Here is a 72,089-nt window from a genome sequence, read left to right as displayed (position 1 = left end):
GTCAGCTCAGTTTGGACTTGAGTAAGTTGAGCTGACTTAGCTACATCAGAGTTTGCGGCAGTTAGGGCGTTGAGTTTTCCTTCAAGTGTGTCCATATGTTGCACCATGTGCAAGTGAAGGTTTGCCATTTTGGTAGCGAACTCTTGCTTTGGCTATTGAGCTACCATGTCAGTCAACACACCTAAGAGCTCTTTGAGGCCTTTTAGTTCAGTGAGGAGTTGAGTGAGGGTGCTCAGTTGTGTAGGCTCCGCTGAACTGCGCTCAGTTTCAGTTCCATGAGTACTCTGTATTTCTACAATGAGTTCTTGGACAGATTGGAAGATTCGTTTCCCAGATTGGGAAGAAGTCAAGAACTGCAAAGGATCAGTGTGAGAGGTTTCAGGAACTGAGTTTTGGTTGGTGGCAGGAGGTTGTTCATCTGAATGTACCCCAGTAGTAGAGTTGTCTTTTGGAATAGGTGAGGGGTGAACAATCTAAGTGGCAGACGGAGTGATTGGGTCAGCTGCAGGACTTGAAACATTCTCTGGCTGTTCAAGGTGAGAGTTGAGTGGTGCCGTAGCATTGTCTACCTGCTCAGTGTCAGTCGGGAGCTGAACATTAACTTGAGGAGGAGTCAGCTCGAGATTTTCCTGAGGAGGAGATTTCTCCAGTGTATGTTCTTTCTCTTGAACAGCGGGTTCATCGATCACTTGCTTTGAGGAGCTAGTAGCAGCGGTGTCGGTAGGCTCGGCATGTTCCTGACCATGAGGAACAGAGGCTTATTTTTCCTTGACTGGTGAAGGCTTGGAAATGGGTTTAGAGAAAAAATTGAAGTCCAAGTCAGTCAAGCTTACGATGGGTTCATGGAGAGGTGAGTCATCCAGTATGTCAAACACTTGAGGTTTGTTTGCCTTCTTCTTGTATCGTTTATCACTGCCATCTTTAGAAGGGTTGGAGTATGGAAGTAGATCAGATGACTCAAGCTGAGTTTGTTCAGGTTATGTAGTTGTGGTGTCAACAGTGGACTCAACTCTGGTCTCAGTGGTCCGATTCTTTGAAGTGGATTTGGTTGACTCAGTGTGCTTTGTCTGCTCAGCAGAGGAAGATTGTTGTTGTGACTTGTTTGTAGGTGGAGTTCTTTCAGCAGATTCCTGAGTTCGCAGAAAGAAGGAATCTTTCGGAACGGATACATCCAGAGGAATTTCATCCAATGGTGTAGCTCCAGAGACCCTCTTCCTCTTTAGGGGTGACTCAGTGTTCTCTTGTTTATTGTCAGCTTCTTGAATAATGGAAGGTCGTTTTTGGGCAGCTTTGCTAGGTTGAGGTTTCTTTTGGATGGACTCAACAGGAGATTGGCCAGCCATAACAACTTTGAGGCGTTTGACAGTTTGGAGTTGGGATGCCGCCTTTCTCTTCTTTCCCTTATCGGTCGGCTCAGCTTCCTCTTCAGCTTCAGTCACCGCATCCTTTCCTTTCTTTGACTTAAAAGGAAGACCGTAAGCCAGTTTAGTGAGGTCCTCAATTGTGATTTCCGTACCCAAAATGCTTTCCTCATTCTTAAAGCTGATTCTGTAATCCCTAAGGATTTCGGTAATGAGCGACCCTAATCGAAGTGCTCTAGTGCTTCGTTGCATGGCCCCAATCAGGAACACAGGCATGTTCAAGGGTTGATAGTTGAGCATATGCCATAAGAAGCATTGCTCGAAGTTGGAGGCAGAGGATGTGGAGTTGACCTTGGGATAGATGTAGTTTGTCAGTAGGTAGTGGGCGTGTCTCTGATGCTGAGTGAGCGAGGTGCAAGAGACTTCCCCTACATGCCCTTCAGGTTTGCAAAAAGTGGAGGTGTACTTAACCTTCTTATAGTCATTTGTTCTTCTCAACTCAACTCCCTCGTCCTTTAAGTCTAAAAGAATAGATAGATATGAGCGGTCGATGATGATTTGCTTCTTGTTGACATAAGTGACCATGAAATCAATATCATCCGTGGCAACCAACAGATTGGAGTAAAACTCAGTGACAAGTCTTGGGTAGGTCAGTCCGTTTAGGGAGAATAGTTTGGTCCATCTGTTCTTGGATATCTAGTCACTGTAAGGTTTCACCGTTTCAACGAAGCTTTTTGAGAACCATCGTGAAGCTACGACGTCTAAGCCTTCAACATCGGAATATACGGATCGAAAGGTTCTCTCCTCAGTTTCCTCAGTTTTCTTACCCTTGTCCTTCTTCTTTTTCTTAGAAGGAGTTGAGTGCTCAGTGTAAGGATCAACACCCAGAATGCTGACCTCGTCCATAGGTTGGTCATGCTGACCATGTCCAGTATTGGCCTCATCTTCTGGAGTTTCAACATATTGTTGCTCATGTGGGGAGGTAGGATTGATGTCTGAGCGATTATCCTTATATTGGTCATCAGAGAGATTCTGGGAATCAGACATGGTGTTCTTGAGAGTATCTTTAAGAAGATTTGAATTTCAGAAGTTTAGAAAGAATGAAGGTTCGAGTGCGAATTTCAAGCGTAGATAGTGAATAGTGAGAAAACGTTCACTATTTATAGACGATGAATGATGACTTGATAGGTTGGATGGAACGGTGGGTATTTGAACCGTCGAAAGTCAGTTATTACTGACATTAATTTCGAGAAACGACGCGTGCTATTACTAATGATGACGCTTACGTCATCCTAGAGGCTACTTAATGCGCGTGCTAGTATTAATTCCACAACGGATCTTTTACTCAGCGCTAAGAATTCTAAACATTTATTGTTCTGAGTAATCAGTTCTATGCAAAGGAATTATTCGTGTGCTTAGTAACTCAGCTTACGATAACCACTCAGCGTGTATGTCTACTCAGCATGTAATAGACATTGATTTAGCATAAATCACTCAGCATGGCAATCCACTCAGCATACATATATCACATATTATACTTGGAATTTACTGAAGAGGATTAAACATACCAATGGCTTCTCTAAGTATGTTGAATTGCTCACGAGCCAATAGCTTTGTGAAGATATCAGCAAGCTGCTCATTCGTTGGGACATATATCAGCTTGATCTCTCCCTTGAGTACATGATCTCTGATAAAGTGATCTCTTATGCTGACGTGCTTCATCCTACTGTGCTGGATTGGGTTCTTTGATAGGTCAATGGCACTCTTGTTGTCACATTTGACTTCGATTGTCTTAGTCTGAACGCCATAATCTTCTAGCTGTTGCTTAATCCAGAGGACTTGAGCAACACAGCTTCCAGCAGTAATGTACTCAGCTTCAGTGGTTGACAGGGCTACTGACGCCTGCTTCTTACTGAACCAGGACACAAGACAGCTTCCAAGGAAGTGACATCCTCCTGAGGTGCTTTTTCGTTCAAGTTTGTCTCGTCCGTAGTCAGCGTCAGTGTATCCAATGAGTGTGAAATCATGAGTATTGGGATACCATAAACCTGCATTCACTGAGCCTTGCAAATATCTAAGGATTCTTTTTACAGCTATGTAATGAGATTCCTTAGGGTTAGATTGATATCTAGCACAGTAACATACTGAGAACTGAATGCCCGGCCTACTAGCAGTTAAGTAGAGTAGAGAGCCAATCATACCTCGATACAATTTGTTGTCTACTGACTTACCATTTTCGTCAGCGCAGAGGACAGTATCAGTGCCCATAGGGGTAGATATTGACTTGCAATTCTCAAGTTCATACTTCTTCAATATCTCTTTAGCATACTTAGTTTGACTGATGAAGATGCCATTTTTCCCTTGTTTGATTTGAAGTCCAAGGAAGAAGTTGAGTTCTCCCATCATTGACATTTCAAACTCAGTCTGCATCTGCTTGCTAAATTCCTTGCACATGGACTCATTAGTGTTGGAAATTAGGCTAAGGTATAGCAGCGGAAATATAAAATTTTTTAACCTATTTCCATTAACCATAGGATCCGTTAATCGTTATTTCATATAAAGAGGGATAAGAAGAATTACCTTTTGATGATCAATCTACCGTTGTTAATGAAGTGCCCACAACTCTTCTCCGAGTTCCCAAACACGAAATAAAACACGGGAAGATTAATTTAGAATCAACCGTTGAATAGCAACCAAAGTAGATTGCCTCTAATTAATCAACACAAGATCAAGGATAAAAGAAATAGATGAAATCAATTGATCGGAAGGAAGCCGTAGAAAATCTCGTCTTCGAACTAGGGGTGTCGAAATTTTCTCTCTCCCGGTTGCACTGAGTATTTCGAAAATCACTCTAGGGTTTGCACTAGTGGATTTCGAAAATCCTAGGGGAGGGGTATTTATAATCTCTTGTATCTAATCCCTAGTTAGATAGAATTAGGTTACTGAATAGGAATTCAATTCGGAATAGAATTCCTAATTATTATCTCATCATATATCTAATATATTAAGGATAATAATAATAACCTTATTGGATAATAATAGGAGTATTATAATCTAATTAAAACTCCTAACTTATTTATCTCTTAATTAATTTAATTCATAATCCTAATCTAATTAGGATTAACAAAATCAAATTAATTATTCATGTATTTTACTACATGAATTTCGACCCCCCTTTGGTCCATGGGCCTTATTGGGCTCAATTGGGCTTCCATCAATTAATTAATATCTATCTCTCTTTTAGGTTCCAAGTCTTATGTGTGACCCATTAGGTTCTTATTGTTTCTAGCCGTATGCAACGTTATTAAATAATTTTCAAAGAATTATATTTAATTTTTGCATAACGGAATGATGTACAGAGTATGTGATTAGCAAGTCCGTAATCATTCCCCCAGAGCTATAAGAAGACAGGTTGATTCTGTCGTTAACCTTTCGTATTAGTTACAGTATAATTCGATCCTTTATCAACTACATCCTTGAACTGAATCTTATGACTATGGATGATGTCAAGTCACATATAGCGAGACGTTCGTTTTACTTGTACAGGCCGAGTCAACTCAAATAGATAGGTTAAGTGAAATTTGTATTTCAAGTCTTAAGCTATCACCTTGCAAGGATTTAGAGTCGAGTCTTCCACAAGCGATCCTTGGATGTATCTCCCATTTATCGGGAGTGATAAATTCTCAATCCAATATATAACGATCCCGCAATCACTTCCTGTGATACCCAACGTCTACTGTTCACACCCCAGAGTCATCTCTGTTAAGGATCGTGTTACACCAGAGTCAAAGCGTCACATTCCGTAACCCAGAATACCAATTAATATTCCTTTGAGTCTGAGGATTAGTTATACCTATTAATACCAATGAGATGAACAGGTGACAAGGATGAATCTACCCATCCTATTATCTCAAATCGGATCCCCAATCCTAATGAACTACTTTTCATCGGATCCATGTAACTGCCCAGATATCTGTATATATGAAGCTTGTGAGATCAGCTTTCTGTCGGACAGAAGACATTGTTACATGCAAGTCTCAACAGTGATATATCAATCCTAAACATATCACTTGACTTGGGGTGGTTTTAAGTTTATTAGTTTATTATAAAGTTTTATCTCACTTCATGCTTGTATGAACACTTTATAATCACTTTAAACAAACTTACGGATTTCCTTTTATTAGACTTTATTTAGTGCTTAAAAGGGGTTGCCTTTATATAGTTATAAAACATATATCTCATTAAAACAAATGATATAAAGAACAATTCATTTATATTAAGTTTGTATCCTAGAACAATTGTCTATAGGACACTAAGCCCCAACATACTCCCACTTGGACTAAAGCCAATTGTTTCTAAAACTTATCCCAGTAGAAGTTGGATGACGATCATGTACTCTCTGGGTGAAGGGCTTTATCAACGGATCTGCAATGTTGTCCTCTGTAGGTACTCTTTCTATTCTCACATCTCCTCTAGCCATAATCTCTCTTATGATGTGGTATCGCTTAAGGTAATGCTTGGATGCATTATAAGACCGTGGTTCCTTTGCTTGCGCAATGGCTCCATTGTTATCACAATACAGTGTAATGGGATTTACAATGTCAGGCACCACACCAAGTTTTGTAATGAACTTTCTTATCCAAACCGCTTCCTTTATTGCTTCCGCAGCTGCGATATACTCTGACTCGGTCGTAGAGAAAGCTACGCTTCCCTGCTTGGAACTCTTCCAACTGACCGCGCCCCCATTCAAGATAAACATGTATCCTGATTGGGATTTAAAATCATTCTCATCTGTGAGATGACTTACGTCTGAAAATCCTTCTATTTTCAGATCACCTTCTCCGTACACTAGGAACATATCTTTAGTTCTTCTCAAGTACTTAAGAATGTTCTTGACGGCAATCCAATGCTCGTCTCCCGGATTTCCTTGCTAACGACTCGTTACAGTTAACGCGAACGCTACGTCAGGTCTAGTGCATAGCATAGCATACATAATCGAACCGATTGCGCTGGCATACAGGACTACAGCCATGCGTCTTTTGTCATCATCGGGTTTAGGACATTGATGATTGTTTAACTTTACTCCATGTAGCATGGGTAAGTTACCTCGTTTCGATTCAAGCATGCTAAACCGATTTAGCACCTTTTCAATGTATGTAGCCTGTGAAAGACCAAGCAGTCTTCTCGATCTATCTCTGTAGATCTTTATACCAAGTATATAAGCTGCTTCACCAAGGTCTTTCATTGAGAAGTTACCAGATAACCATACTTTCACCGACTGTAGTAGAGCAATGTCATTTCCCATTAATAATATATCGTCCACATATAGTATGAGAAATGCTATAGAGCTCCCACTTTCTTTCTTGTAAATGCAAGCTTCTTCGCAATTTTGTTCGAAACCAAATTGTTTTATGGTTTCGTCAAAACGCTTATTCCAGCTTCTTGATGCTTGCTTGAGTCCATAAATGGATCTCTGAAGTTTGCAAACTTTATTTGCATCCTTCGATATGAAACCTTCCGGCTGCATCATATAAACATCCTCAAGCAAGTTTCCGTTTAGGAAAGCTGTTTTCACATCCATTTGCCAAATCTCATAATCGAAGTGAGCGGCAATTGCAAGCATGATTCTGATTGATTTGGAGATAGCCACAGGAGATAAAGTTTCGTCATAATCAATTCCTTGCTTCTGACGATATCCTTTCGCTACTAACCTAGCTTTGTAGGTGCTAACCTTTCCATCCATGTATGTCTTCTTTTTGAAGATCCATCTGCACCCAATGGGTATTATCCCTTCGGGTGGATCAACCAAAGTCCACACTTGGTTAGTATACATGGAATCCATTTCAGAATCCATGGCCTCAAGCCATGCTTTAGAATCTGGACTAGTAAGAGCCTCTTCGTAGTTTTCGGGTTCGTCGTCTAACACGGGAACCTCATTATCATCTCCCACTAGAAAACCATATTTAACTGGGAGTTCACGAACTCTTTGTGATCTACGAATAGGTGGCACTAGAGTCTCATCTAATGGGACTACTTCGGGTACCTCAACCACCTCTGTTGTTTCAGTCGGTGTTTCTTCTTCTTGAACTTCGTCAAGTTCAATCATGCTTCCCTTTTGTGTTTCTTCGAGAAACTCTTTCTCTAAGAAGGTTGTGTGCTTGGATACTATCACTTTCTGATCATCTGGATGATAGAAGTAATATCCCATAGTTTCCTTAGGGTATCCAATGAAGAAACATTTATCAGATTTCGAATCTAGTTTGTCGGACGCAATGCGTTTGACAAATGCCGAACAACCCCATACTCTCATAAATGAAAACACGGGTTTCCTACCAATGAACAATTCATATGGTGTGGAACTAGCGGATTTAGTTGGTACTCGGTTTAGGGTGAAGAGGGCAGTTTCTAAGGCATAGCCCCAGAATGTCCTTGGAAGTAAGTCCATGCTCATCATGGATCGTACCATATCTAGTAGGGTACGGTTTCTCCTCTCGGATACACCATTGTGTTGTGGTGTATAGGGAGGTGTCCATTGTGAGCATATCCCACATTCAATTAGATAATTCAGAAAATCATATGAAAGATATTCGCCACCTCGATCAGATCGAAGCGTCTTTATTTTCTTTCCTAATTGATTTTCTACTTCATTCTTGAAGCATTTGAATTTCTCAAAAGCTTCTGATTTATGCTTCATCAAGTATATGTAACCATATCGGGTATGGTCATCTATGAAGCTTATGAAGAATCTGAATCCTCCTCTTGCTTGGACTGATATAGGACCGCATACATCTGAATGAATGAGTCCTAGAGTGTCTGATACACGCTCACCTTTATTGCTAAAGGGTGTCTTTGTCATTTTACCTTTTAAACATGATTCGCATGTTTCCAATGATTCGGGATCGATTGGATCTATAAGCCCATCCGAATGTAGCTTTAGCATGCGTCTCTTGTTTATATGGCCTAAACGACAATGCCACAAGTAAGTTGAATTATCTAGCTTATGTCTTTTGGTATCAATTGCGAAAACAGAAATTTTGTCACATAAATCCCATTTTGTGATATTCCTGAAAAATAGAAGATTGAATCTCTATAAAAATCGCAACGTTTGTCTTTTATTGAAATATGAAAAGCCGTCGTCAACAAGGCGGCTAATAGAAATAATATTTCTAGATATTCTTGGAATATCCTCAGGCTGGATCCGGTATCAAGTACCAAAAGATTCAGACTGTGAAATTTCAATATAAAACATACCAGATGTTGAAGTCCCAGCTTCTTCCCCTTTTGAGGAAGGCTAGGTACACCAACAGTTTCTTTTCCAATGCCCGTCTTTACCACAGAAGTGGCACTCTCCTTTGGGCTTCTTCACTTCCTTTCCCTTAGTTTTGTTGGGCACGGCTTTCTTACCTTTCTTGGGATATTTAGGATTGGGAGAATTCCCTTTCCTCTTCTTTGATCCCACTATGACAAGAGCCGGTATGGCTTTGTCTTTCTTCATATTGGGCTCAACTGACTTGAGCATATTTGCAAGCTCTTCAAGAGAGTTTTGCAAGTCATTCATCTGATAGTTCATGATGAACTGTGAATAACTCTCTGGGAGGGATTGCAGAATTAAGTCTACGCTTAATTCGTTATCCATCACAAATCCAATACTAGAAAGTTTGGTAATGTAGCCAATCATCTTGACACAATGTGTTATGACAGATGTGCCCTCTTGCATCCTGCAACGATATTTCTCAACTTGGATATCTCATAGCGTTCGCACCTGGTCTGTTTCCCAAACAATTCCTTTAGGTGCATGATGATGGAATAGACATCCATTTCCTCATGTTGCCTTTGTAATTCCGGTGTCATCGATGCAAGTATGATGCATTCGACATGATCATCATCAGCCTTGTGCTTCTGGTAAGCATCAATTTCCTCAATGGGAGCATCATCAGCAGGGACAGGGGGTATCGATGTATCAAGTACATACCCTATTTTATCGAACTTCAAAACAATTTTGAGGTTACGAAACCAGTCGGTGAAGTTTGAACCATTCAATTTGTTATCGGTAAGAATGTTTTGCAGATTGGTGTTAGTCATGATTTTAAGAGTGTTTTACTTTAAAACTTGAGATGTGAGAAAGAGTAAACGTATGTTATTCATTTGCTTAAAGTATATCAATCTAAAATTATAGGCCTTTTAGTTTATTTTAGATTGCTCCCACTATTTTGCCAAATTAATAGCCCTCCATATTAATTCGAAGAATTTCACAAATCCTTTAGTGAGCTAGGATCCTAACTCCTGAGATTTCGCCTTGAGTTTGCTCAACAAGCTAGTCTCATTCGTTAGGTAGATTCATGTAATCAATCACATCTTTAATGTGATTCCTAGGTTATTGGGTTACTAACCACATTAGTAACTAATATGCTATTCACATTAATCCCAACCATCTTGCCCATTAGTTTATGACAACATGAGTTTGCTCATCCAATTATCATAATCTAATTTAAGTATTACCCCATATTCATGAAAAGTAATTTTCGATAATTCAGGTGTTACCGAAAAGACCCCGAGCTTGAGTTTGCTCAACAACCCAAAGGCCCCCAGCACTGCCGGCTGAATTATAATATTAGGGAGGGGCAACCGATTTTAATAACTTGTTTATTTACTTAACTTTTTAATGAGGGATTTTATTTTAGGTCTCATAATCTAACTTAGTCTTGATTTGCTTTAGCATACATCAGACACATACATTCACATACATTGGTGTTATGGACATATCATCTAAATTATTCCGTCGAGCCAGAGACGGAATAAAAGGGCAAACCTAAGGAAATACTAACTATTACATATCTCTTTAGGTCCTCCGTCTTCTCCATGGCGCCTTGAAATTACATATTAATTTCTATACTACTAAAGAAAACTTCAATTGAATTGAAGGGAATCAGATGAGAGGAGAAATTACAATAGATAGTAGAAAGGCAGGACTCGCAGGCCCTATTTCAAAAATACCAAAAGACTAAAAGAGGGTCCAAATATGTCCATAACTCCAAACATGCATAGACTCAATTAAATAAATTTAATTGGTTGATTACATAACTATCTTATGTAATATTTATGTTAATCACATTAACTTATCAAATTAACTTTCATCCAATTTTACTTCTAATAGTTTCGTATTTTTTATATTAATTTTTAGATTAATATAACTATACAAAACTTTAATTATGCACGTTCCAATTATTTTGATTTTAATTCATTTAACATTTTGATTTACAAATTGGTAAAACAAACTTTTAAACAAATTTTCATTCGATAATCAAAACAGAAAACTATCAATTTCTGAAACATATATATTTAAATATAAAAACAATTTTAAACAATTTAAAATCAAGTGGGTCTCGGGCCGGGCCCGAGAGTGGGCTGCTGCCGATTGGCAGCAGCCCTAGGGCGGCCAGGCGCCGCACGCGGCTGCTGCCGCGAGGCAGCAGCCGCGCGACAGCGGCCAGTCGCGCCGCGACTCGGGCTGCTGTCGTATTTTTTTTTATAATAACAATTTTAAATATATATATATCAGTTCTAAAACGGTTTTAAAACGATTTTCAGAAAATAGGAAAACCTATTATAGATTTCCGTTTTATCTTTAGAATTAATAAAACTGATTTTATCAATCTAACTATAAAACTAATAGATTTTTGTTATAATGATTATCAACCAAAATAATTAGGAACATATACATAATCTATTTTAATTAACAATTAATTAAAACTTATTTATCCTTAAAATTAATTAATCAAAACAATTTGTTAATTAATCCTAACTATAAATATTTATTCAATCCTATTGAAAAACTTCTAAATTTTCATATATGAAATAACGGATTTAACCTGGCTCTGATACCACTGTTGGAAATTAGGCTAAGGTATAGCAGCGGAAATATAAATTTTTTTAACCTATTTCCATTAACCATAGGATCCGTTAATCGTTATTTCATATAAAGAGGGATAAGAAGAATTACCTTTTGATGATCAATCTACCATTGTTAATGAAGTGCCCACAACTCTTCTCCGAGTTCCCAAACACAAAATAAAACACGGGAAGATTAATTTAGAATCAACCGTTGAATAGCAACCAAAGTAGATTGCCTCTAATTAATCAACACAAGCTCAAGGATAAAAGAAATAGATGAAATCAATTGATCGGAAGGAAGCCGTAGAAAATCTCGTCTTCGAACTAGGGGTGTCGAAATTTTCTCTCTCCTGGTTGCACTGAGTATTTCGAAAATCACTCTAGGGTTTGCACTAGTGGATTTCGAAAATCCTAGGGGAGGGGTATTTATAATCTCTTGTATCTAATCCCTAGTTAGATAGAATTAGGTTACTGAATAGGAATTCAATTCGGAATAGAATTCCTAATTATTATCTCATCATATATCTAATATATTAAGGATAATAATAATAACCTTATTGGATAATAATAGGAGTATTATAATCTAATTAAAACTCCTAACTTATTTATCTCTTAATTAATTTAATTCATAATCCTAATCTAATTAGGATTAACAAAATCAAATTAATTATTCATGTATTTTACTATATGAATTTTGACCCCCCCTTGGTCCATGGGCCTTATTGGGCTCAATTGGGCTTCCATCAATTAATTAACATCTATCTCTCTTTTAGGTTCCAAGTCTTATGTGTGACCCATTAGGTTCTTATTGCTTCTAGCCGTATGCAACGTTATTAAATAATTTTCAAAGAATTATATTTAATCTTTGCATAATGGAATGATGTACAGAGTATGTGATTAGCAAGTCCGTAATCATTCCCCCAGAGCTATAAGAAGACAGGTTGATTCTGTCGTTAACCTTTCCGTATTAGTTACAGTATAATTCGATCCTTTATCAACTACATCCTTGAACTGAATCTTATGACTATGGATGATGTCAAGTCACATATAGCGAGACGTTCATTTTACTTGTATAGGCCGAGTCAACTCAAATAGATAGGTTAAGTGAAATCTGTATTTCAAGTCTTAAGCTATCACCTTGCAAGGATTTAGAGTCGAGTCTTCCACAAGCGATCCTTGGATGTATCTCCCATTTATCGGGAGTGATAAATGCTCAATCCAATATATAACGATCCCACAATCACTTCCTGTGATACCCAACGTCTACTGTTCACACCCCAGAGTCATCTCTGTTAAGGATCGTGTTACACCAGAGTCAAAGCGTCACATTCCGTAATCCAGAATACCAATTAATATTCCTTTGAGTTTGAGGATTAGTTATACCTATTAATACCAATGAGATGAACAGGTGACAAGGATGAATCTACCCATCCTATTATCTCAAATCGGATCCCCAATCCTAATGAACTACTTTTCATCGGATCCATGTAACTGCCCAGATATCTGTATATATGAAGCTTGTGAGATCAGCTTTCTGTCGGACAGAAGACATTGTTACATGCAAGTCTCAACAGTGATATATCAATCCTAAACATATCACTTGACTTGGGGTGGTTTTAAGTTTATTAGTTTATTATAAAGTTTTGTCTCACTTCATGCTTGTATGAACACTTTATAATCACTTTAAACAAACTTACGGATTTCCTTTTATTAGACTTTATTTAGTGCTTAAAAGGGGTTGCCTTTATATAGTTATAAAACATATATCTCATTAAAACAAATGATATAAAGAACAATTCATTTATATTAAGTTTGTATCCTAGAACAATTGTCTATAGGACACTAAACCCCAACATACTCCCACTTGGACTAAAGTCAATTGTTTCTAAAACTTATCCCAGTAGAAGTTAGATGACGATCATGTACTCTCTGGGTTAAGGGCTTTGTCAACGGATCTGCAACGTTGTCCTCTGTAGGTACTCTTTCTATTCTCACATCTCCTTTAGCCACAATCTCTCTTATGATGTGGTATCGCTTAAGGTAATGCTTGGATGCATTATGAGACCGTGGTTCCTTTGCTTGCGCAATGGCTCCATTGTTATCACAATACAGTGTAATGGGATTTACAATGTCAGGCACCACACCTTCTTGCATTGGTTCCTTTGCTTGCGTAATGGCTCCATTCTTCTGAATTGATCAAGTTCTTCTTGCATTGCACTCATCCAGAACTCATTGTGCTCAGCTTCAGCGAAGTTCTTTGGTTCCTGAACTGAGACGAATGCTACGTTGCTGAGGTATCTCCTGAGTTGATTTCTTGTCGTTAGGGTGTTTTCAGCAGCATCAAGAATGGCACTCTCTGAGTGACCTCTTAGTATTCTGATCTCTTTTGGTAGAGTGATGTCTTGAGCTGGTTGTGTTTCAACAATCTCTGCAGGTATAGATTGGTCAGTGAAAACAATTTGAGTTTCGCTTTTACCCTTGGTCAGCCCTTGAGGTAGTGACTCAGCGGCTGTTTCTTGGTCAGCGGGTGCTGAGTATAGATCATCCTCAGTCAGTTGCTTGTCTTTTCCTGCAGGCCTAGTTTCCTCGATCTCAATGTGTACTGACTCTTCTAAGACCTGAGTTCGTTTATTAAAAACTCTATATGCTTTGCTGTTTGTTGAGTAGCCTAAAAGACAGCTTCATCAGCTTTTGAATCTAACTTAGCAAGGCTGTCTTTAGTATTTAGAATGAAACATTTACAGCCGAAGGCACGAAAGTATCCAATGTTGAGCTTTCATCCTTTCCAAAGTTCGTAGGGAGTCTTCTTTAATATGGGTCTGACTAGAGCCCTATTAAGTATGTAGCAAGCTGTGTTGACAGCTTCTCCCCAAAAGTACTTTGGAAGCCTATGCTCACTCAGCATTGTCCTGGCTATTTCAACCAAGGTTCTGTTTTTCCTTTCAACAACCCCATTCTGTTGAGGCATTCTAGGAGCAGAAAAATTATGGTCAATGCCGCTGGCTTCACAGAATTCAACAAACTGTTGGTTTTTGAATTCTCCACCATTATCACTTCGGATGTGAGCTAACTTAAGGTCTTTATCATTTTCAAGTTTTCTTACTAAAGTTTAAAACGTCTCAAAGGTTTCATCCTTGCTACTCAGCAAGATGATCCAAGTGTACCGAGAAAAGTCATCTACAATGACCAAGGAAAATCTTCTACCACCCAAGCTCAGCGGCTGGACTGGTCCGAAGAGATCCAAGTGTAGCAACTCTAATGGACGCTTAGTTGAGACGATGTTTTTACTATGAAAAGATTGTTTGGTTTGTTTTCCAGCCTGACAAGCGTTGCATAATTGATCTTTTTCGAACTTAAGTTCTGGCAGTCCCTCAACTAATTGCTTTCTTGCTAATTTGGCCAGGAGGTCCATGCTTACATAACCAAGTCTCATGTGCCATAGCCAGGAATTTTCTTCCTTTGACACTAAGCATACAGTTTTTGAAAATTTCTTTTCTAAATTCAGCATAAAGACATTATCAATACGAGGGGCAGTTAAAATCAACTCATTTGTTTTACCCTCGAGTATTTTACATCCAGTGTCATCAAATATAACTTTTCTTCCATTATCACATAGCTGAGCTACGCTGAGTAAGTTATATTTGAGTCCGCTGACTAGGGAGACTGACTCAATAGTAGGATTACCACCAACGGTTCCTGACCCTACTATCTTACCCTTTTTGTTGTCTCCGAAACTTACGCTTCCACCTCGTTTACGCACAAATGTGATGAACTGAGTTTCATCACCAGTCATATGCCTCGAGCATGCACTGTCAATGTACCACATCTTTGACTTCTCAGCACACCTTAGGCTTACCTGCAATATAGCTAGTTATCTTTAGGTACCCAAGTCTTTTTGGGTCCTTGTTTGTTAAGCTCAGCAGGTAAAGCATCATATTTAATCTTATGACGACACATTTGGATAGTGTGTCCATTTTTCCCACAGAAGTCACAGCTGACCTTCCGTTTAGGATATCTCACTGACTGGTCAGCACCCCAGTGCTGAGCATGCCAACACACCTTTGTGGTGTGTCCTTTCTTCCCACAAAAGTCACACTGGACATTCCGCTGAGGATTCCATCTCTGCTGACTAGTACTTCGGTACTGAGTGTTCAGAGGAATATTTCTTTTATTCGGAACTTTGAGTTGGTTCTGAATAGATGTGACGTCCTTTTTCAGTTTCTTAGAATCTGATTGGACCTCAGAGACAAACTTATGCATAATTTCTACGTTGCTATGCAAAGTTGAGTTGTCTTGGAGAAGATATCGAAGGTCACTCAGTTTGACCTCTTCAATCTCGTCACATCGCCTGCTGAGTGCTCTAACCTTCTTGTTACACTTTTTGACAAGTGTGTAGAGGTCACTCAGGGCATTAATCATTTCATTTCTGAGCAAGGGTGGTGATATTACCTCAGTTGAGTGTACCTCATCGTCAGATGCAATGGAGGGGTCAGCGTGCTCAGAAATACACGGCTCAGCAAGCTCATCAGCCATGAAGCAGATCTTTGCTGACTCAGTGGCATCAGCTTCTGATGATGATGACTCATCACTATCACTCCAGGTTGCCTTCTTGCCGTTCTTCTTTTCCTTCCTCAAGGTAGGACAGCTTGATTTGATATGGCCAGTTTGATGACATTCAAAGCATGTGATGGGCTTTGAGCTGTCCTTCTTGTACTTGCTGTCGCTGGACTCAGCTTTGTACTTGTCAAACTTCTTGTAAGGCTTCTTGGAATATTTATCATTCTTTCTGAACAGCCTCTTCATCTTTCTAGTGAACATTGCCATTTCTGCATCGTCTGTTGAGCTCCCATCAGTGGAGTCAGCTTTCATGACAAGAGACTTTTGCTTCTTGTCTTCAGACTTCTCCTTCACCTCAAAGTTCTTCATTGAGATCTCATGGGTCAGCAGCGAGCCAATGAGTTCATCATACTTGTAGGTGGTTAAGTCTTGAGCTTCCTCAACAGCAGTTTTCTTGGCTTGCCAGCTTTTAGGAAGACTCCTCAGTATCTTCTTGACTTGCTCTTCCTCAGTAAAGATCTTGCCAAGTCTCTTGAGCTCGTTGATTATGTTTGTGAATCTTGAGTTCATGTCAGAGATTCCTTCATCATCATTCATTTCAAACAGCTCGTACAACCTCATGTGCTGGTTCACCTTGGACTCATTAACTTTGTTGGTTCTTTCGTAGGTGACCTCCAGTTTCTTCCAGATCTCCTGCGCTGACTCACAACCTGAAATCTTGTTGTACTCTGCAACATCTAACGCACAGTGAAGCATGTTTATAGCCGAAGCATGATTTTGTAGCTTCTTGAGATCATCTTCTGTCCACTTAGTCTCAGCTTTAACAACCGTTTGGCCGTCGATAGTTTCAACAGGAACAAATGGGCCTTGGACTATAGAAAGCCATGCACTCATATTTGTTGCCTGAATGAAATTTTTCATTCTGTTCTTCCAAAAGGTATAGTTAGACCCGAAGAACAGAGGAGGCCGAGTAATGGACAGTCCCTCAGGTAAAATCTGAGTTGTCTGATTTCCTGGGAGGAAACGAGTGCTGTTCTCAGCCATTGTGGGGGATCAGCTCAAGATAGTTATATCTTGCTCAGTGAGCTTTTAAGCTCTGATACCACTTGTTGGTCCCGTATAACGTGACAAGGTTAGTTCCAAGGGGGGATAGGAACTAATTAAAATTTTGTCCGTTAAGGCTGACTTCTTTTCTTAAGAAAAGGTTTACACAGCGGCACTAAGTAGTTTTAAGACACAAGCTTAGTCAACTGGTGACTAAGACTGTTTCTTTCTTTGAGTTAGGAGATAGCACTTTGAGTCTATTCCTGAACTCAGCTTCTTAGTGCACTCAACTCAGCGTGAGTTCGTTACTTAGTCAGTTTTATAGCAAGCAATATATAAAGGAGTTTAAGGGTTAGAAATATGTTACTCAGCAGACATATCCTGGTTCGGCCTCTCCGCCTACGTCCAGTCCCCGAATAGTCTTCCAAGCTTTTTGAATTCTCTACTGAGCTCTTTAAAGGTAGAGCACAAAACCTTTTACAATAGAAGCTGAGTATACAAGAGTACCTTCCTCTATACCTCTACTCACTCCTATAACTACCGCTGAGTACTATAACCGAGTACTCAGCTTCTCCTTTCTATTCTTCTAGAAATGATAAAGTGTTTGTCCTAAACAATAATTGCTAAGACACTTTAGATGAATGAAATCACTCTAGACTTTTACACAATGATTGGAAATTGGTGTAAGATTTTGCTTTGCTTTTCTCACAGAACTTCAAGTATGAATTTGGTCAGCATTTCAACTAATTGAAGATCTGCCTCAAATGAAGCAATTGAGAGGCCTATTTATAGTGACACTTGAGGCACCGGTGATTTCAAATTTTGAAATAACTGTTGGAGTCAAACGGCTTCCTGTAGCTTTCACTCAGTACGTGCTCAGCGTCTTCGGCCAATCATATTCTTGTATCTTCTGTCTTCTCCAGTGCTCAGCAGCTTTTCGTCAGATGAAACAGAATGTTTCCACATTTATGGCAAAGTCTTCCAGACAGCTTCCTGCGCCTTCTGAGCTTTACCCAAAGTAGAAATACTTTGTCTCCAAGTTCATTCTATTCTGCCGCTGACCTGACAACCTTGTCGCTCAACTCAGCAGCTTCGTCTTGAAGCAATTTGGTCGAAGGCTTCTCGATCCTTCTTGTTGCTGGGCTAACGCCTTACTCAGTACGACGGCGTTTTGAGTCTACTTGGGCCGTGAGGCTTTGATCTATTGACTTGGGCTTGACTTCCTCTTTTGGGCCTTTGGGCCATTTATCTTAATGTCTTATAAATCAAATAACTCAACATTGAACAAACACATTAGTATGAATAAATCAAAGCATTTAAATTTAATGTGTTGGAATATTTTTATCATTTACATAAATAATTTTGTCAAATCAAAATCATGTGGAAATATGTTTCAACAAGTATGACGAAACTTTCTCTCCTGTAGCCATGTCCAAATCAATCAGAATAATGCTTACTATTGCCGCTCACTACGATTACGAGATTTGGCAAATGGATGTGAAAACAGCTTTCCTGGACGGAAACCTGCTTGAGGATGTATATATGATGCAACCTGAAGGTTTCACATCAAAGGATGCAACCATGGTTTGCAAACTTCAGAGATCCATTTATGGACTCAAGCAAGCATCTAGAAGCTGGAACAAGCGTTTTGACGAAACCATAAAACAGTTTGGTTTCGAACAAAACTGTGAAGAAGCTTGCATTTACAAGAAAGCAAGTGGGAGCTCAGTTGCATTTCTCATATTATATGTGGACGATATATTAGTAATGGGAAATGACATAGCTCTACTACAGTCAGTGAAAGTATGGTTATCAGGTAACTTCTCCATGAAAGACCTTGGTGAAGCAGCTTATATACTTGGTATAAAGATTTACAGAGATAGATCAAGAAGACTGCTTGGTTTTTCATAGGCTACATACATTGAAAAGGTGCTAAAGCGGTTTAGCATGCTTGAATCGAAACGAGGTAACTTGCACATGGTACATGGGATAAAGTTAAGCAATCATTAATGTCCTAAAACCGAAGATGATAAGAAACGCATGGCTGTAATTCCATACGCCAGCGCAATCAGTTCGATTATGTATGCTATGCTTTGCACTAGACCTGACGTAGCGTTCGCATTAAGCATAACGAGTCGTTATCAAGGTAATCCGGGTGACGAGCATTGGAATTCCGTCAAGAACGTTCTTAAGTACTTGAGAAGGACTAAAGATATGTTCCTAGTGTACGGAGAAAGGGATCTAAAAATAGAAGGATTTTCAGATGACAGTCATCTCACGGATGAGAACGATTTTAGATCCCAATCAGGATACCTGTTTATCTTGAATGTGGGCGCGGTCAGTTGGAAGAGTTCCAAGCAGGGAAGCATTGCTTTTTCTACGACCGAGTCAGAGTACATCGTTGATGCGAAAGCGACAAAGGAAGCAGTTTGGATTAAGAAGTTCATTACAGAACTTGGTGTGGTGCCTGACATTGTGAATCTCATTACTCTGTACTGTGATAACAATGGAGCCATTGCACAAGCAAAGGAACCACGGTCTCATAATGCATCCAAGCATTACCTTAAGCGATACCACCTTGTAAGAGAGATTGTTGCAAGAGGAGATGTGAGAATAGAAAGAGTACCTACAAAGGACAACGTTGCAGATCCGTTGACAAAGCCCTTAACCCAGAAAGTACATGATCGTCATCTAAGTTCTACTGGGATAATTTGTAGAAACAATTGGCTTTAGTCCAAGTGGGAGTATGTTGGGGTTTAGTGTCCTATAGACAATTGTTCCAGGATATAAACCTAATGTAAATGAATTGTTCTTTATATCATTTGTTTTAATAAGATATGGTTTCATAACTGTATAAAGGCAACCTCCTTTAAAGAACTAAATAAGTCTAATAAAAGGAAATCCCTGAATTTATTTAAAGTGATTATAAAGTGTTCATACAAGCATGAAGTGAGACAAAACATTATAATAAACTAATAAACTTAAAGCCACCCCAAGTCAAGTGATATGTTTTGAATAGGGATTGACATAACACTGTTGAGACTTGCATGTAACAATGTTTTCTGTCGATACAGAGAGCTGATCTCACAAGCTTCAGATATGCAGATATCTGGACAGTTACATGGATCCAATGAATGGAGTTCATTAGGATTGGGGACCCGACTTGAGATAATAGGATGGGTAGATTTATCCTTGTCACTTGTTCATCTCATTGGTATTAATAGGTATAAGTAATCCTAAGACTCAAAGGAATGTTAATTAGTGATTCTGGATTATGGAATGTGATACTTTGATCCTGTTGTAACACGATCCATAATAGGGATGACTCTAGGGTGTGTACGGCAGACGTTGGGTATCACAAGAAGTAATTGCAGGATAGTTATACATTAGATTGAGCATTTGTCACTCCTGATAAATGGGAGATACGTCCAAGGATCGCTTGTGGAAGACTTAACTCTAAATCCTTGCAAGGTGATAACTTAAGACTTGAAATGCAGATTTCACTTAACCTATCTAATTGGAGTTAACTCGGCCTGTACAAGTAAAACGAACGTCTCACTATATGTGACTTGACATTGCCCATAGTCATAAGATTCAGTTCAAGGATGTAGTTGACAAAGGATCGAATTATACTGTAACTAATACGGAAAGGTCAACGACGGAATCAACCTGTCTTCTTATAGCTCTGGGGGAATGTATCGGATCTGTCAATCCCAGTTCGCGCACTCATTCCGTTATACAAAGATTAAATATAATTCTGAGAAAATTAATTTAATAGTTGTATACGGCTAGAAGCAATAAGAACCTAATGGGTCACACATAAGACTTGGAACCAAAAGAGGAATGAATGTTAATTAATAGATGGAAGCCCAATATAAAGGCCCAAATAATGAAAAGGGGAAATACATGTATTATATATATACATGTGAGAATTAATTTATTTTAGTCAATTATGATTAGATTATAATTGTGGATAAATTAATTATGGAATAATTAAGTTAGAAGATTTAAAGTGATTAAATTGCTTCTAAATATTATTCTACCAAACAACCTAATATTATATAAAACTATAGATAATATTTATGAAGTTTTTATTTTAGAATAAAACTGTAAAGAAGTTATCTAAAACTATAGATAATATTTATGAAGTTTTTATTTTGGAATAAAACTCTAAAGAAGTTATCTAAAAACTATAGATAATATTTATGAAGTTTTATTTTAGAATAAAACTCAAAAGAAGTAACCTAGTTCCATCTAATCAAAAGTTTAGATACAAGAGGTGTTGAGCGATTTTCGCAAGTGCACGGTGTACGCTTGTAGTAATAAAAGATATCGAACCCACAGGGAACGCTTTTTAACGAAAACTTATTTTGAATCGGTTAGATTTACTTTTAAGGTTTATAATGTGTAAAATCGTTTAATTGGATTTGGTTTTGAAATTGCTAGAATAAGAATTAGATTAGAATATGACGAATGTTAGAAATCACTTCTGATTTTAGGGTGAATTTGCAAAACAGAAACGTTTAGTTCTTTAGAAAAGTAAACAAATGTATTCGTTTGCATTAAGCAAAGAAAACAACTTTAAACTTTGTATAAATTATGAAAATGAAATAACGTAAATTCCTCTAATTAAAAGGCTTTGAACGCAACAATCCCCTACCGGTTAGATTGCTTCCTTAACCAAATTAATACTCTACCGAGATATCAATTCGTTTAAGTGTCCAACAAAGTTTCCTTGTAAAGATTTTGAATTCAACTACGTTTTAATGAAAACACTAGAACTCACTGCGGATCATTTACCAAAGTGCTACATAAAAATCTATCGAATAGAATGAACTTTATTAGATGAAATATGAATTTGATACAAGTTTACAGAGAACAAGAAGCATGGAAACTTTCGACGACTTGCAAGTGAACGGGTTGTCAATCCTTTCCTTGGGTTTCGTTAGAGTTTGTCAAGCTCAGGGGCGGATCCTCTACTAAATCTTCTCGCTGAATCTTCGGAATAGAGACTGGTCTATCTACTACCAAAATGTAAACTAATATGAACAAATCTAAATGCTACTATGTTTGTAATTATTTGGTAAACAATGTGTGTACATCATATTGCTTTTTACAGAATCGAACTTCTAATCTCTGACTCATTTCTGAGTCAGAGTTTCTGCATAACTCATGCACTAATCTTAAAATCTAACTCTCTCCTTCTTTTTTCTATCTCTCAATCAACTCTTTATTTATAGATGTTGAAGAGTCGTGATTGAAGTGTCGTATCCGTTGTGAAGGGTCGTATCCGTTGCGAAGAGACGTTTCTATCCACCCGAACGAACGCGTTTCTTGAAATTTAAACATGTGTATGTAGTGCTGCAAAGGCTGCTGATCTTACCGAGAATAATTAATTCTCGGCCGAGAATGAGGAAGTGATTTTTTGGTCTTCGGAACAAAGGAAGAAGATGTCTGGAAAAGGCGTGTCGCGATCAAGAATTTGGGATTCTCGGTCGCGGCCCTAAATTCTCTACCGAGAATTTGGATTCTCAATCGAGAATTTGGATTCTCAACCGAGAATATGGAATATTCTCCCATTTCTGACTTCGTTCTTGTCTTCCTTGTATCCGTGTGCTGATTTCTTCGTCTTTTGGCTCCTAACTTAGGGTTTTTCCTTCGTTTTTGACCTCTTTTCGTTCCTATTTGGATTTTACCAAATATTTAGGTACCTTGCATGAAAGAAACATATTCGGACGTAAAAGTACTCTAAATAGATATAAACAACACGAATTCATAGCAAAACTGATGTAAATATTAATGATATTTTAGGTATATTTTGGGCTTAACAAGAGGCTATATATATCCCCCTTTATAGGTGTACTTGGTTAATCCCTAATAGAGAGAGAATTTCGACCAGTCTATTGTAGAGGAAGAAATTGCTCCGATCGCTTCCATTCTATTGATTTCATCTCTTTTTCTCATCCTTGATCTTGTGTTGATTAATTAGAGGCAATCTATCTTGATTGCTATTACTTGGTTGAGTTCTAATATCGTTTGATTTGTGTTTTGTTTTGTGCTCGTGAACTCGGATTAAAAGTTGAGGGCACTTCGCTTGCAACGGTAGATAGTTCATCAAAAGGTATTTCCTTCTATCTCTCTTTATATGAAATAACGATTAACAGATCTTGGTTTAAAGGAAATAGGTTAAAAATTTTATATTTCCGCTGCCAAACGTTTGCCTATTTTCCTTCACTTCATAGCATTCATTTTGGCTCACAGGTGTCGATGATCTGGCGTGTTGCCGCTGTCTCTTGCATCTGGTTAATCTGGCATTGCAGGAATGAAGCAACCTTTAAGGAGGTTTCTCCTTCTATTCAACACTCGAAGATCACCCTTTTTCGTATGATTCGAGAGTCCTTTGCCTCTTCTAAAGGTTTTTGCTCTTCGAGGAGAGATGCTGATATCTTATACCATCTTCTGACTTCTCCAAGGCCGCTTCCAGCTCCCAACATCATTCCGGTCCATTGGCTTAAACCTCCTCCGGGCTGGGTTAAAGTCAATGTGGACGACTCTACTTTTGGTACTCCTGGCGAAGCGGGAGCGGGTGGTATCTTTCGTAACTATCGCGGCTTTCCCAAAGGTTGTTTTGCTTTTTCTACCCCTCCTTCTTTTGCTTATATGGCTGAATTGAGAGCCGCTATTTTCGCAATTGAACTTGCTTGGGAGAAAAATTGGCATCAACTTTGGGTTAAGTCATACTCCATGTACGTAGTTAATTTGCTCCGACTTTGTTCCATGGATGTTCCTTGGAGCATTCGACAAGAGTGGTTGCATTGTCTCAACATTTGCTTAAGGATGAACATTATTTTTATACACATCTTTAGGGAAGGAAATCGCGTTGCTGATGCTTTGGCAAAGTTTGAAGTCTCTTTTTGAGTGATCAATTGGTAGTCTTTAGCTCCTGCTTTTTGTCACATGTTTATCAATGATGAATCTGTAATATTTTTCATTTGCGTTTTTCTTCACCTTTCCTAAACTTTTCTCCTTCTCATTCTTCTTCTTCTTATTTGTTCTCTTTCTTCAAACACTCGCTTTTTCTTTTCTAATATATGGCGGGTTTGACAGTTCTTGGGCCATGGGTGCTCTCCCCGCTCAAGATCTGTCTCGTCCCAATTTCTATCAAAAAAAAAAACCACTTTAAAAATTTAGTAACCAATTATATTATTTATGATGAAAACTCTCTCTACTATATTTTTTTTTAATGCAACAATTTTACAAAATTTATGAAGCGAAATGTTATATAAAGCAAAATGTTGTATGGAGAGAAACGTTGTTTGAATCATTATATTCCGTTTTTCTAATAAAATGAAATATTAACTACTTATTACTTATCATCTATTTAATAAAAAATATTATTTTCAATATAATTACTATATATATAGGTATTAAATTTGTCGTTAATTATTTTTTTAAGAACTAAAAATTACAAAGTTATTTTTTAAAATAATTTTTTTTATAAATTTAAATTATTTTAACACAAAAAGTTATTATCATTATATGCTTTTTTGTATAAAAATTTAATCATAATAGTATTTATTTGAAATTAAAAAACTTAGCAACTTTCTCTCGGCTCTCCTGCAGCCTGCAGCCTTATCCTCCAACCAGCGAGAGGTCGGCCAGCCCTCTTTAACCCCCTGCTACATTCCACCATTCTGAAGTTCAATCTCCCCCTTACCTTACTGTATCTCTGCTTAACCCAAATCATGATTTCCTCTATCTTCACCTCTGTTGCTCAATCTTCACTGTACTCAATTTCCGATTCTTCAAAGCTTTCTTCATCCATTTCGTTACCCAACCACAATCACCCTCTTCTTCTCAATAGACTAAATTTCTCATCAATCTTTCCTTCTTCAATCCTTCTTCCACAACGAAGATTAAGGTCAATATGCTTCTTTAATGCTGGAGAAAAATCAAATGGGAAGGTTTGCTTTTCTTGCTACAGTTGATTATTCTTCTTAACTTATGAACTCTATTTTCAAATTAGATTACGGAATTTGATATGTTTATTTTAGGAAAATGGATCAGACTTGGCGATACTTAAGAGATGGGATGTGCCTTGGGAATGGCCAACTGCTTCCTTAACATCACTCGCTTGTGGAATAAGGTTTTTTTCTTTTTCTTTCATTTCTTTAAACTTTAATTGGGTTGCTTATTTTGGTAGAAACCGTCCATTTTTAAGGTGATTATGCAACACCTTAATTGTTGATGATGTGGGTACTCTTAATTTGCTTATATAGAAATATATCTCTATATTTGGGTCCTTTCTACAAGCGATTTAATTTTTTCGCCAGGCAGTTTTGTTTTGACAGGTTTGGCGGAGTCAGCGGCTATACCACTTCTGGGAATTAAAATTGAAGAACTAAGTTTGGATGAGAAGGCTGAGTTGCTGCTACTGGACCAAAGGTATCTTCCATGTTTTGTCATTTGTCTGTAAATTGTGGTAGGAAGTTTTTCCTAAGCTTGATTGGAACCTAAGAGTACATGAATCTGATATGCTCTGATTAGCACGAATCCTGAGTTTAGATCAGTCTAAACTCTAATATTGTTTGTCTATATTTTTGCAGCTTCACAACTGCAGTTGTACTTGGAGTTATCTATGGCATCACAAACGCCTTCCAACCACTTCCCGAAGATATGTTTCGCTATGGTACCATCTTCTATTGATTCTATTAGTTTGTTGTTTGATATTACTATACTGAAATTTAATTTAGTTTAGTATGAAACTTTATTGTTTTAGATTTGAGGGAGCCTTTTGATATTAAAAGAGGATGGGTATTATGGGCAGTGATTGGCCTTGTGGTTGCTCTACTTGGTGTTGCACTGACAGGGTTTGCCCTGTCTACATTTAATGGTGAGCCTCCACAAAGAGAGGTTAGGAATTGGATTTCGACTTAAATTATTTTCTACTGTCCTTATCTAGTCAATCTTTAAAAATCTGTATGATGAACTTCCTATAATTCGAAATGGTAACCTGTGATGCCCAGAACTCATGAAGATGTATATTAGTTTAGACAACAATTGATGGATTTTATAACTAAACAATGGTTTTCTTTTTGGTAAATTTGTTGATAGAACTGATTGAATGGACATGGTTGATATTGTGTTAGGCATGTGGTTGTGAATATTGCAAGGTGACCCTTAATATTTATGTAACATTCTTGTAGACTGATTCTCTTGTCCGGCTTCTTCCTCTAATCGGATCTTCAAGTATCAGGTAAGAAGTAGGATTTTCATTTCTCAAGTATATAATGACTGTCCCAGTAGGCATTTTAAGATGCTAGTCTCGTAAGGTGTTATTGTTGCTTTCCATCTTTTAATTTGAGGATTGAACATAATAGAGAATCAATATTCCAGAACTCCCAAACAGGTTAGTATTGGCCAAAAAACAAACGCATAATCACAGAATAGAGGTACTCATTGAGAATGAAATATTTAGGTAAACAGAGAGAACAAAGATAGAAAGAAATTGAGATGAACTCAATCCCCTTCTCTACCAAATGGCAGAGCCTCTGCTCATGGCAGCCAAATAGAAAGTTAACAAAATACTCGATAATCCTCTTTCTCACTTACCCCTCAATATATACTTAACGAAAGCTCTCTCTCACCTGTAACTAACTTCCACAGCTCACTTGTTCCTTGTTTCACATATTACCCTTTATGCATATTAGTATATTCTCTATCAGAACAAGTAAGCTAATCATATGGTTTCGTTGTAGCACTGCTTGCTTGTTAGGCATCACTGGCGTCCTTGCTCCCATTCTGGAGGAAACTCTATTTCGAGGATTTTTTATGGCGTCTTTGACAAAATGGTATGCTTCTGCCTAGTTTCTGGAAATAAGCATTTCTTCTTTGTGTTAATAAAAGACTTTTGCTTATGCTCATGATTGGAAATTCACTCTTTGCAGGGTACCTACACCAGTTTCTGTCGTAATTAGTGCTGCTGTATTTGCAATAGCACATCTAACTCCTGGGGAGTTTCCCCAGCTGTTTGTGTTAGGTAAATTTTTAAATGCTGAAGCCATTGATAACATGTTTTAAGCTAGAGTTGATTGAAAAAAAATCAAATTAGCTGTGCAGGGATGACGCTAGGATTGTCATATGCTCAAACTCGCAACCTTGTAACCCCAATCACAATTCACGCATTCTGGAACTCTGGTGTAATCCTCATTCTTACCTTGCTTCAGGTACATCAATTAAGTAGAGTCTTAAATTGCAATGGACTGAACTCACATTAACTAACTAGTGCTGCTTCTGGTTGTTTGTACATTGACAGCTCCAAGGATACGATATCAAGGAACTGTTGCAGGCAACCTGATACTAATGGGATCCTTTATCATCCATATCCATAGACAGAAGGATAAATGTGCAGAATTTGAGAGACAACTCAACATTTCCTCTATTTCACAGAAAAAATCATTTTGGGCTGCTGAATCAAATGCATTCATTGTTTTTACTATTTCAATAACTAGGCTTCAGAAATGCAATGGATATCGTATTGACTTTTTATATCATTTTAAATTGACTTTCTATTTGAGATTTCCCTTGAGAGGTTATTATTTAGGTAATCATATACTTAATTGTAATGAAATTAGTAACTCACAAAATCCTCATATTAAAAAAAAATGAAAATCATAAGGGGTCGTTTGGTTCACAAGGGGTAAGGGAAAAAGAATCAAGAAAGAGAAACTAAAGGAAATGAAAAGAATAAGCATTAATTCTCATATGTCTTTGGATATATTTAGGAAAGGGAATGCAATTTCACCTCATTCTCTTTGTGGATGTTTGGTTCAAAATAGAGAATCAAAACTAAAGACCTAGTTGGCGGCTCACTAGTTCAGGTATGTTTAGCGTCCGCTGATCTTAGTTCTTGGCTGTTAGCTGGTCTCAGTAAAAAGGAGAATTGACGTGGTATAGGCTGGAGTACCATGTTTGTCTACACCATCTGGTGGTTGTGGCGGTGGAGATGTCTGGCGGTGTTCGATCCGGATACTGCTGTTTGTCGAAATAAGCTGGAATTTGTTTATGGTAAAGCTGGGAAATGTCAGAAAGCCTTTTTAGATGAGCAGCGCATGAGAAATAGAAGTAGAAGGACTGTCATGGTTAGTTGGAAGCCCCCGTCGAAGGGCTGGATCAAGGTGAATAGTGATGGCGCTTGTAAGGGAGCCCCGGGTCTGGCGGCTGCAGGGGCGTTGCTCGGAATGACAATGGAGTTTAGGTAGGAGGGTTCGCTGTTAACTTAGGTATTTGCAGTGTTGTGCTTGCGGAGCTATGGGGTATGTACTTCGGGTTGAAGTTTGCTTGGGATAGACATTTCCGTAGAGTTGTATTCGAAATGGACTCGGTTGTGGTTGTGGATTTGGGGAAGAATGGTAAGGATCATAGGCATAGGTTCTTTTGACTGATTGATGAGTGTCAAAGATTGTTAAGACAGGATTGGGAAGATGTTAGGTTGATTCATGTTCTCTGCGAAGGTAACCGTGTCGCGGACTGGATGGCGAATTACGCAGGAAGTTTACCCCTGGGTCTTCACGAGTGTGAGGTGCCCCTTGCAGGCATCCTGGATATCTTATTTTTTGATATTTGTGGTACTTCTTCCTAGGATGACTAGTATCACTTAACTTGTTCTTTGTTGTGCTCCGGGGTTTCGTCCCCTCCATTAAGATAAAAAAAAAAAACCTAAAGACCCAGGCCACCTAATAGAGAACATCATAATTAACCATTAACAAAAATCATCAAAACCCAAATCCAAAAATAAATTCACCCTACAAACATCATCAAATAGTTTCTAAAGATTATTGGTCATAAGAAAATGTCTTAAAAAATCAAACAACAAAGCAAACACACATAAAAAAATATTTTCGAAGCTCCATAAAAAAAATGGAAGCCATGGTAGTCATAGCTAACTCATATCCAGAATTTTACACCCATTTTTAATCACAAATTGCAAAGAAATTGAATCAAAGTTGTAATATTGGTTTTTTTTTATGAAAGATGCTTTAACTTACCTGGGCCAGCGTGAGAGGCAACCGAAGAACGAAGAAGAGGTGGTCAGAGAACGGAGAAGAGGCGGTAGGATATTGGAGGAGAACAGATTCAGGGATCGCGTTTCAAGGATTGGAGACGTGTTTTCTATTGTCAAGAAGAGGCGTGTTTTGTGGGAAAGGGAATCCAATTCCCTACAAGGCTTGTGATAATGAGCTTAACCTAAAGTGGGGTAAACCCATAATCTAAAATGGGTAAATGGAATGAGTTTTTTTTAAACAAACAAGAACAAAGGGAATGAAACCCTCCCATTCCCATTCCTAAAGACCCCGAACCAAATGCCCCCTAAATGTTTGATAAAAAAAAAACTTTAGAATTAGATTGCTAATATTATTTTGGATATTATATAATACGTTTTTTTTGGTAAGAATATAATACGTTTTTTAATATATACTAATTAATTTATAATTTAATATTTTACTAAAATAAAAACCTAATATTTGTATATTTTTTTTGAAATTTCCAAAATATTCATTAATTTAATTATTAATTTTAATGTATATAATTTTCTAAAATATAATAGTAAATTTAGATTTATTAATTGACATTTAAATCTAAAATATAACTAGATGGATATGTTTATAATGTTATTAGTTTTTTTTTATAAAGGAACAAAATAATATTTGTTTAAGTAAAAGGTAGTAATTAGGGGTAAAAATGTCCTTTAAAAGGGATGGAATAATAAACTAATTGAAAAAGCTTCTAAAATGAGTTTTTTTAAAATTAGTTTTTTAGACCCAATAAAAAGTTATTTCAAAATATCTAAAGTGGTTTCTAACCTCTAATTTTATCTAAAAACTCTTTACTAAGCATGGCTTATATGCAAGTTAAGGGAGTTATTAGGACGTTTTGAAAATTCAGAGGGTCAATTAAGTTTTTTGGACAAGTTCAGAAAGCAAACAATGTATTAAGCCCCCAAACAAACATGAGATAGTTTTTTTTTCCCTATCCCAATCAAGTTTTTTTTTTTATTATTATTATTCTATGTTTATTAGGTTGGATATAGATAAAGATAAAACGATACATTTTACTATTTTATCCATACTTAAACTACATGACATTGATAGCTTATCTCTACCAGGGCCGTCTCCAGCATTTTGGAGGCCCTACACACATTATGTACTTTTTTTTCATATCTAAATTTAATACTACTTTAGAAATAATAAATATTAAATAGTAAAACCAATATATTATTAATTACAATTCAATTCAAGTCATATAATAATAACTTAAAGTTAAGAAATTTTTATTATTCTTACTTTTGTATATGTAAAATCGAGTTTTCTTTTATATATTTAAAATCAAGTTTCTTCCCACTAGTCATGCAAGAAGCAAACAGACGACAAAGTATTAATTCCTAGAAATTAATCTTGGACGGCTGAACTCGAACCTAATCGTAAGATTCTATGCAAAGCAAGAGAAGAATTTATCTTGGTGATTAAAGATTGGTTGAGTCGCGTCTTTATTATGAATTACAGGCTTAAATTACTATTTGGACATCGATACAGTTAGGAGTAGACCAAGGGGGAGTTCATATACGAAGTGCAATCCGAGTGCATGGGAGTATAGTCAGAGTGGACGTGGTCGTGCTCGGTCTTCTAGTTCGAGGAGTAGTCGTAGTCGAGGCCGAAGCTCATCGTCCTTTGTACATAACAATGAGACGCCGAGTATTTATTATTTTTGTAATAAATAAGTTAATGTTAAAGTAAATATATTATCACTGACAAAATTCATATATTCATATTTGCAGCCGGATTTAATGCGGATATCGGCGGATACTATTATTTACAAAAATGTCCAGGGACTCATCGTACCATTTATTACTGGATATCTAGATGTTGTATCAGATGGTAACTATGGATTTCGTGTTTTAGCCGATGCTATAACAAATAATCAGGAGGAGTGGAAGCTGGTAAGAATACTTATAGAAAATGAGGTATGGGCCCACCATGATCTGTATGAGGCAGTGTTTTGGAACCGAGTAGATAATGCATTGACGCGTATCAGATGGGCAGGAGCGGCGTGTGGTGAGTCCCACTAGATGGTGAGTCCGGATGACTTATATACTGCTGCCTCTATTTTGAATGCAGCGATATTCCTTTTTACCGAGCCACAGTTAGGATGTTGTACTATACTGCCGAGCGTTCCGACGATGGAAGACCACTAGAGCGAGAGATTATCATTTGTCATTTGGGGAGTTATCGACATTACATACGTCTTTATTTAAGACCTGGTTTTCTAGTCCCACCCATTCCCATCCGTTGGCATAGATATCGTGATCCGAGTGTTCAACACTTGGACAATATTTTTGCTGACATGAGAGCGGCTTGGAATAGATTACATTGATGTGGATGATTTTATGTGTTTTAATTGACAATATTTAACACTATATGAATCTTTCTAGAATAGTTAATTTATTTATCAACTTATATTATTTTTATTTGTTGTTAATTTTGATTATAATGTTATTAAATTTAATTAATAGGGAGGGAAAAAATAGATATGAGAGGCGTGAGGATATTACGCCTCACCTTGTGGTGAGGCGTAATATCCATATGCTTCACCTTGTGGTGAGGCGTAATATCCATACGCCTCACCATATAGTGAGGCGCAATATCCTCACTCCCGCGTGTCGGGAGAGAAAAAAATAACCCCATTTCCCCACCCCAATACCTGAAAGGGCATTTTCCTTTCCGGTGGCTAAGTATGAGAAAAGGGGGCTAAGTTTAACAACACCCTATTTCTTTGAGGGACTAGAAAACGGTCCAAAGCCACTGAGGAGTGTAGCTGGATTGTTTCGAGGCCGGTGGACGGTGGCCCTAGTGATGGTTCCATGATTCCTAGTTTTTTAGGACACGCTGCCTCACGGATCTTGGGAGGGCATCATCGATCTTTTCTTACGTGCTACAATAGATCATTAGCATGTGGCACATTGGAGCGATGGTATCAGGGTACGACACCCGATGTAAGAATAATTTGCTCAATAAATTATTTTACTTATTATTTTTAACCATAACCCTAAAAAACATTCAGTAATTGTATATGTGTCATGTTTACAACTGAGGGATATGGTAAACAGGACTGAGTTGTCTCACCTCCCATCCACCATGTTCAAGAACTTGGATGCGCCTCTGATATCTGCGTTCGTGGAGCGGTGGCAGCCCGATACGAACTCCTTTCACATGTCGTTCGGGGAGATGACTATTCTTCTGCACGATGTATGGCAGATTCTCCGTATTCCGATGCACGGTCAGATGATCTCCGATACTTGCAGTGCTGAGCGGCTACAGACCATGTGTATGATCATGTTTGGAGTCATTTAGGAGGAGTTGCTACCATCCGGGGGAGGATCGGGATGCCGGGACTCGAGCCACAGTGTGGATATGGCTTTTGTTAGGATCCACCTTGTTTTTTTTACAAGAGTGACGATATGATCAGGCCGTCCCATCTCTAGGAGATTCACGCCGGTGTCAGAGGGGCAGTTGGACATTCTTGGGGTCTGCTACACTTGCCACCTTATATCGGCAGCTGGGGATAGCGAGTAGAGGAGAGTGCTTGGGTATATATGGATGTTTGACCCTTCTCCTGGCGTGTATATATAAGTATTTTCTGATGTTATGGCCCCATCGACTACCACTCCAGATTCCAGATGATGCTCATCGGGCGTGTAGATAGGAGGTGGAGACTCTAGGCAGGAAGGCCGCCCGACTCGAGACCTTTCACGCACAGTTGGACCAGATGACGGCAGCCAAGGTAAAATAACATTTTATAACTTGCAATAATTTACTTAAATAAATGTAATTTCTTATTATCATGTTATTATATTTTTTTTGCAGGTGACGTGGTTGCCTTGTGGTCCAGTCGCCGATGACGATCAGCTACGTGTGTCCTACGCCGGTTGGATACGGTGTAGAGAAATTGTTAAGCCATATATGCCCGATCGAATCCTGCGTCAGGTCGGTTATGTTCAGCCTATCCCACTTGAGCATATTAGACCTGGTACTGCATTCCGGCCATGGAAGTCTCTATCGTATAGACTCACACATTCATCTGTTATAGTTGATGATACTTGGCAGAGATTTCCATCTACTCGTGGCATTGATCGGATGAGATGCCTGTTAGTCCCGTGTAATTAGTTCCAAGGGGGGGTGAGGAACTAATGTAACTTTTTCGCTTAATTGCTGACTTAATTTAATTCTTTAAACAACTTTACTCAATTTAGGCCAGCAAGGTTGAGCGCGATGCAAGACAGATTTAGTCAGAGGCTGACTAGAACTGTTTTACTTGTGAGTTGAGAATTAACACTTAAGGTCAGCTTCCAACTCAGCACTCTGATTACTCAGCGTCGGCTTATACAGATTATATACTGAGTAATTTAAACAAGCAACACATACATATATATATATATATATATATATATATATATATATATATCAAGAGAAGGGTTAGAAATTACTCAGCAGTCTTATCCTGGTTCGGCCTCACCGCCTACGTCTAGTCCCCAGAATCCTTCCGAGCTTTTTCAATCCACTACTGAGCTCTTTAAAGGTAGAGCACAAACCGTTTACAAGCAATTGAGTATGCAAGAGTACCGTCCTCTATTCGTCTACTCAACCCTACTAAGTGCTATAACCAAACACTTAGATTTTCTCTACCACTGAGTACTAAAACCGAGTACTCAGCACCACTCTCTCAATCTTTACAATTGATACAGATTTGTTCTTTCTAGATGAAGAACACTTTAGATGAATACAAATTCAATCTAGACTTTTACACAGAAATAGGATTTGGGTGTAAGTATTTGCTTTTTCTTATTTGTATGTGCTTGTATGTATGCTTTTCTTTTTGTACTTCGGCTAAGGATCCAAGAGATGAACTTGTCCTTTTATAGTGAAATCTGATGCCTCAATCATTTGAATTCGGATCTATCCATTGAATTCAAACGGTCTTCTTGCGCCATTCACTGGTCAGCATACAGTTTTGCAGGCCAATCTTGTCGTCTGAATTTAGCAGGCGTCAAGCTTGTCTTCTTCCGCCAGGTTCGTCTTCTAGCGCCAGTTTCGTCTTTTAGCCAAATGCCAGTTGACCCATGCATCTCGAAACTGTCTCCTTACGTAATTCCAAAGCTTCTGAATTGGCGCAGATCCTTGTTTGTTTTTGTCTTTTAGTTAACGGATCATTGACACTGTCCTGATGAACACTCAACTTGATTTTAATAGACGTTGCCTTCGATCTTTATCTTTGGCGAGGCTGAGTCACGTTCTACTCAGCTTCTTCGGTCAGCTTCATCTTCAAGTATTTGTTCTGAAGAAGACTTTTCTTCTATGATGCTGAGTTGTGTTCTACTCAACTTTTGTGGCTCATGCTGACTTCATTCTGTCTGACTTTTTAATTTTGTTCTCATTTATAATTATACTCAACATTGAACAAACACATTAGTACAATTAAACCAAGGCACTTAAATTTAATTGTCTTAATCATGGGATTAACTTAAATAATTTTGTCAAATCAAAATCACGTGGAAAGGTGTTTCAACAAACTCCCCCATTTTGATGTTGGCAAAAATATTTAATTATGGAACTCAGCATTAAAGTTCCCCATGATTGATTTATCTTTTATTCTTCTGAAGTTACTCCCCCGTAAGGGTTGCATCTATTGACTCAATTTAACTCTAAACCTTCTAAGATTTAATCGAGTGAAATTAAGACATGCCTTTACTGACTTAGTTCAATTCTAGACCTTCCAAGATCTAATTCAGATAAGCCTAGGTCAGCTTTCAGAAGATGGTCAATACTTGGAACATATAGTTATTACTCAGTGTTGCACATAGGTATCAGAGTTATCATATATGTATCAGAGTTATGTGTGCTGAGTATGTTTTACTTGTATTTTCCTTATGTTCACAATATTTACTTTGTTCAATGATTAGTTAAGTATGACAGATCAGCATATAAGCATAATAAGAAAGATGCTTATAATAGATAGTCAGCATAACAAAATGGAACATGCCACATATAAAGTTACAAGTCTAAGACTATTTCTAATCTATCTCTTTATATTGACTTGAACTTGGTTGGATTTGCCCTTGCCCTTGGCAGTTCTTTGTTGCTGACTTGGATTACTTGGGTCAGCAGAAGTTGAACCAGGCTTCTGCTGATTTCCGGCGGCAGGCTGAGTTATCTCCCCCTATTTCTGTTGAGTTCCAGCAGCTTGCCTTTCTTTCTCCCCCGTTTTTTCAGCATCGGGAGTTGGAGGAGGAGGATAGAAGGTTCCCTGTTGAACAACACGAGTCAGTTTTGATGAGTACATTTGGAGTTGACTCGTACTCTCCCTAAGACCTGTGAAGACTTTCATGCCATCGGACATAGTGGAAGCGGGGATCTTAATGTTGGCACTGAGCATACTTAACAGATACTCTTGAGATTTTCTGATCCAAGTTATGGATTCTGTTATCCGGGCATATGATTGATGATACATCTTGAGCAGGGCAGTGTCATATTGTTGACGTTTAGTGTTGGTTTGCCGAACCTGCTTAAGGGTAGATTGAGTGCATTGCAGAATCTCATTTGTCTTCACAAGGTCAGTGTCCATTTCCTGTTTATTTAGGTTGAGTAGGCGAATGGCTTCACCAATCTGTTCGATGGAACACTAAGAAGAGGAGGAGATAAGATCACGAGCTCCGGTCAGCTTAGAGGTCAGCTGGGAGAAATGTTGATTAACCTCAGCAGAGGTTGCATATGTTGAGTTCACAACTGATAAGGCATTGAGTTGACCTTGGATGGCGTTCATATGATTCACCATCATCAGCTGGAGTTCAGCCAGCTTTACTATTGACTATTGCTTGGGCTGTTGAGATGTAAAAGATGTCATGACACTCATCAAGTCTTTAAAACCCTTGATTTCGGTTAGAAGCTGAGTGACAGAGGAGATTTGTGTTGGCTCAACATGATCAGACCCATCAGCATCGGCCTGAGTTTGATGAATGTCCTGAAGTAGTGCTTGAGCTGAGTCGATAATATTCCTGCCAGACTCAGAAGCATTTAAGTAAGCATAGGATTCATCAGTTTGTGGTTCAAAGGCCGGAATCTTGTGAGCACCGGATGGAGGAGGTGTTTGGTGCTGAGAAGTAGAGGTGCCAGCTTGGTCAGCAGCTGCACTTTTAGCCAGGTCAGCAGCAGGAGCTGACTGGTTGTCATTCTGCATTGAAGGAGTAGGAAGAGGTGGATCAGCAGAGTTATTGACCTGCTCAGTATCAGCCTGAAGTTGAGGAGAGTTTGAAGGTTGAGGCAATTCAGAACTGACTTGAGCAGGGTTTTCCTTTGCTAGCTCGTTGACTTGAGCAGCAGGGACTTCGAGCACTTGCTCGGTAGAAATAGGACCCTGAGGAGCTTTGGGGTCGGCTTGTTCCTCAGCTTGAGAAACAGAGGCTTGTTTTTCCTTTATTTGGTCCGGAGTGGACTCAGTGACAGTTGAAAAGAATTGAAACTGAAGTTTGGTGAGGTCGGTGATTGGATCCCTTAGTGGAGACTCATCCAGTAGGTTGATGAATTTTGGTTTCAGAGCCTTACGTTTGAGCCGCTTGCCTGTGTTGTCCTTGTTTGTTTGAGGAGACGGATCAGCAGCAATAGAGTCAAGAGACTTAGAGGCGGAGTTAGGTCCAAGGTCAGCATCAAGACCTTCCACAATCTTGTCCTTCATTGGTTGCTCAGCTTGGTTCTCAGTTTGCTCAGTAGCAACTTTCACACTTGACTCAGCAGATCCTGTCTTATCAGCTTGAGACTGACCTCCAGTATTATCCAGTTCTTCCTCTTGGTTAGTAGGAGTCTTCTCAAGGTCAATTTCTTGACTCTATACAAAGTGTGATTCAGGAGTGACTGATGCGCCTCACGGCGTTCGGTACCGCAAGGCTCACTAAGGGATAAGTGTACCTCGTCGTTATCAAGTAATAAATCTGGAAAGTCCAGGTACCGAATCCACAGGATTTATTTACTACAAGTATCGAGCTACTTGGTCTCAGGTGTTATCTAGGCTGTGTGGGTTTTGAGTTGGTTTTGTTTAAGTTAATCTACTCCTAGTTGAATTATGCTACTCCTAGCTAAGTTATCTAATTCTAATTACGTTATTCTACTCCTAATTAAGTTATTCTACTCCTAATTAAGTTAAACTACTCCTAAGTGATCTTTCACTAATGCAATTACCCGAAGGAACATGGTATGAACAATAATGATGAAGATAGATTATTAGGTCAATAGTCTAAAAACCTAATCTAAGTCACTTGTATTCAAGGCGATTAACCCTACTTACCCTCCTGAAGTCCCTAGTGCGTGATTCCCTTGTAAGGCCGAAACTAGGTCTAAGGCTCAGCAATTTGGGCTTAATCAACTAAGAGGTCGTCAATCTCCTAGGCTCTGACTAAGTCAGATTCAGCTCGCAATATGTGCCTACTAGATTTTGGGGCTTTTGAATGAGTTAAACCAATTAAATAAAGCGTAAGACAAAGATTAAACAAATAATCATAGAACAAAACAAGAGCTAAAATATCATTAAAGGCGAAGAATATTGTCACGTGATACAATTAGCCTAGGATTCATAGACTGTATCAAAGGGTACAAACATAGTAAGATAAAAGGTGATACGAAAATCCCTTTCAGGGAACCTGTCTACCCTGCAGCCGGCTTCCTAGGTCTTAAGGACGGACCTTGAATAATTCTTGGTGGATGGAGCTTCGGAGCTTCGGAGCTTTTTCAATGGAGGTTGAAGGAGATGGAGAAGGTGGAGAGAATTCTTCAAGGGTGAAAAGCTAAGGTAATTTACAATAATGAAAGATGTCCATAATTCCTAACAATTGGAATTATTTATAATGAAAAACTAAAACCTATTCCTAATGGAAAACTAATTAATAAAACATATTCCTAATAAAATGCTAATTAATAAAAAGCTTTCCTAATGAAAGACTAATTAATAAAAAGCTTTCCTAACGAAAGACTAATTAATAAAGAGCTATTCTAATGGAAAAATAACTCTCCAATTATCATCTAATAAAAACTAATTTATCTTTGGGGATAAAAAATCTAATTATTTAAATACAAAAAGCCCAAAGATAATCCCTAAAAATCTGCCAAAATATTCTGCATGACTTTTATTTGCATTTGATGCGCCGAGTGGGTCCTTGATTCTGATCCTTAAAAATCTCCACATTTATCTCTAAAAATCTGCACATAATCTCATAAAATATTATTTAGATAATTCACCCAAAATTAATTAATTATCCTACCAAAAATCCTTTTTTAATTACCAAGTCAAATTTGATTTATTTTTGGTAGGTTAATTTCTTAATTTTGGGTACAGATAAAGCTCAAAATAACATATAGAGATTAATTTATTAAAAGTGACAAAATACTTGACAAAAGTTAGGAATATTTAATAAAAAGCTAAAAAGTAATTTAAAAACCTAAAATTGACAAAACAGTAATAAATTGCTATTAAAGTAAATAAAAAGAAAATAAAAGATACAAAATAGTCCCTAAAACCGTACTAAAAGATAGGGGTTTTTGACCCCTATCAGTGACCATGAAGTCAAGTGGGTTAGCTTCGATCAGCGTCAACCCAGAGGTTTTCTTCCTCTTCAGAGGCATTTCAGGGGTTTCCTCACTTTCTTCCTCATGATCAACTTGCCTTTTCTGTTTCTCCGCTGACTTAGGTTCCCCTTGAGCTTGCTCATCAGCAGCTTTCTTTGCATTAGAGATTATCCGAATCTTCCTCGGAGCTGTGTTAATATCTATTGCGGATTGGTCAGCTTTCCGCTTTTTGTCTTGTCTAGTGCGGTCAGCGGGTTCCTTTTCAACCATTATCTTCTTCCCTTTCTTGGTCGGCACATCCTGTGCTTCTTCAACCACATTATCCCCTTCTTCATTTTCAGCTGGTTCCTCTTCAACCGCTGCCCCCTTTCCTTTCTTAGGCTTAATGTGTTGGTTATAGGCTAAGCCGAACAACAGTGCCGCTGTGATTTCTGTACCCCAGATTTCAATTTCTTCGACGGTGCTCACCTGGTGGTCCTGAAGAATTTTTGTGATGAGGGAGCCCATCCTGAGTTTCCCGGTACTTCGTTGGAAAGCGCCGATAAGGAAGACGGGCATGTTGAGTGGTATATAGTTCAGCATGTGCCAGATAAAGCATTGGTCAAAGTTGGAAGCTGAGAAGGAGGCATTGATTTTAGGGAATAGGAAATTGGTCAGGATGTAATGAGCCATTTTCTGAGGCTGACCCATGCAAGTGCTGGCTATTTCCCCTTTGTGGTCTTTTGGTTTGCAGAACTCAACAGGGTAGTCAATCTTAGAGTAGTCGTTTGTGGTCCTAAGTTCTGAACATTTGGCCGTCAGTTTTAGCAGAGTTGCGAGATAAGACGGAGTGATCGTGATGTCCTTGTCTTTGACCTTGGTCACTAAGTGGTCAACATTATCCTCGTTAACCCTGAGATTTGCATAAAATTCTCTTACCAACTGCAGGTAAGTGGTACCGGGGAGAGAGAATAGCTCGGTCCAGCCATTCTTGGATATCCACTCACAAAAGGGTTTCTCAGCCTCCACGAACCCTTTAGAGAACCAACGGCAACGGACAACCTCACACTTCTATACGTTTTTGTAAACGGAGAGGAATACCTTCTCCTTAGGTTGCTTGTTTTTCTTCTTTTTCTTTTCCTTTGACGGTGTTGCTTGGTCAGCTTTGGGGTTTTTGCTCGGAGTGCTGACCTTAGATTGGTCATGCTGACCATGTCATTGAGACTCAGTTGAAGTCTCTTCATAGTCCTGCTCAGCAGGAGACGAAGGGTTTTCATCGGAGCGATTGTCATCGTAATCGGCACCGGAGATGCTCTGAGAATTGTTAGACATGATTCTTTGAGAGATTTTGAGAGGATTTGGGATTTGAGAGAGAGAGAGAGAAATTGAATGCCAATGATTTCAAAAATAAAAAGGAATTAGTAGGAATTCGTCCACTATTTATAGAAGTGTCGAGTTGATCTGATAGGTCGGAATGGCGGTTTGATCTTGAGATGATCAATCGACAGTTATCTCTGGCATTTATGACACATTCGGCGCATGTGTTTTCTAATTATTACGCTTATGTCATCCTAGGTGGCTACTTAATGCGCGTGCTAGCATTTATTGTGCAACTGGCTTCACTCAGTATCTAGAATACTAAACGTTTTTGACTTTCTGAGTGCTCAGTTTTACGTAGAAGGAATATTTGTATGCTTAGTAACTCAGCTTATGATAATCACTCAGTATGTATGTCTACTCAGCATAAGGTGATTTTATGTAATTCATATTAGCTTAGCATGTAACAGTTACTAATCACTCAGCATGTAAGAATCACTCAACATTCATTTAAGCGCAGAAAATTATTGAAGAGGATTAGACATACCGATAGCTTCCCTTAGTATATTAAATTGCTCACGAGTCAAGGTCTTCGTAAAGATATCAGCAAGTTGTTCATCGATTGGTACGTAGGTCAACTTGATCTCACCTTTGAGTATATGGTCTCTAATGAAGTGATGCCGAATGCTGACATGCTTCATCCTGCTGTGTTGGATTGGATTTTTAGATAAGTCAATGGCACTCTTGTTGTCGCATTTGACTTCAATTGTTTCAGTTTGTACTCCATAATCCTCCAACTATTGCTTAATCCATAGGACCTGGGCCACACAGCTTCCGACAGCAATGTACTCAGCTTCAGTTGTTGACAGGGCCACTGACAATTGCTTCTTGCTGAACCAAGATACTAGACAGCTTCCGAGGAAGTGACACCCTCCTGAAGTACTCTTATGTTCTAGCTTATCTCGTCCATAGTCAGCGTCAGTGTATCCAATGAGTGTGAAGTCATTTGTATTTGGATACCATAGACCTGCATTAATTGAGCTCTGCAAATATCTAAAAATTCTTTTCACAGCTATATAGTGAGATTCTCTGGGGTCAGCTTGATATCTTGCGCAATAACATACTGAGTACTGAATGTCAGGCCTACTAGCAGTTAGATAAAGTAGAGAGCCAATCATACCTCGATATAACTTGCTGTCTACTGACTTACCTTTCTCATCAGCGCAAAGCACAGTGTCAGTACCCATTTGGGTAGATATGGGCTTACATTCTTCCATATCGAATTTCTTCAATATTTCTTTGGCGTATTTAGACTAACTAATGAAGATGTCGTTCTTCCCTTGCTTAATTAGAAGTCCAAGGAATAAGTTGAGTTCCCCCATCATAGACATCTCGAACTCAGTTTGCATCTGTTTACTAAATTCTTTGCACATAGATTCATTAGTAGCACCAAAGATAATACCATCTACGTAAATTTGTGCCAGCAGGGTATCTTTACCCTTTTTCTTAATGAATAAGGTTGTGTCAGCTTTTCCTCTGACATAGTTCCTAGTCAGCAGGAAACTGGTCAACCTTTCGTACTAAGCACGTGGTGCTTGTTTCAGGCCGTACATGGCCTTCTTGAGTTTATAAACGTGGTTTGGAAATTTTGGATCTTCAAACCCTGGAGGCTGACTAACATATACCTCTTCATTTATAAATCCATTAAGAAATGCACTATTGACATCCATTTGAAATAGTTTGAAGTTCATGAAACTAGCATATGCACATAATATTCGTATAGCCTCTAACGTAGCAACGAGAGCAAAGGTCTCACCATAGTCAATGCCTTCTTGCTAACTATAACCTTGAGCTACAAGTCGGTCTTTGTTTCTAACTACATTACCTTGCTCATCTAGCTTATTTCGGAAGACCCACTTAGTTCCTATGGTCTTTTGATTCCTAGGTTTTGGCACTAAATCCCATACCTCATTTCTTTTGAATTGATCAAGCTCTTCTTGCATAGCGTTGATCCAGAATTCGTCATGCTCAGCTTCGGTAAAGTTCTTTGGTTCATGGACTGAGACGACGAACGCAACATTGCTAAGATATCTCCTGAGTTGATTTCTGGTCATCAGGTTGTTCTCAGCAACATCAAGAATGGACTTCTCCGAGTGTCCTCTTGGAATTTTGATCTCTTTGGGTAATGTTGAGTTGTCAAGAGCAGGTGTTTCAACAATATCTGTAGTTTTAGATTGGTCAGCAAAGGTAATTTCAGGTTCGTTTTTACCTTTGGTCAGCCCGTGTGGTAATGACTCAGTGGCTCTATTTTGGTCAGCGGAAGCTGAGCCTGGGTCATCTTCGGCAGACTGACTTGACTTTCCTGCAGGGTTAGTTTCATCGAACTCGATATGGACAGACTCTTCTACGACTTGAGTTCGTTTATTGAACACCCTATATGCTTTACTGTTAGTTGAGTACCCTAGAAAGATCGCTTCGTCAGCTTTAGAATCAATTTGGCAAGGTTGTCTTTCGTATTGAGTATAAAGCATTTACAACCAAAAGCACGAAAGTATCCAATGTTGGGCTTTCGTCCTTTCCAAAGTTCATAGGGGGTTTTATTAAGAATAGGTCTAACTAAAGCCCTATTGAGTATATAGCATGCTGTGTTGACAGCTTCACCCCAAAAATACTTTGGAAGCCTATTCTCACTCAGCATTGTCCTAGATATTTCAACTAATGTTCTGTTCTTCCTCTCAACTACCCCATTTTGTTGAGGAGTTCTAGGAGCAGAAAAATTATGGTCAATGCCGCTGAATTCACAAAATTCATCGAACTGTTGGTTTTTGAATTCTCCGCCATTATCACTACGGATGTGAGCTAATTTTAAATCTTTGTCATTTTCAAGCTTTCTGATCAGTGTTGAGAACGTCTCAAAAGCTTCATCCTTGCTACTCAGCAAGATGACCCAAGTATACCGAGAGAAATCATCTACAATGACCAAGGAAAATCTCTCGCCCAAGCTGAGTGGTTGGACAGGTACGAAAAGATCCAAGTGTAGTAAGGATGATAAGCATTGCATAATTGATCTTTCTCGAATCTGAGTTTGGGCAAGCCCTCAACTAATTGCGTTCTTGCTAATTTGGCAAGGAGGTCCATGCTTACATGACCAAGTCTCCTATGCCATAACCAGGAATTATCTTCCTTTGACACTAAGTATATGTTTTTTGAAAAATTCTTTTCTAAACTCAACATGTAAACATTGTCAACACGAGGGGCAGTTAAAATCAAATCGTTTGTTTTTCCCTCGAGTATCCGACACTCAATGGCATCAAATACAACCTTTCTACCATTGTCGCACAGCTGAGCTACACTCAATAGGTTATATTTGAGACCCCTAACTAAGGAGACTGACTCAATAGTAGGGTTACCTCCAATAGTACCTGATCCTACTATCTTACCCTTTTTGTTGTCTCCGAAGCTTACACTTCCACCTCGTTTACGCTCAAGTGTGATGAACTGAGTTTCATCACCAGTCATATGCCTCGAGCATGCGCTGTCAATATACCAAAGCTTTGACTTCTCCGCACACCTCAGGCTCACCTGCATTTTAAACTATTCATCTTTAGGTACCCAATTCTTTTTGGGTCCTCGTTGGTTAGCATAAACAGGTGACACATCATATTTTATTTTGTGACGGCATATATTTATGGTGTGACCATCTTTACCACAGAAGTCACAATAAGTTACCCTTTGAGGGTGATTTTGTTTTTGGTCAGCATGATTGTGCTGAGCATGCCAGCATACCTTAGTGGTATGGCCTTTCTTTCCTCAGAAGTCGCATTGGACATTCCGCCGAGTATGCCAGCACACATCTATGGTGTGTCCTCTTTTTCCACAACAGTCACACAGACTGTTCTGCTGAGTGTACCGTCCATGCTAACCAGTACCATGATACATAGCATTAGGATGAAACCTTTTCTTAGCCGATGTACTCAGCTGGTTCTGTATAGTTGTGATGTCCTTTCTCAGCTTCTTGGAGTCTGATTGGACTTCAGAGACAAATCTATGCATTATTTTTAAATTTTCATCTTGCCTAGTGTTGTCCTGAAGGAGATGTCGGATGTCACTCAGCTTGACTTCCTCGATCTCATCACATCGCCTGCTGAGTGCCTTTATTTTTTTTGTTACACTTTTTGGTCAGTGTATATAGATCACTCAGGGCGTTAACCATTTCATTTCTAAGCAAGAGAAGAGATGTTACCTCATTGGAGTGCTCCTCTTGGTCAGATTCATCTGAGAGGTCAGCTTGCTCAGATCGGCATTGGTCAGCAGATTCGTCAGCCATAAAACATATGTTTGCTTACTCCGTGGCATCAGCTTCTGATGAGGTTGACTCATCACTGTCACTCCATGTTGCCACCATTGCTTTTCTGCTGCCTTTCTTTTCTTTCTTCAGAGTGGGACAACTTGATTTAATATGCCCAGTTTGATGGCATTCAAAACATGTGACAGGCTTGGAGCTGTCCTTTTTGTATCTGCTGTCGCTAGGCTCAGCTTTGTATTTATCGCTTCTTCTGAATGGTCTTTTGCTGTTCTTGTCATTCTTTCTGAACAGCTTCTTCATCTTCCTGGTAAACATGGCCATCTCCTCATCATCTGACGAGTCAGCTTCTGTTGAGTCAGCTTTCATGACAAGTGATTTTTGCTTCTTGTCCTCTGACTTTTCTTTAGCTTCAAAGTTCTTCATTGAAATTTTGTGGGTCAGTAGAGATCCTATGAGCTCATCATATTTATATGTGGTCAGGTCATGAGCTTCTTCCACAGCTGTCTTCTTAGCTTGCCAGCTCTTGGGTAGACTTCTCAAGATTTTCTTCACCTGCTCTTCTTCTGTGAAGTTCTTGCCGAGTCTTTTCAGCTCATTTATGATGTTGGTGAATCTAGCATTCATTTCAGAGATGTCTTCATTGTCATTCATCTCGAATAGGTCGTATAGTCTCATGTGTTGGTTCACCTTTGATTCCTTGACCTTGCTGGTACCTTCATAGGTCACTTCCAGCTTCTTCCATATTTCCTGTGCTGACTCACAACCTGAAATTTTGTTGTACTCTGCAGCATCTAACGCACAGTGAAGCATATTGATAGCCGAAGCATTATTTTGCAGTTTTCTAAGGTCATCCTCTGACCACTCAGTTTCACTTTTAACAACCTTCTCGTTGTTTACCATTTTGTAAGGCACAAATGGGCCTTGGACTATTGCAAGCCACGCACTCATGTTTGTAGCCTGAATAAAATTTTTCATCATGCTCTTCCAAAATGTATAATTTGATCCGAAGAACAAGGGAGGCCGACTAATGGATAATCCCTCAGGGAGTATCTATGTTGTTTGATTTCCAGGAAGGAAACGAGTGCTGTTCTCAGCCATTTACAGGGATCAGCTCAAGATAGTTTTATCTTTGAGTAGTGAGCTACTGTGCTCTGATACCACTTGTTAGTCCCGTGTAATTAGTTCCAAGGGGGGGGGGTTAGGAACTAATGTAACTTTTTCGCTTAATTGCTGACTTAATTTAATTCTTTAAACAACTTTACTCAGTTTAGGTCAGTAAGGCTGAGCGCGATGCAAGACAACTTTAGTCAGAGGCTGACTAGAACTGTTTTACTTGTGAGTTGGGAATTAACACTTAAGGTCAGCTTCCAACTCAGCACTCTGATTACTCAGCGTCGGCTTATACAGATTATATACTGAGTAATTTAAACAAGCAACACATACATACACACACACACACACACACACACACACACACATATATATATATATATATATATATATATATATATATATATATATATATATATATCAAGAGAAGGGTTAGTAATTACTCAGCAGTCTTATCCTGGTTCGGCCGCACCGCCTACGTCCAGTCCCCAGAATCCTTCCGGGCTTTTTCAATCCACTACTGAGCTCTTTAAAGGTAGAGCACAAACCGTTTACAAGCAATTGAGTATGCAAGAGTACCGTCCTCTATTCGTCTACTCAACCCTACTAAGTGCTATAACCAAACACTTAGATTTTCTCTACCACTGAGTACTAAAACCGAGTACTCAGCACCACTCTCTCAATCTTTACAATTGATACATATTTGTTCTTTCTAGATGAAGAACACTTTAGATGAATACAAATTCAATCTAGACTTTTATACAGAAATAGGATTTAGGTGTAAGTATTTGCTTTTTCTTGTTTGTATGTGCTTGTATGTATGTTTTTCTTTTTGTACTTCGGCTAAAGATCCAAGAGATGAACTTGTCCTTTTATAGTGAAATCTGATGCCTCAATCATTTGAATTCGGATCTATCCGTTGAATTCAAACGGTCTTCTTGCGTCATTCACTGGTCAGCATACAGTTTTGCAGGCCAATCCTATCGTCTGAATTTAGCAGCAGTCAGGCTTGTCTTCTTCCGCCAGGTTCATCTTCTAGCGCCAGTTTCGTCTTTTAGCCAAATGCCAGTTGACCCATGCATCTCGAAACTGTCTCCTTGCGTAATTCCAAAGCTTCTGAATTGGCGCAGATCCTTGTCTGTTTTTGTCTTTTAGTTAACCGATCATTGATGCTGTCCTGATGAACACTCAGCTTGATTTTAATAGACGTTGCCTTCGATCTTTATCTTTGGCGAGGCTGAGTCACGTTCTACTCAGCTTCTTCGGTCAGCTTCGTCTTCAAGCGTTTGTTCTGAAGAAGACTTTTCTTCTATGATGCTGAGTTGTGTTCTACTTAGCTTCTGTGGCTCATGCTGACTTCATTCTGTCTTACTTTTTAATTCTGTTCTCATTTATAATTATACTCAACATTGAACAAACACATTAGTACAATTAAACCAAAGCACTTAAATTTAATTGTCTTAATCATGGGATTAACTTAAATAATTTTGTCAAATCAAAATCATGTGGAAATGTGTTTCAACAATGCCAGCCAGTTAGAGCCGATCCTGGTGCTTGTGATGACGGGTACATGTAGTGGTACAAACGATATTCACATCCGCGTCTGCTTCATGCCCGTCGGAATGTGCTGGTCCACCATTCTCGCTCCAACAACGAATATGTAGGTTTATTATTATTATTTTTATTATTATTTTACATATATTTGTTTTCTAATATTTAATTTTCTGCAGTGGGTTAGCCATTTTTGCAGACATTGCTGAGCGGGCGATCTCACGCCTGTCCGATGAGGAGGCTCCACCAATTAGGACTGATATGGAGCAGTTTATGAAGGAATGGCACCAGACGAATTGATATCTGTTGTAATTTAGTAGAACTTATTGTTTTTAACACATTTGAAAACATATGGATATTAATTAATTTGTAATCTTAATTATTTATATTTGAAACTATAAGGTTAATAATTCAAATTATAATCCGCAATAAACTACTAATCTGCAAGAATCCGTATAAAACCAATTTTTTTCCTCTCCCGACACGCAGGCGTGATACACACACGCCTCACCACTTGGTGATGCGTGATATACACACACCTCACCATATGGTGAGGTGTGATGTCCTCACGCCCGCGTGTCGGGAGAGAAAAAATTGATTTTCCCACCCCCACACCTGAAAGGGCATTTTTGTCTTTTCGGATGGCTAAGGATGGGAAAATTGGACTATGTTTCACAACACCCAAGAAATAATACTAAACTATAACTAATGCTAAATTTTAAATAATAATAAACTATAAATAATACCTGTAGTAGCAAATCGACCACCCTTGCGCTGTCTGCTCGAGCCCTGAGTCGGCTGCACATCATCATCATCAGATCCCTGCCGTCGCTGCGCCTCGGCTAACTCTTAAAAATAGTCATCGACAACGTCAAAACCAGGATCTCGGTCTCCTGAATCATCCGTCTCCTCTCCCCCCAACTCGGGATGATCCAACACAGGCTGATCTATCTGAGCCGCCCGCAACTGCTGCGTCTCAGCCGCTCTCCGTCTATAGCCTGATACATCAACACCACGCGCTCTCGTATGACGTGGTGTATCCTCGACATCCATATCTAGCTGCCTCACTGCTGAAGGGATAGATTTTCTGGCTACACTCTACCTCCACACGTATTGACCACACTATTTAACTAAATTTAACTAAAATTAACAAATTTTTAACTAAATTAACAAAATAAAAATTTAACTAAAATTAACAAAATAAATTAACAAATTAAAAATTTAGTTAAACTAAATTAAACAAAATAAAATTAACAAAATAAAAATTTAGTTAAATTAAATTAAACAAAATAAAATTAAACATAGAATAAAAATTTAAATAAAATTAACAAAATAAAAATTTAGTTAAACTAAATTAAACAAAATAAAAATTTAACTAAATTAAATTAAACATAAAAAATAAAAAAACTGGCTTCCGACCCACGGACGTATGAGAATCACGCCTCACCACAGGTGGCGGCGTGATAGCCGTGTGCTCGGTGCCGTGATCCAGAATTTAAAAAACACAGCAAATACATATAAAAAGCATCCAAATCAATCGAAATTATGTACCATACGTTCATTTCTTTTACCGCCCCTCCCCCAGTCCACCTTTTAGTTTAGAATTTGAGATAATTTAGGTTTTTAAATAAAGAGTATTTTCGTCTTTATTAAAGGCTAAAAGTAAGAAATTGGGACTACAAATAGTAATCCCTATTTAAACTACATGACATTGTAGCTTATCTTTACCGCCTCCCGTATCTCTAATCTCACCCCATTTATCCCTGCTACCATACAAACCGTCGGAGTATGAACTAATGTAATATGAATTTAAGCGGGGTTTTTATAAAGAGCGAACATATACATATTAGATAGGTGGGCGGGTATGTGGTGGTCCAGTTAAGTGAGTAGTGATTTCAGCATTTCAGGATTTCGTTTTCTAATTTCTAGACGTGACCGCTCCCGCCGTTTCTTCCAACCCACTCCGACGAACCCAAAGCTGCAAACTTTCCCATGGAAAGAGGACAAGAGGATTTGCGATGCGGAAGATGTGGCCACGCCGGTCGAGATGAGTCTGACGACGGATTCTACTACTGCCGAGGGTGCGGAGCCCAGGTGGATATTGTCACCGGTGACGATTACTTCCTCATGGACAGTAATACACACCACTTCACCCGCTATTCTCAGCCTGCCACTGCTATCGAAGTTAATCCTTCTCCTCAAACCTGCTTCCGGCGCTACACCCAAGAAGAGGACAATATAAACGCCACTAACAGTAAGGCGAAGAAAGAGAAGGATGATTGTTTTCCTATCAATCAATATTTAGACGGAATAGGATCTACTGAACCAGATGATTTCGGGTCAGCTGCCTCTCGGAAGTTGAGTTACGAGGATTATTACAACGAGGTTAGAATTAGGTACGTGATGGGGATGCAATGGATGATTCAAATGCAATGTGAAGCTCTTGTTGAGAAGTTCAACGCCCGGCCCTTAATTTGTGGCTTGGCTTCCACTGTTTGGTTAAGGTTCTTGGCTAGTACTGGAGTTTTCAGGGATTGCTGGGCCGATGATGTTTTGCTTGAATCTGAGGCTCAAAGACAAAGTAAGGATGCCATTCTTGATTACATTGTTGAATATTTGAATTTTATTATCTTCTAGCTTTGATTTTAAAATTATATGTTAGCAATGTTGAAAGGAACGTTTTATTGATTTTCATATAATTATGATTTCAAACTTATGGCATTCACATATGATCATGTTTCATTTTCAAAAAATTATCTTCATTAGGGTTTCTGTGAATATCATACGTTGTGTTTATAAGAGGAGCTTTTGTTATTGTTTACATTGGATGTTTCTGTTTACAGAATGGTATGATCTTTTTAAGTGTTCACCTGACTACAGGAGAACTGGAAGAGCGTAGGCTTGATCCAAGGCATGGAAATGAACCCCGTAATGCATATGGTCAGCGTGCTGTGGTGTTATGGTTTAAGCATTTGAGGGAGATAGTTCCATTATCTTGTTCTCTGGCTATTTCATTTTTGGCTTGTCATCTTGCCAGGGAAGCAATTTTGCCGACTGACATATTGAAGTGGTCAATTGAAGGAAAACTTCCATATTTTTCTGCTCATGTTGAAATTGTAAAACGCTTTGAATTCTCGTCACCTGCTTGCCATATAAATCCAAGTCTAATGTTTAGGCCTTCGCAAACAGTTGCCGTACAGAGGTTGGAGAAAATGGCTGCAACTATTGCTGAGTCTATTGGTTTGCATTTACCTCCAGTGAACTTTTATGAAATAGCTTCTCGCTATCTCAAGAAGCTCTCTGTTTCAGTTGAAAGAGTTCTTCCACATGCATGCCGCATATATGAATGGTCAATGCCCCCAGACTTATGGTTATCAGCAAATGAGTTGAGACTTCCTACCCGTGTGTGTGTAATGTCAATATTGATTGTTGCTATAAGAATTCTCTATAACATAAATGGTTTTGGGGTGTGGGAAAGGAGTCTGTCAAATCGCCATTGCTCTCCTTCCAGTTCTCCACATACTAATAAATTAGGTTCCACATCTATCTCTGAAACACAGAGTGGTGCTGAAAAAGTTCCAGGCTATCCCCATCAGACGGTGGATGATTCAAGTAGAGACTACCTTGGAATTCCATCTCAGTTGGATTCAACAGATTTATTGAACCACCTAGAAGCTACATATAATGAGATTGGTGCCAGATGTGGTAATTAAATTAAAGCTCAAAATGGCTTCTTTAAATTAAGAATTCTGGGCTCTATACATGTTTTTCTGCCATAATTTAACCAGTCTTCATTTGGCTTTTTTGTTCTTACAGAATTCACAAAAGACTTACCATCATATCTCGAATACTGCAAGGATGTGGTTTTTGCTGGAGAAGGATCATCACACGTTGATCATAATGAGCAAGAATTAATAGAGAGGTTGTGGGATATCTATCAGAATGCAAAGGTAATAGGTTGGTTAATATATAAACTGAATGTTTCTCTGATATTCAATTCAATTGTATGCCTGTGTCAAAATATTATGCGATATTGCATAAAACTTGTTTGATATAGTTAATTTGAACTACTCTTAACAAATATAGCATTATGCTTCTAGCTTTCTACTTGTCTAAAAATATCAGTAACTGCACTTTTGAATAATCTGGCTTTTAATAATGCTTGAAATAAAAGTGAATAAAAAATCTTTCCAGTATAGATCTAAGTAAGAAATCAGCTGTAATTATCACGGAATGGGACTTTCTGTCTCAGATAATAATATAAGATTTTGGTTTCATGTAAAATTGCTCATTACTATTTCTTTTCTCAGATTTGCATATATTGTGGACTAGGTTCATTGAAATTTAGATTAGCCTGTGATGAGAAGAATCAAGATATAGAGTGATGAGAAGGTAATTGATAAAAAAATGAAAGAAAGAGAAGAAAGAAACTAAGAGAGTATTGATGTAGACATAAGCAGAAGAAGAAGTCAGGTAGAACAACAGAAGGAGACTAAGAGAGATTAGACAGCAAAAGAAACAAGTGCTGAGTCTTGCAATTGATATCCCAATTCAACTAGCTTAGTCATGCTCTGATTTCTGAAGTATTGTTGTGAGAGATCAGCGTCTGTCCTTAGGTTCTGTAGGTGAAATGTCATACACACCTCAAACTTCTGTAAGAACAATAGCAATATGGCATATTCAGGTTTGAGAAGGCCATAAGATAATGTGTAAAGCAAATGGCGCATTCTTGTATCTCATAAAGTATGGAATCTCCATGTGGAACAAGTATAAATCCAGAAGCAATCACTTTAGCCTCCATGGATAAATCAGCTGATGCTATATTTCTTTCTGAAGAAAAATTTGGACTTGCAATATGGATTCAGATATAGATTCGATATGGAATAAGATGGAGCATAGTATAAGGGAAGTAGCGAAGGAAGTTCTAGGGGAATCTAAAGGTAGCATGCCACCGGGTAAGGACACATCTTGGTGGACAGAAGAAGTACGACAAGCAGTAAAGAGTAAGAGAGAATCCTATAAACTATTGGGGAAATGTAGGAGTGACGAGAACTACGAAAAATACAAAGAGGCTAAAAGGGAAGTAAAGAAGGTCATACGAGATGCTAGAGCAAAGGTGAATCGGGATCTGTATACAAGATTGGATACGAAAGAAGGGGAAAGAGACATATATAGAATTGCTCGGATGAGAGATAGGAAGACGCGAGATCTCGGAAAAGTTAAATGTGTGAAGGACGTGGACCAGAAAGTCCTAGTTGGAGATAAGGATATCAAGGAACGATGGAGGTCCTATTTTGATGACTTATTTAATGGAGATCGCCAACAAGATGTTGGAGATATAAGTATCCATCACGATATGATAAATCATGAATGCCTGCGGAGAATTCAAAAGGGTGAAGTCAAAATGGCATTAAGTAAGATGAAGTTGAGGAAAGCAGTAGGACCTGATGGCATCCCTATTGAGATTTGGAGATGTTTGGGAGAAAGAGGAATCGAATGGTTGACGACGTTCTTCAACAAAATTTGGAGAAATAATAAGATGCCATCAGAATGGAGGAAGTACCTTAATCCCTTTGTATAAGAACAAAGGCGATGTCCAAGATTGTGCCAACTATCGGGGAATCAAATTAATGAGTCACACTATGAAACTTTGGGAGTGAGTGATCGAACAAAGGCTAAGGAGGACGGTGAAGATCTCGGAAAACCAGTTTGGCTTTATGCCGGGAAGATCAACTATGGAAGCCATCCATCTAATGAGACAATTAATGGAGCACTATCGAAATAAGAAGAAAGACTTGCATATGGTTTTCATTGACTTGGAGAAAGCATATGATAAGGTACCAAGGGAAGTACTTTGGTGGGCCTTGATAAGGAAAGGCATTTCGCGGAAATATATTGACATCATAAAGGACATGTATGAGGGAGTATGCACGAGTGTACGTACTAGTGTTGGGAAGACTGAAGAGTTTCCTATTACGATTGGAGTGCATCAAGGTTCTGCACTAAGCCCATTTCTTTTTGCCATCGTTATGGACGAACTAACAAGTTCACTTCAAGATGGTATACCATGGTGCATGCTGTTTGCAGATGATATTGTGTTGGTTGATGAGACGAAAGAAGGAGTGGAGAGGAAGTTGGAACTATGGAGACAAACTCTAGAATCTAGAGGCTTTAAGTTGAGTCGAAGTAAGACAGAATATTTGGAGTGTAAGTTTAGCGGCCGTAGGAGTAGGGAGGCAGGGACAATCACCCTAGATGGGAGAGTTGTTCAGGCCTCGGATTACTTCCGGTATTTAGGATCTATTATCCAAACGGATGGAGAAGTAGATGGAGATGTTGCTCATAGGATTAAAGCTGGTTGGGCGAAGTGGAAGAGTGCTACGTGTTTCCTTTGTGATCCCGGCATGCCTAATAGATTGAAGGGAAAATTCTACCGAACGTCAATTAGACCAGCATTGTTATATGGTACGGAGTGTTGGGCAGTGAAACACTGCCACATCCATAAGATGTCGGTGGCGGAGATGCGTATGTTGAGATGGATGTGTGGTCATACGAGAAAGGACCGGGTGCGTAATGAAATAATTAGGACAAAAGTAGGGGTCACATCTATTGAGAATAAAATGAGAGAAAACCGACTAAGGTGGTTTGGCCATGTGAGACGTAGAGCGCTTGATGCGCCGGTTAGGAGAACCGAAGAGTGGCAAAAGGATGTAGTGGTGAGGGGTAGGGGAAGACCTAAGCAAACTTGGAGGAGGGTGATCGAGAGTGATATGAGTTTACTGGGAATTGAGGAAAATATGGTAGTGGATAGGACGGAGTGGAGGGAGCAAATCTGTGTCGCTGACACGATTTGATTTTCACGGTTTTATATGATGGTTCATGTTAGCCGACCCCGAATCATTTCGGGACTAAGGCTTTGTTGTTGTTTGTTGTTTGCTATATTTCTTTCTGGAGGTTGACCATCCACATGAAAATAGAGACTTGCCAATTCAAAGAATACCCTTTCTATTACTTTTACAGTTTCAGGATATTGATCGTTGTGATAGATTAGATGTGTCACAACAAAACCAACTTTGCTTTTGATGACTAATTGGTTAGTTCCTACCTTGATTCATGAATTGCTAGCTTAAAGTGTGCAAAGGAACCTTCTGTATGAACAAAATTTCTAGAGTCCAGCCAAAGTTGGTCTTTGAAATCATTTGCATCACATAAATTTTTTTTTTAAATTTTTCCAGGTTGCTTACACCAGTCTATTGCAGGAACCTCAAGGGAGTCATATTGCTTTTATTAGCCTTCCTAGTTTAGCTTTTTACCTCTTGTATAAATACCTATAGCTAATCAATAATAGGGACAAGATTTATGATTCTAATTTGGGTTCAAGTGAGAGAGGGAAGCGTTCCTTGGGAGGTGCTGGTTAGCATTTTGTTTCTATCTAGTTCTTATTTCCTTTTCCCCGACATCAATACAAGCTATCTGACTTGTTCATCTTTTTCTTCACATTTCTTATCTTAATGTTATTATAATCTTATCCTAAATTGCAAGTTTTCATCATTGGTCCGACCTGCCGGATCAGTTGAAGGCGAAGAACTGATCCAACAATGGAAACACGTACCCAAACCCATTTGGATGCTCATGAGACAGTTTCAGGACTTGAAGAATTATGTTCATGATTTACAGATTAATGTGAAGGACATCAAAAGTTCAATTGAGGCAGAGAAAGTTAAACAGGATGACTTTCGAACTTTCATGATGAATTGGGTTAAACAGCAAGGAAAAAGCTCTATAGAAGATGAAGGCAATAGCTCTTCTTGTCAAACCAAATCCTCTAGAGAAGTGCAGATGGAGTTGCCAATTTTCTCCAGCAAGGACCCACGAGAATGGTAAGAAATCAAAGCACACTTTAGGGTTCATCAAACACCTTCCGTAAGTAGATTCTCTCTAATCAAGAAGTGCATGAAAGATACGACAAAATATTGGTTTACCATTCACATGGATTTCAATCCTCATTTAACTTGGTCCCGATTTAAGGAGGATTTCATGGAAAGGTTTGGAGGTTTGGAAAGTCAGGGTGAGGATTTAACCATTATCACTCACACCAAATCCTCAAGGAACGGTGCTTTAAGTTCCCCCATTGATTGTTGTGCCAAGGCAGCAAACTACAAATTTTTGGAGAAGCAATCTTCAGAGAAGACTCAATTGGAGACAGAACAAGGGGAAGAGTATGCTATTGATTCATTTCCACTGGCAGTGAATCAACCGAGGTCATCAGATATAATTTGTAAGGCTCTTCAAGGGTGATTGTGCAATCAGAAATTAAAAAATCGGTTGAGCAGATATCCATGGGATGTCGATCACTCCGCCTGACCTTTTAAGGGTCCCAGAGCATTTTTCATCAAACAATTCAACACCGCTTGACATAGAGATGAGTCAGGTTCATCCAACTCGCATCAAAACTTGGGTTGGTTAACAGACATGGATCAGGTACGCATATGAGAGCTATGCATCTAGGCAATATGGAGATGGCGATAGAATGGAATAGGGCCATAGTAACAGAGTCGTGACCACTCACATGTCTTTTAAGACATGGGTCAAATTACCAATCAAAACGACTCGGGTGCAGAAATAAGTAGAAGGATGAAATGTCTTTTGAGGTTCGATCTTCAAATTCAAAGGATCAACGGGATTTGGAGAATTCTACAAGCGCTGCACGGCGAGAGAGCAGTTATACTGCTTTGTAAGCTAGTGGAGGTTTTGGGTAGAAGAATCAAAAGCAAGTGGAACCCATTATATGGCGATACTGGTCAAAATTTTGGGATCAGAGGAAACGTGGATGATTTTTATGAAAGAGAGGAATCTGTGTGGCCAACATCAAAAACAACACTATCAAAACTAATGATGGCCTTTTGTATGTAATGGATTGGATTAGGAATTTTGAAGCGGCAATTCATGATCCCCTTGGCCATGGATTCCAATTGTTGGTATATGTTGGAGAATATGAACTAACCTACAATCGACTTCAAAATTCAAGATGCACATTTATCGTGCACTGAACAGAAAGCATCGGTTTCATCTAAAGAAATTCACTGGAAGGTTGATACTTTAGAAACGGCCATTTTGAGTTTGGAAGTGGAGCATATATTGAGATTGTTGTCAATTAAGGAGTTACAACAAATGACTTCTTGGAACTTAATGATTGTGTTCGATGTTGATCACAGTGCCGGTAAGGTTTTCGGAAATAAGGAGGCTGAACCAGTTAATTGGAACTCTTATAATTTGGAATTTTCAGATACTTTTCACTGGATGATTCCTTTCAATTGGAAGTTGCCTTTTGGGAAGCTGAATTTCAACATAGCAGCCATCATTTATCCAAGTCTTGAGGACAAGACTGTTTGAAGGGCGGAGTATTGATAGAGAAGTGATACCGCACCAACAATGGACCCAAAGCCTAAGATATATCAAGTTTATTCTAGAAGGAAGAGGACAATTGGGAATGATGAGATGACTTATGTTAGGTATTACAGTGTGAACAGATGAAAGTATTAGGTACTACAGCGTGAACAGATGAAATTTGTCAATAGTCATAATCAATAATCAACAATAGTCATAGTCAATAGTCAATACGAGTAAATTTGTTTGCTTTTTAGTAGCTTTCCTAGTTTAGCTTTCTAACAGTAGGACCGGATTTATGATTCTAATTTGGCTCCTAGTGAGAGAGGGAGGCATATGTGCTGGTTAGCATCTTGTTTTCTATCAGGTTCTTATTTCCATTTTCCCTAAATCAATACAAGCTATCTGGTTTGTTTCCATCACCGAGACCAACAATTCCACCAACATAGACAAATCCAGAGAATTTTATTTTGTTATTTTGACAACACTTGTGATGCATAAATTTTCCAATAACAGAGGTCAGTTTTATTTATTTTTTATTTTTCCCCCTTCCCATTAGATAAAAATTATTAATAAGATTCCAACTGAAAAGCATAATAACATTGTAAATTAACAGAAATAAATACAGGGAATGTACTTTCATATATATAGGCTTGTCCCTTCCATCATCTTTTTGAAGGTATAGTTGAAGGGCTCTTTCATTATGCTTCTTCTCAATTGTATTTCTTTTTCCAGTTCTTCATACTCCTATTTAGGTGAAATGTTTCTTTTTCCAGAAGCATGTGATGAACATAAGAAACTGCCTCTGCATTTGATTAAGTTCATCAGGTTGTATTGATATTTATTGTAACTTGTTGGTTAATATTTGATATTTATCAGGAGTCGGAGATGGAAGAGGAAGAGGAAGAGGAAGGTGCAGGAAAGCAAAGCAGCAGCGGTTTCAAGGAAAAGAAGAAAAAGCATGAGCAGTGGGTTGAAAGTCCATGTGGTAATATTAATTCAGAATGGGAAGAGAAAGGCATTAGACGGTTGAAAATAGATATGGAAGAGAATAGGTTCTATTACATTCCGCCAAGAGTGAAGGTGAAGAAGTTAGATTACCTTCATTATGTAAGGAAGAAGGACGATGGTGCCTTGAGTTATGCAGCACATGCAGATTATTACATATTACTACGTGCATGTGCGAGGGTGGCTGAGGTTGATATACGGAATATGCATAATGGTGTACTCAGTTTCGAAAGGAGACTCGGTTGGTTGGAAAACAGAATTCACTGCTGCTTGCGTTTCATGCTTCCAACTCTTACTTGTGACTTCTGCAGAGTCATGTCTGATGATCATCCAATCGACTAAGATACAAAGGACCTTCTCCATGTCTTCTCATTTTGTGTGATGAAGACATGGAGAATTTAGAATGGTGGAACAATAGTATTTCCTACTGCGGCTTTACTGAAGCTAACACAATTCCGAATGAACTTGGGATGCTCATTTTCTAGCTTAGACACCCTGTTCGATTTTGATGTTTATTTTCTAGCTTCAATATCTAAGCAGGCACACAGAGTGAACTGAATCCGTGCTCCGCAACTTGAACTCAAACTAATCTCTAATCTGGTGGGACTCAAACTAATCTATTCAATTAAGCTCTATTAACCTTCATCCAAGCACACTTTCATCTTAAATAATTTTCTAATGTTGCTTGCTATCTTTAATTCAAGTCCTGCTCTGTTGTGTCAAGGACGTACCTTTAACAACTGTATTTGTTAATCCTATTCAACACCTGAAGTAAAGCGTTTGAACCATTGCTAGAAAGTATTTATTTGAACAATATCTCTATGCGGTATGCTCTAGTCCCTCCAAAGTTGCGTCAGTCAACATATAGAACGTAGGGAAAATTTATGAAAAAAAAAAAGCAGAACTGATTTTGTCTAAAGATACGTTTGGCTACTTTGAGTATACAATGCAGAAATCTTCATGAAACAGAAATATGACTGATTGTACTGCAAATGAACCATAAGCTCAGCCATAACATGTAATATGTCTCTGAATCATAGGCTTTCTAGATAACATAGGCCTGCTCTGTTTCTTTTATTGAGCCAAAATTATACAGAGGTTAATACTTAAAGATCAGGTATTCAATCAAAAAGCTAGGAAAAATTGTAAGCGTATACATCCTAGCAATTGTATATGTAGAACACAATATAAGGCTTCTCAGTTTATGTTGTGTCTGGTAAATATCACAATTCTGTGGGTATTATAGATGTTGCATGGTTATGGTTGTTGAGGGGAAACATTAAGATGGTTATTTCGAAATTGAAATAGTTTAAGATCAATTATAGGCTCAGGAGAGATAAAAAAAAAATTTCACTATAGTCTTCAAGAAAACACTTTACTAAGGTAAAAAGATGTAAATTTCATCTTCAAAGAAAGATTGTTAAGGGAGAAGAGGATGAAAAAAGAAAACTTAAGCCCACAACATCATCTATGCTGTGCTGTGCTATTCTTTGGTGGTTGATTATGATTTTAACTTGTGGCACAGACAGGATGCTAGCTCAGGAATGTGTTCAAGCATTGTGCTCTGATCATTTTACTATACACATCTTTCTCATATATGAAAAAAAAAAAAAAAAAAAAAAATCATAATCAACCCACCCTAAAATTCCTTCAAAATGGAAATACAATTCACTGCTGCTACTTTCTCTGCACTGGTAGAAGCTATTTCCTCGTTGGAAAGTCACTTGCTTTTTGTGTCTATGGTTGAATAAACCTCTTAGTTTATTATCTTGACCTGTTGTGGATAGGATCTGATCCTCTTCGCACTCTTCGCTTGCTTGATTGATTTGGATCAAATGCCTTGTTTAAATTAGAATCCTTGCCAGTTTTTGAACTCTGCATGTTGACATCTCTTAGGTTACGTCGATTGGGTAATGCTATTGCTGGAGAAATTTTGGTTTGTCTTGCAGCCAGGTCTACAGTTGTCAAGCAACAAACCTTATTTGGTTGAAATACTAAGAACTCAATGCAAATAAGTAAAATAAGCAGTCTTTGAGCACTAACAACCATTGTGTCTGCTCTGAAACAAGCAAGATGAACAGAACACAAGTATCTTAAGAGAAGAAGCAGGGGTGAGTGAGAGAGTGATCTTCCTACGATTCATTCCTGTAGAATAAGGCTGTTATTTATCCCTTATTGGATTTGGTGGAGGCTTTAAAGCAAAAAGCAGGGAGGGCCCCAAAATACACAGGAGTTGGAATTTGAGATTCACCCCAAATTATAAGCCTTAATTCTAAGCTTACTAAGGCTGTTATTGAAGAATCTGACAAGGATGAATAAAGGGGTAGGAGCGAGCAATACCCTTGAGAAGCCAAGTATCTTTTTTCATTTGTTCCCCTCCCCTCCCCTACATCTCTATCATTTGTTTATGCTTTTTTGTCTATAGAAATACAACTACCAGTCTCTTGGACTTTTAGTGCCAGTGGTGATGCCACATCACCCGACCATGCTTATGTGGATATTCCCTGGGGATTAATGTTCTTTCTTACCCAATTGTCTGGGCTGTGTGGCATCCATGAATTTTTACTTTTGGGTCCAGCTTTGTGCTTTCTAGGAATAGCATATGATATGAGGGGGGGTATTTGAGGGAATTAGTGTTGCTTTGATACTAAGAAAAGAGGGATTTTGTTTCACCTAGTAGTAGTAGTAGTAAGAATCAAATATGAGGGAGGGGAAAGAAAGAAAGAAAGAAAGAATGTGGAATAGAACAGCCCCCAAAAGAAACAAACTCTTGCTTTATGCCATTCTAAGATCTCGTCACTTTAGTATTCCAATCCAAGCACTCTTCCCTATACAACCAAAATATACTAAACAACAGTACTTGGTTTCTTGTGCTAAATTAAATCTGTTTCTTTATGCTTTTTCTTTGGGCTGCCAAATTCTTAATACTCCATTCAATTCAATGATTCAGATAAGGCCCCACATCAAGCTTCCTTTATTGTTTCTCTTTTCCTTTACTGTTGCTGCTTGCGATTGTTAAATCACATGCAACTAGGAACATTCTAAAGCATTTGTTCCATGCCTTTGCTTTATTCAAAATCTGGTGGTGATGGATTTTTATTATATATGGCTTGCCTTCAGATGAGACGGTCATGGTCCAAGTATTAGAACCACAACTTGAATGTGCTGATTCTCTACTTTTTATCCTACAATTAATTAAAGTAAAAGAGCTAAGTGAGTGACTTGTTGCTTTCTATCTTTCCTTCTTATTCTCCATTAGCCCTGCCCCCTCCCCTCGTGCCTATCATAATCACATATTTAACGTTGTATTCCAATGCCAATGCCAATGAGGACACCGGACACATTCTATGTGAATCTCAACTTTCACATTCTATATTTGTCTAACCAGATTATGTGCATGATCATAACATCTACACACATCAATGCATGATCCTTTAATTCATGACTAGATATATGATTCCAATGCATTTTTAAATTCCAATACGGTCCTTTCTGCAATTCACTGGCAGCTTGGTCATTTCATTGAGATATATACACTTTATTGTTTGTGTCCCCAACAAAAGCAAACCAACTACTTGCATTTACTATTATGTCTATCTGAGTCTGAGCAGAAGAGTTGGTTCACTTGTTGAGAAAATTAGAGTCTGTTGCCAAATTAGGATAAAGGAGAAAGAAATGGCACTCTGAGATTGGAAGTACGAGTTTGTGTACTATGTTATTATTGACATCCAAAGATGTACTTTTATCTTAATGTTCAAGTTGGTTCAACAACTTACCCTTTGATTAGAATCTTAATACTTTTGTTTATATATGGGCCATAACCATCTGCCTTTTTTCGAGCGTTATTATTTACATTGTTTTCATATAATTTTGCACCTATATAAATAAAAACTATATAATAAATTTTAAAATATAGTCCAAGGAAAACGGTTCACAGGTCGCGTGGCTAAATCCACACGCCGTGTGAACTATGTGAGCCTGCCACTAGGGCTGTAATCCAGCCGAGCCGAGCCGAGCTTTGGCCTGTTCAAGCTCGGCTCGCTATAATATTAACAAGCTCGAGCCCGAGCCGAGTTTACTATAAAATTAACGAGCCGAGTCCGAGCCGAGCTTTGGCTTGCTCAACGAGCTTGAGCCGAGCTTCGAGCCCAAAATCATCTTTTGGACTTGGTTTATTAAGAAAATTATCTAACCATGAATTGTTTGTGAGTAAATTGTTAATTATATTTGTGAAATTTGCTTGCAAATAACTCTTTAATTGTGTACATAAACAAGCTTACAAGCAAAGTTCGTGAATAAATAAACAAGATGCTTACAAATAGTTCGTCTATTACTCATTTATTATGTTTGTAAACGAACTCATCTAATAGCAAATGAAATAATATTAAGTTTAGATATTTGTGAACTAACACAAAACTATATAGTTTTCTACAAAACTAAAATTTATTCATAAATGTTCTAATCGAGCATGCTCACGAGCTTTCGAGCCGAGCTTTGGCCTGCTCAAGCTTGGCTCGTTTACGAACCGATCCAGTAAATCGTGTTCACGAGCGACTCGTTTACAAATCGAGCCGAGTCGAGCCAAGCTTTTATCGAGCCGATCACCGAGCCGCTCATGAGCGGCTCTGTTCATTTACAACCCTACCTGCCACCAAGCAGACAAAGCCACTCACACGGCGTGTGGAATAGCCACACGCGTGTGGGTATGAATCTGAAGACTTTGCTCAAAATTTACTAATTCACATGTCGTGTGGCATAACTCACACGACGTGTGAAGCATAAAAAGGGTATAAAAAAGTGCGTAAAAGAGAGTCACACGTCGTGTGGCACATTTCACACGTCGTGTGGTGTGAATTTCCAGCAGCATATCTACACATGGTTCGACGATTTTTGATTGCGAGACGCATCGCTATGAGCCAACAACCGAATCAAAGACTAACTACTCCAATCTAATACATCTTTGGCACATGTGTAAAAGGTCATCCACTACTTACCATACCCTTGACCTTAAATCAAGGAGAAATGGGATGAAATGGCACTAACATGGAGCAAAATTAGGCATTGAGGTATGAAACTAAATAATGGACAAACGATTAGAGAATTTAAGGGAAGTGGACAACATATTCAGCCAACAAACAATCTTAAAAAACTATAAATAGACTCCAAAGCATCCATTCCAAACACCAACCAATAAACCCAAAAGGACACTTATATTATGTCAAATTCTTTCTAGAACTTTAGGCCTTGTTCTTCATAATTTATAACTTTAATTTCACTTTTCAAGTTTGTTTTAACTTCAATTCAATCCTTTAACAACCCATTTTCATGTTCTTTACCTTTATTTACCAATTCCTAATCCAAAAGTTACTAATTCTTTAGTTAGAAGTTCACTAAAATCATTTATATCAAGTTTTATAGTATCTGCCTAAGATTTTTCCGTTCCCATTTCTGACCATTTAAAGTCCGTTTTCCTCTTGATCTATCATAAACATTCGTTCATGACGTTCTAAATTCACTTTAGTCTTTCGTTTTGCCCAATCCTGTGTCCAGAAACTCGTTTTACAAGCTATTATTCTGACCCTAAAACATTTTGCATATTCTGCCCAGCTTTTGTACAATTTGCCCACCGGTTTTCATTTTTTACTTTCCCAAGCCTTTCCGGTCCATTTCTGTTCCCAATTTTTATGTGGCTTATTCTTGACTTCTTGAAATTCAGTTTAGCCTTTCATTTTACTTGATTTCATTTTCGAAAAAATCTCAAAGTTTTCCAAAGTCCGACCCAAATCTGCCCAAAAGTTTTTACTAGTTCCATTTGCAAGTCGTTCACTTATTGTGCGAATCAGATACCCAAAGACGAAGTCAACCCCGCTCAATGCTGATCGCTCGAAGTGCTTGTAGTGCTCGTGGATCCAAAGCCGACGCTAATTCAATACCTAACATATGGCTCCGAGCTTATCGTTTGAATTTTTCATTTCATTTTCTTTATTGTAATTATTGCAATTCAATTTCTGCCCATGTTATTGATTTGTTTATATTCAATCTCACAATTGGTTTAGCTATATGTTGATATAGAAATTGATTTAATTGTTATTATTTTGCCTTGAACATCTATATCCAGACCCGTTTACATCAATAAAATATCCATTTTTTTTTATCAAATCTCATGTCATTTTTACACTTTTATTTACTCGTCTTTTAATTAATCTGCAATAGCTTAAAAAGATTAATTATTTAGCAAAGTTTCATAATGGCGCTAGGGACCCAGGAGGAAAACTGACCACTACCTAAAGAGGCGGCGCCAATGGACTTTGAGGAGATGTATATGGAGATGGTCATGCATGCGCTTAGAGCCAACAATCAGACCATAAAAGCAAATAAGGTGCCAGCTTTGGAAGAAAGAATCATTGATCTCATTGGAGAAATCAGCATGATACTGGAAATATGTGCAGAGCTCTTTTCGCAGAAGTCAACGTTTTAAGGAGTAGCGGATAATGGGAAAGGAGTTGCAACAGGGGTATAGGAAAGTTATATCCCAACCTAGGCTCATGAAGAAAATCTAAAGTTCAATGAGCGGGGTGGCATGATCACCCCAGAAAACGTTCCAGTTCCGCCTCCCTAATAACATTTTAAGTCTCATGTCGGACCTAGTAATCATGCTGAATATTACAAAGAAAACCATGTTCGTAATATGGGGGCAATGTGCGAGGAAGCGGATTTCATTCACAATGAACAATGCACACACTTATAAAACCAATGAAAAATATGGGGGAACCCTAACGAATAAAGAACAGAGTGCATGAGATTTACAGATCGGTTGTGAGGGAGGTGTACCGTCCTGAATTCCAGAAGCCTTATCCTCGGTAGTATGACTTGCAATATCCTTTTCAAGAGAAGGGGGACAATCCAATGTAGAACATCTAGAGCATTTCATATTTCAGTGCAGTGGGTTGAGCGTAGACACTAATTTTGACATGTTACGCCTACGCTTATTTCCTAGCTTATTAATAGGTCCAACATTTTCATGGTACACCACACTGCCAATGGAGTTAATTCATGGATGGGAGCAGATGAAAATGTTTTTCCATAATCAATTCTACCGCACAGAACATGAGGTATGTGTCGCTGAACTTTCTTGCATGGTGCAATGTGATGGTCAGTTTATCGAGAACTTCATTAACAATTTCCAGAAAATGTAATGTCATTTCCTCAAAATCGCTCGACGAGGGCTGGAGTTCGAGAACCTGGAGAAATTTCAAGGGATCCGATTTCCACAATTATTAAGAGCTGGTGGCCAAAATGGCCAAATACGAGGAACTAATGAGGGAAGACCAGCGTCGAAAGAAGAACACCATAGGGAGCTCTCAGGGAGACATGCAAACTCATAAGGTAGCCATCGTTGATTTAACAAACACCAGCTCCTGAACATGCATGATCTTGCTAAAGAATCCTAAAGTTCTTGAGGCGGTTAAAAGAAATCCAACAAGTCAATATACTTGTGACATTTTGAAGATGGGGGAAATCTTTGACTACCTACTAAAGGCACCCTGCCACATCGGCATCTGATCCCATCCAAAGAAGATATAAGAGGGAGAAATTATTATAAGTATCATGACAACTGGAACCATAGTACTCAAGTATGTTTTGGTTTTAGAAATGCGGTGTAGGACATGATAAATCAAGGGATACTTCAATTCCCTGAAAAGAAAGAGACCATGTTGATAGACGAAGACCCATTCTCGGTGGTTAACATGATTAACACTGCCTCATTGGAATGGGGGGGGGGAGGAAAATGTATTTTTCCAACCCAAAAATTTGACAAGTTTGGATTCCCAAGGCGGCGATATTGACAACAAAATCAAAGGAATGCGTGAAGTAATGGTAGAGATCAAAGGAGAAAGGGGTACAATAATGCCCACGTTTCATAATGCCTTAAAGTACGATACCTATTGGTCCGTGGAAAATCAATAACCATAGAAAATTCCATAAGTCACTCTCAAAAAGCGCAAAAAGAAAGATGAGAAAAAGAGAGGCAGAAAAATACAAGGGCAAGATGGAACCTCCAACATTCAGTCTAGTGATACAAAAGAAAGAAATGAAAAAAGGGAGAAAAAGATGCAAATTCGTATAGGGGATTTCATCATCCACATCGGTTGCTGGCAATCTCTTTAATCTTACCTTTAGATTTCAGAGGTGAAATGTCGAAAGGAAAAACATATAAACTCGAGTCGAAGGAACAAAGCAGAACAACAACAAAATCATCAGTGGAAGATCACACAAGGAGGGTATACTTTGACAAACCTACCTCGAGAATGACCCGCCATATCAAGCCTCTATACATCAATGCGTATGTGGAAGGTAAACCGGTTCCAAGGTCCTCATGGATAATGGATCAATTGTAAATATCATGCCTATGAAGATGGTACTAGCCCTTGAAAAGATAGAGGATGACATTATTTCATCTGAAGTTTCAGTATCGGTATTCACCCACGTGGTTGCAAAAACATATGACATCTTACCACTAGATCTAACTGTTGGCAACCACACCACCATGTGTGCCTTCTTCGTAGTAAATTCGACGGTTAGCTATCAGACATTACTTAAAAGAGATTAGATTCATTCTAATTCATGCATCCCGTCATCCCTACATCAATTCCTTCTATTCTAGAAAGGAGATAATGTGGAGGTCGTCCATACAAATGAATGACCTTTTGAAACTTACTCGGATGTGGTGGGATCCCGACTATACGAAGAGACTATTGGTCCAATCAAAGTAGAGATCGGCCATAAGAAAGACTCATACGGTGAAGAGATCAAAGTATCCTCAAACCAACTAGTATTGTGCCTCACAATAGGTCGTTGTAATGAACCGATAATCGAGGACATTATATGATAAGCCACCAACAGAAAAAGAAGCAGTAGCATTAGTCACTATATCAAAATCGAATGCACAACGACTCATTTAGAAGCTATACGAAGAGAGCAATGTGGAGATCTCGGAAGTCGAAGCCCTAAGAGGTTTCGACAGAATTAATCTCACCGGAGGAGGAAATTCAGGTTAATGACTTGAAAATGGTCAGTCCAAAATTATAAGTCGTAGGATCTATGGTTGTCGACCCTTTGGATGAAGTAAATTTGGGGACTGAGAAGGAAGCTCGGATTACATTCGTCAGCAGTCTCAACCCGTATTTAATAAGACTATCATTGAATTGCTCTAAGAATTCAATGATTGCTTTGCTTGGAATTACGATGAAATGCCTGGGCTAAGCGGAAATGCGGTGGAGCATAGATTGGCAATCAAACCGAAGTTTAAGCCTTTCAGGCAACTAACAAGGAGGATGAGCAATGAGGTCGAAGGAAATGTAAAAGAAGAGATAAAAAAACTTTTAAAAAAATTCATTCGGCCAACAAGGTACGTAGAATGATTATCCAATGTTGTTCCTATAGTAAAAAAAAAGGTAAATTACGTGTATGTGTAGATTTCCATAATTTAAAATTAGCTACCCCGAAGGATATATATATGTGATTCCTATTGCTGATATGTTGGTTGATGTTATGTCTAGAAACAAATTAATATCTCTTTCTGATTGTTGTGCTGGATATAAACAAATCCCAATTGTTGAAAAGGATGTTGCTAAAACAACTCTTTATATCTGGGGTCAATTGGCACATCTAAATGGATTGTCATGCCTTTTGGCTTAAAGAACGTCGGAGCCACGTACCAACAAGCAATAAATGTTATGTTCCATGATTTGCTCGACATATGCATAGAAGTTTATGTGGATAACATTGTCATCAAGTCGAAGCAAGAAAAAGATCATGTAAATCATTTAAGGGAAAGCTTCGAGCAAATGCGTAAATACAACATGAAGCTCAACCCTTTGAAGTGCGTTCAGCATCAAGGCGGGAAACTTCCTCAGTTTTTTAGTTCATCAAAGAGGAATCGAGATCGACAAAAAAAAAGCCAAAGCGATCAAAGAAGCGTAACCTCCAAAGATAGAAAGAATTGCAACAATTTTTAGGCCAAGTCAATTATTTAAGATGATTCATATCAAACTTAGCCAGGAAATCTAGAGCATTTTCAGATTTATTGAAAGTTAAAGGTAAGGATGGTTTCAAATGGGATGATGGACACCAAACGAAATTTTAAAATATTAAGGAATACTTAAGTAGCCCATCCGTTTTGATGCCTCCTAAAGAGGGTGCGCCACTCAAATTATACATATCAGCAGCTGACGAGTCAATCGGATGCCTACTAGCCCATGTTACTTAACCGACATGAGCAAGCCATCTATTACTTAAGTCAGATGTTGCTTCCAACAGAGACACGATATAGCCCAATAAAAAAGCATGCATAGCTTTCCCCCTTAAATCATCCTCTCCAACTCCTCCATCTCCTTCATCCTCCATTGAAGAACATTCTAAGCTCCATTCTCCGAGGATTATTCAAGGTTCCTACTAAAGTCCTGGGAAGACGCCTGCAGCGGTAGACAGGTTCCTTGAAAGGGATTTTCTTACTCTTTTACAACTTGTTTATCTCTTGATCCAGTCTATAAATCTTAGGCTCATTGTATCCCAGTAACAATTTTCTTCATCTTTAATGTTAATATAATTCTTGTTTTGCTCAATTGATTCATCTATTTAATCTTTGTCTTACGTATTGTTTGATTGGTTTAACTCATTCATAAATCTAAATATTTTTTTTACACATATTGCGAGCTGAATCTGACCTAGTCAGAGCCTATAAGATTGACGACCTTATAGAAGATTAAGCCTAAATTGCTGAGCCTTAGAGCTAGTTTCGGTCTTACAAGGGAATCACGAACTAGGAACCACAGAAGGATAAGTAGGGTTAATCGCCCCGAACACAAGTGACTTAGATTAGGTTATTAATTGGTTGTCTAGTTTTCATCATTATCGTATCATTCCATATCCCTTCGGGTAATTACATTATTGAAAGATCACTTAGGAGTAGAATAACTTAGATAGGAGTAGTTTAACTTAACCAAAACCAAGCTTAACCCCCCCCCCCTCCAAAGCCTAGATAACACTAGAAACTGAGTAGCTCGATACTTGCAGGAATAAATCATGTGGATTCGATACCTAGACTTGTCCAGATTATTACTTGATAATGACGGGGTACACTTATCCCTTAGTGAGTCCTTCGGACCAACATCCGTTAGGCGCATCAAGTTTTTGGCGCCGTTGCCGGAGAAAAAAATAAAAATAAAAAAATCCCGGCAGCACCAATCATCAAGTTTTTGGCGCCGTTGCCGGGGAAAAAAATATAAATAAAAATAAAAAATCCTGGCAGCGCCAATCATCAAGTTTTTGGCGCCGTTGCCTGGGATTTATTTTCTCTGCAATATCGAACCAAAGGTCGAATTTGTTAGTTCAGGCATTCATTCTATTTCTATTTTTGTTTTATACCTTTTATACTTGTTCATATATAATTCTTTTATACAATTGTAAAAATTGTAATATTGTGAATTATGTACCTCTTACATCAGTGAATTTTATTTTTCAGCACTATGATGGATAACAGAATTCTAGAACAATCCATAGCTGACCAAAACAAGAAAATGGATTTCCTTGTGGCTTCTCTTAGCCGTAAAAACCCACCAAGGATACCATTTTGTACACGATGTGGCCAGAATCACCGCGATGAGGTATGTCATGTCAACCGATTTATGCCTAGAGGTGAGAATGTAAGTTATTTGGGTAATCATCAAAGGTATAATTCTGAACCCACAACTTACAATCATTACGATTGGGAAAACACACAGTATCCGTCAGGGCCATACATGGCATCCACGGATAATCTCTCTTACTTTCAGTCTAATTCTGATTTTCATGGCAGGCAAACAGAGCATTCAGAGGAAATAATGGTTCTCTTAAAGGACATATCTACCCGACTTGCACCCAATAAGGCGGTCTGCAAGGCCCTGAGCGAACAAATAGCCACAATTAGACAAGAAGAAATGGAGTACCAGGAGGCGATCACCTCACAAGAGGAAACGGTTCAAGCCATCGCCTTGAGAAGTGGTAAGGAAGTTGACACACCCGTGCCACCCCAGTCATAAGTACTGAAGGAAAATAGGCTAACGTATAGCAGCGGAAATATAAAAATTTTAACCTATTTCCATTAACCCCAAGATCCGTTAATCGTTATTTCATATAAAGAGGGATAGAAGAAATACCTTTCAGAAGTTCTATCTACCGTTGCAAACGAAGTGCCCACAACTCTTACTTCGAGTTCCCGAGCACAAAACAAAACAATGGAAGATCAAGTTAGAATCAACCGTTTAAAACAACCAAAGTAGATTGTCTCTAATTAATCAACACAAGATCAAGGATAAAGAGAAAGAGATGAAAATCAATTGAACGGAAGGAAGTGGTTGAAAATCTCGTCCTCGAGCTAGGGGTCGAAATTCTCTCTTGATTTTCTTAGGGTTGGATTTCGAAAATCCTATAGGGGGGTATTTATAATCTTTCTTGTATCTGATCCTTAGTTAGATAGAATTAGGTTATTGAATAAGAATTCAATTCGGAATAGAATTCTTAATTATTATCTATTAATATATCTAAATATAAAAGATAATAATAATAACCTTATTGGATAATAATAGGAGTAATATAATCTAATTAAAACTCCTAATTTATTTATCCTTTAATTAATTTAATTCATAATCCTAATCTAATTAGGATTAATAAAATCAAACTAATTATTTATGCATCACCATGCATAAAATCGCCCCCTTGAGTAATTGGGCCTTATTGGGCTCAATTGGGCTTCCGTTAATTAATTAACATCTGTCTATCTTTTAGGTTCCAAGTCTTATGTGTGACCCATTAGGTTCTTATTGCTTCTAGCCGTATGCAACTATTAAATTAATTTTCAAAGAATTATATCTAATCTTTTGCATAACGGAATGATGTACAAAGTATATGATTAGCAAGTCCGTAATCATTCCCCCCAGAGCTATAAGAAGACAGGTTGATTCTGTCGTTGACCTTTCCGTATTAGTTACGGTATAATTCGATCCTTTATCAACTACGTCCTTGAACTGAATCTTATGACTATGGATAATGTCAAGTCACATATAGCAAGACGTTCGTTTTACTTGTTCTGGGCCGAGTCAACTCCAATTAGATAGGTTAAGAGAAATCCGCATTTCAATCTTAAGCTATCACCTTGCAAGGATTTAGAGTCAAGACTTCCACAAGCGATCCATGGACATATCTCCCATTTATCGGGAGTGATAAATGCTCAATCCAGTGTATAACGATCCCGCAATCACTTCCTGTGATACCCAACGTCTGCTGTTCACACCCCAGAGTCATCTCTGTTAAGGATCGTGTTACAACAGGATCAAAGCGTCACATTCCGTAATCCAGAATGACCAATTAACATTCCTTTGAGTCTGAGGATTATTTATACCTATTAATACCAATGAGATGAACAGGTGACAAGGATGAATCTACCCATCCTGTTATCTCAAGTCGGGTCCCCAATCCTAATGAACTTCTTTTCATCGGATCCATGTAATTGTCCAGATATCTGTATATATGAAGCTTGTGAGATCAGCTTTCTGTCGGACAGAAGACATTGTTACATGCAAGTCTCAATAGTGATATGTTAATCCTGAACATATTACTTGACTTGGGGGTGGTTTTAAGTTTATTAGTTTATTATAAATTTTCGTCTCACTTCATGCTTGTATGAACACTTTATAATCACTTTAAACAAACTTACGGATTTCTGTTTATTAGACTTTATTTAGTTCTTAAAAGGGATTGCCTTTATATAGTTATAAAACATATATCTCATTAAAACAAATGATATAAAGAACACTTCATTTACATTAAGTTTGTATGCTAGAACAATTGTCTTATAGGACACTAAATCCCAACATACTCCCACTTGGACTAAAGCCAATTGTTTCTATAACTTATCCCAGTAGAAGTTAGATGACGATCATGTACTCTATGGGTTAAGGGCTTTGTCAACGAATCTGCAACGTTGTCCTCTGTAGGTACTCTTTCTATTCTCACATCTCCTCTTGCCACAATTTCTCTTACAATGTGGTATCGCTTTAGGTAATGCTTGGATGCATTATGAGACCGTGGTTCCTTTGCTTGCACAATGGCTCCATTGTTATCACAGTACAGTGTAATGGGATTTACAATGTCAGGCACCACACCAAGTTCAGTAATGAACTTCCTCATCCAAACCGCTTCCTTTGCTGCTTCCGCAGCAGCGATATACTTTGACTCGGTCGTAGAGAAAGCTACGCTTCTTTGCTTGGAACTCTTCCAGCTGACCGCGCCCCCATTCAAGATAAACAGGTATCCTGATTGGGATTTAAAATCGTTCTCATCTTTGAGATGACTTGCATCTGAAAATCCTTCTATTTTCAGATCCCCTTCTCCGTAGACTAGGAACATATCTTTAGTTCTTCTCAAGTACTTAAGAATGTTTTTGACGGCAATTCAGTGCTCGTCTCCCGAATTTCCTTGGTAACGACTCGTTATACTTAACGCGAACGCTATGTCAAGTCTAGTGCATAGCATAGAATACATAATCGAACCGATTGCGCTGGCGTACGGGACTACAACCATGCGCTTCTTATCATCATCAGTTTTAGGACATTGATGATTGTTTAACTTTACTCCATGTATCATGGGTAAGTTACCTCGTTTCGATTCAAGCATGGTAAACCTTTTTAGCACCTTTTCGATGTATGTAGCCTGTGAAAGACCGAGCAGTCTTCTTGATCTATCTCTATAGATCTTTATACCAAGTATATAAGCTGCTTCACCAGGGTCTTTCATTGAGAAGTTACCAGATAACCATACTTTTACCGACTGTAGTAGAGCTACGTCATTTCCCATTAATAATATATCGTCCACATATAA

The 72,089-nt window shown here is 38.4% G+C and overlaps 2 protein-coding genes across 4 annotated transcripts; both read left to right on the top strand.

The window, feature by feature from the left end:
- The first annotated feature begins 24,440 nt into the window (after nucleotides 1-24,440).
- On the top strand, nucleotides 24,441-27,422 carry LOC136218450 (uncharacterized). Of its 3 annotated transcripts, none has more exons than XR_010683798.1 (10): nucleotides 24,441-24,817; nucleotides 24,908-24,999; nucleotides 25,191-25,298; nucleotides 25,460-25,542; nucleotides 25,633-25,766; nucleotides 26,060-26,109; nucleotides 26,612-26,704; nucleotides 26,801-26,892; nucleotides 26,965-27,079; nucleotides 27,169-27,211. XR_010683798.1 is itself a non-coding variant. In XM_066005314.1 (10 exons), exons 1-10 carry the CDS (start codon nucleotides 24,599-24,601, stop codon nucleotides 27,208-27,210), a joined length of 972 nt encoding a protein of 323 aa, XP_065861386.1. In that variant the 5' UTR covers nucleotides 24,443-24,598; the 3' UTR covers nucleotides 27,211-27,422. The 3 variants fall into 3 exon arrangements, 2 of the variants coding, with proteins under 2 accessions (XP_065861386.1, XP_065861385.1); XM_066005314.1 differs by having other exon boundaries at nucleotides 24,443-24,817; nucleotides 25,681-25,766; nucleotides 26,973-27,079; nucleotides 27,169-27,422; XM_066005313.1 differs by having other exon boundaries at nucleotides 24,444-24,817; nucleotides 26,973-27,079; nucleotides 27,169-27,422.
- A 21,093-nt stretch (nucleotides 27,423-48,515) lies between these two features.
- LOC136218449 (TATA box-binding protein-associated factor RNA polymerase I subunit B) lies at nucleotides 48,516-57,823 on the top strand. Its single transcript, XM_066005312.1, has 4 exons — nucleotides 48,516-49,359; nucleotides 49,659-50,483; nucleotides 50,595-50,728; nucleotides 57,045-57,823. Exons 1-4 carry the CDS (start codon nucleotides 48,771-48,773, stop codon nucleotides 57,513-57,515), a joined length of 2,019 nt encoding a protein of 672 aa, XP_065861384.1. The 5' UTR covers nucleotides 48,516-48,770; the 3' UTR covers nucleotides 57,516-57,823.
- The last annotated feature ends 14,266 nt before the right edge of the window (nucleotides 57,824-72,089 follow it).

The sequence above is a fragment of the Euphorbia lathyris genome, chromosome 2 (genome assembly GCF_963576675.1).
Source record: "Euphorbia lathyris chromosome 2, ddEupLath1.1, whole genome shotgun sequence".
NCBI lineage: Eukaryota > Viridiplantae > Streptophyta > Magnoliopsida > Malpighiales > Euphorbiaceae > Euphorbia > Euphorbia lathyris.
Note: the sequence above shows the minus strand (reverse complement) of the source record. Positions and strands in the feature narration are given on the sequence as shown.

Coding starts and splice junctions, on each gene's coding strand:
- LOC136218449 (XM_066005312.1), top strand. CDS start 48,771: ATGGAAAGAGGACAAGAGGATTTGCGATGCGGAAGATGTGGCCACGCC. Junction 50,484..50,594: donor TGAGATTGGTGCCAGATGTG/GTAATTAAATTA, acceptor TTGTTCTTACAG/AATTCACAAAAGACTTACCA. Junction 50,729..57,044: donor ATATCTATCAGAATGCAAAG/GTAATAGGTTGG, acceptor GATATTTATCAG/GAGTCGGAGATGGAAGAGGA.
- LOC136218450 (XM_066005313.1), top strand. CDS start 24,599: ATGATTTCCTCTATCTTCACCTCTGTTGCTCAATCTTCACTGTACTCA. Junction 24,818..24,907: donor GAGAAAAATCAAATGGGAAG/GTTTGCTTTTCT, acceptor TGTTTATTTTAG/GAAAATGGATCAGACTTGGC. Junction 27,080..27,168: donor TCATTCTTACCTTGCTTCAG/GTACATCAATTA, acceptor GTACATTGACAG/CTCCAAGGATACGATATCAA.